The sequence below is a fragment of the Brachypodium distachyon genome, chromosome 3 (genome assembly GCF_000005505.3).
Source record: "Brachypodium distachyon strain Bd21 chromosome 3, Brachypodium_distachyon_v3.0, whole genome shotgun sequence".
Lineage (NCBI taxonomy): Eukaryota > Viridiplantae > Streptophyta > Magnoliopsida > Poales > Poaceae > Brachypodium > Brachypodium distachyon.
In genome coordinates this window covers 45,672,218-45,742,445 of record NC_016133.3, presented here as the reverse complement: position 1 = coordinate 45,742,445, position 70,228 = coordinate 45,672,218, and the positions used below count along the sequence as shown (strand labels likewise).

At 45.4% G+C, this 70,228-nt stretch overlaps 6 protein-coding genes and 1 long non-coding RNA gene across 9 annotated transcripts in view; 1 reads left to right on the top strand and 6 right to left on the bottom strand.

The window, feature by feature from the left end:
* The first annotated feature begins 231 nt into the window (after window positions 1-231).
* Window positions 232-3,008, top strand: LOC100831573 (bidirectional sugar transporter SWEET15). Its single transcript, XM_010237162.2, has 4 exons — window positions 232-503; window positions 1,065-1,101; window positions 1,524-1,896; window positions 2,024-3,008. Exons 1-4 carry the CDS (start codon window positions 449-451, stop codon window positions 2,486-2,488), a joined length of 930 nt encoding a protein of 309 aa, XP_010235464.1. The 5' UTR covers window positions 232-448; the 3' UTR covers window positions 2,489-3,008.
* A 4,051-nt stretch (window positions 3,009-7,059) lies between these two features.
* Window positions 7,060-8,710, bottom strand: LOC112271696. Its single transcript, XM_024461458.1, has 5 exons — window positions 8,667-8,710; window positions 8,399-8,571; window positions 8,071-8,145; window positions 7,883-7,936; window positions 7,060-7,268 (listed from the first exon to the last, which is right to left on the bottom strand). Exons 1-5 carry the CDS (start codon window positions 8,708-8,710, stop codon window positions 7,261-7,263), a joined length of 354 nt encoding a protein of 117 aa, XP_024317226.1. The 3' UTR covers window positions 7,060-7,260.
* A 4,943-nt stretch (window positions 8,711-13,653) lies between these two features.
* On the bottom strand, window positions 13,654-17,749 carry LOC100831873 (serine/threonine-protein kinase PBS1). The gene is made up of 5 exons (XM_003574981.4): window positions 17,225-17,749; window positions 16,564-16,766; window positions 16,030-16,219; window positions 14,799-15,190; window positions 13,654-14,434 (listed from the first exon to the last, which is right to left on the bottom strand). The coding sequence occupies exons 1-5, from the start codon at window positions 17,460-17,462 to the stop codon at window positions 13,874-13,876; spliced, it is 1,584 nt and encodes a 527-aa protein (XP_003575029.2). The 5' UTR covers window positions 17,463-17,749; the 3' UTR covers window positions 13,654-13,873.
* Window positions 17,750-22,223: 4,474 nt separating this feature from the next.
* Window positions 22,224-25,674, bottom strand: LOC104583769. Its single transcript, XR_002964694.1, has 2 exons — window positions 23,930-25,674; window positions 22,224-23,817 (listed from the first exon to the last, which is right to left on the bottom strand). It is a non-coding gene; the product is annotated as an uncharacterized LOC104583769 (long non-coding RNA).
* Window positions 25,675-41,977: 16,303 nt separating this feature from the next.
* LOC100831268 (glutaredoxin-C3) lies at window positions 41,978-42,989 on the bottom strand. Its single transcript, XM_003574979.4, has one exon. It carries the CDS (start codon window positions 42,824-42,826, stop codon window positions 42,419-42,421), a length of 408 nt encoding a protein of 135 aa, XP_003575027.1. The 5' UTR covers window positions 42,827-42,989; the 3' UTR covers window positions 41,978-42,418.
* A 13,043-nt stretch (window positions 42,990-56,032) lies between these two features.
* Window positions 56,033-64,299, bottom strand: LOC100830962 (RNA pseudouridine synthase 7). 2 transcript variants are annotated; one of them, XM_003574978.4, is made up of 12 exons: window positions 64,039-64,299; window positions 63,881-63,924; window positions 63,518-63,595; window positions 63,139-63,239; window positions 62,153-62,240; window positions 61,248-61,326; window positions 60,917-60,999; window positions 60,707-60,772; window positions 60,014-60,070; window positions 59,792-59,917; window positions 56,546-56,763; window positions 56,033-56,411 (listed from the first exon to the last, which is right to left on the bottom strand). In XM_003574978.4, the coding sequence occupies exons 1-12, from the start codon at window positions 64,121-64,123 to the stop codon at window positions 56,282-56,284; spliced, it is 1,155 nt and encodes a 384-aa protein (XP_003575026.1). In that variant the 5' UTR covers window positions 64,124-64,299; the 3' UTR covers window positions 56,033-56,281. The 2 variants fall into 2 exon arrangements, with proteins under 2 accessions (XP_003575026.1, XP_024316736.1); XM_024460968.1 differs by having other exon boundaries at window positions 60,917-60,996.
* Window positions 64,300-66,727: 2,428 nt separating this feature from the next.
* The window catches only part of LOC100830030, a 5,947-nt gene continuing 2,446 nt past the window's right edge, over window positions 66,728-70,228 (bottom strand). For both annotated transcript variants that reach the window (XM_003572511.4, XM_010237161.3), the window contains 3 exons: window positions 68,190-70,228; window positions 67,402-67,474; window positions 66,728-67,259 (listed from right to left, as the gene is read on the bottom strand). The exon at window positions 68,190-70,228 is cut by the window's right edge and continues 186 nt beyond it. In XM_003572511.4, the coding sequence (XP_003572559.1) occupies window positions 67,110-67,259; window positions 67,402-67,474; window positions 68,190-70,228 (2,262 nt within the window). In that variant the 3' untranslated portion in view covers window positions 66,728-67,109. The remainder of the gene's footprint in view (window positions 67,260-67,401; window positions 67,475-68,189) is intronic.

Sequence of the window (70,228 nt, the reverse complement as noted above, 5' to 3'; positions counted from 1 at the left end):
GCAGGCAGGACGCGTCTCTCCCTTTATTAGCCTGCAAGAATGTGTACGTACGCACCGCGCTGGCGATCTGCAACTATAGCGTAGGATCGCTACACGTACCCAAGAGAGAGAGTTGGGGAGGGAGGGAGGCACCGCGCGACAAGTCAGTGTGCAATGATCGATCGAGAGGGGCCCCGCAATGGTCCTTTCATTTCCTTTCTCTGTCCGCTCCCTCCCTATATATAGGAGGCCTTGCTGTCCTCAGGTTCTCCAAGAGCCCAAGGCAGCTTAAGCATTTAGCTACCTCTCCTCCTTCTCCAACACCACAGCTTCCCTCGCTCTCCATTGACTGCTCAGTGCATCTCTTCCATTGAGCAAGAGGAGAAGCTAGGGAGTTGCTGGTTTCGGATCTAGCTTAGCTTAATTACTCTATCATTTTACTTGAAGAACAGATCTTGAGAGAGAGGAGATGGCTTTCTTGAACATGGAACAGCACACTTGGGCCTTCACCTTTGGTATCTTAGGTACATAAGAACCTCCATCCATGGATGCTGCATTTCTGTGATTCTTTTTGTTTCTTCTCTTGCTTCATTCTTGAAATAATTAATCTGCTCCTGCCACGCCCGCTCTGGGAGATCGATCCGTATATGCGGCACGGCATCGATCTTCCTACCAGCATTTATAGGAGTAAGGTTTTGAGAAAACAAATAAAGTAATTAATCACATGTCTCGTGATTTATGTTTACTTGTAAGTTAGATCGTCCTTGTTTCTGTCATCCTATTAGTGTGTCTTCTTCAATTTCTTTCCAAGCCAGCGTTTCTGTTCCGAATAAAATGGAACTGCCAAAACGAAGCTTTTAGGCTCTAATGAGGTGGTTGCTCCAAAGAAAGAAAAGGAACCCAACATGCATGTTGTGTGTGTATGAACGTTCACGAGAAACGTACACACAAGAATTTCTTTTCTACAGTAGCTTTTTACCAGGCAGCATGGATCAGCATCTTTCTTCACTGCAGTTTATTTATTTTTTTGCATCGGTTGACATAACTGATCCTAACGTTCGCCCTCTTCGTGCTTGGTTTTGCAGGGAACATAATCTCACTCATGGTATTCCTTTCACCACTGTAAGCACCTGAACTCTGTTGCTTTTATGTCTCGGTTTCTGAACATTATTTTATACAGGCTAATTAAACATATATGCATGCATTAGTTTTGTACCGTAGAGAAATTGAGAAGACCACACTACACATGTCAATGAGTACACGACGGCCGGCCGGGAACAGTCACCGTCATCTATACTGTTCTAGAATTTTGATTAATTATAACCTTGACGGTTGCTAATTGTCGTACTCACGAACTAAAAAAAAAAATCTTGTACCGGGTCTCTTAATTTTACTACTGTTAGGTAATTGAGCGTGAGTGTCACTGTTAGGTGGGCGCAGTACGTACCATACCATGAATGATCAATTAAACTAGTCAGCTCGAAGTAAAAAATAAAAGCACGCCGGTCATTAATTATTAACTGTGCACAAATTAACACATGCAGCCCGACGTTCTACCGCGTGTACCGTAAGAAGTCGACGGAGGGGTTCCAGTCGACGCCGTACGTGGTGACGCTCTTCAGCTGCCTGCTGTGGATGTACTACGCCTTCCTCAAGTCGGGCGCCGAGCTTCTCCTCACCATCAACGGCGTCGGCTGCGGCATCGAGACCCTCTACATCGCCATGTACCTGATCTACGCCCCCAAGAGCGCCAGGCTCCTCACGGCCAAGCTCTTCCTAGGCCTCGACGTCGGTCTCTTTGGCCTCATCGCACTCGTCACCATGCTCGTGTCCGCAGGCACCCTCCGTGTCCAGATCGTCGGCTGGATCTGTGTCGCCGTCGCCCTCGGCGTCTTCGCCGCTCCCTTGAGCATCATCGTAAGTCCGTCCGGATTTAATTGATCTCAATGCTAGCTAGCTGCAGGTGTTTTTGTGACCAATGGCTGCCATACATGTGCATGTTACTTAAACAATCTGCTTTTGTTTTGTTTTGTTTTGTTTGCAGAGGCTCGTGATCCGGACCAAGAGCGTGGAGTTCATGCCCATCTCGCTGTCCTTCTTCCTGGTGCTGAGCGCGGTCATCTGGTTCGCCTACGGGCTGCTGAAGAAGGACGTGTTCGTGGCGGTGCCCAACGTGCTGGGCTTCGTGTTCGGGGTGGCGCAGATGGCGCTCTACATGGCGTACCGGAACAAGAGCCCCGCCATAACGGTGGTGCATCAGGAGATGAAGCTGCCAGAGCACGTCAAAGAAGTGACCACCAACACTAAGCTGGGCGGCGCACCGACCGAGGGCAGGATCAGCTGCGGGGCAGAGGTGCACCCCATCGACGTGATGCCGACTTCGGCGGCCGCGGGGGCGGACGAGCAAGCCATTAATGTCGAAGAAGCGGCGGCCGGCCGTGATGACCACAACATGCTGAGGCCGGAGCAGGTGATCAAGCCTGACATGGCCATTGTTGTCGAGGTGTAGGTCTAGCTTAGTTTAGTGATCAGCAGTACCGTGTTATTTAATTCTCATGTGAAGTAGCTAGCTAGCGCAGCTGGCGATCGAGTGCATGCGTGCAGTGGTGTGTGGTACACATACACACATGCACTCGTACTAGGCCCTTTTGGCGTGGCAGCTGGCCAAAAGATCTATTGCGACTGCTTGGATCCGCGACTCGGCTGCCTCTGCCTGCGTGCATTGCATATTTTGCATTGCATGCAAAGATGGAGCTAGCCCGACCGAGTGCATGCCATGCCATGCCGGCCATGTGGACCTAGCTAGCTGCGCGAGATCGATCATCTCACTGTGTGAGAGCTAGTGTGAGTGAGAGTGAGAGGTGGCCTGGCCGGCCTAGCTAGTCAGCTGCCTGCAGCTCTCAGCATCTCACATGCTGCACAGCTTTGTGTAATCGAGTTTATCAGTCTGTGTCACATTGGTTTTCCTCCTGTACGTTTCGTGTCATTAATCCATGCAGTCGCATCAATAAATTTGGATTATTGATCCATGCATATTTGTCCATCCACCGTTCTCGGCTACTAGCTCGCGTAGTATCAGTTCCTTCTTCTTATGTACTGTACCCACGCAGACGCAAGATGCAACGCTCATGATTTACTACTCGCCGGTGCACGAGACGACACCCGTATCCCGCGCTAGCTCCACAATCCATATATAGAAGCCGCTTATATATGGCACGCGACGACACCCGGAGTTCGCTCCAACGGTTGAGTGGCCCGGCCGGCCGGTACATACACAAATCGAGCGTTCCTGTAGATGGATATCAACCTCTATGATCTGAAGGCTAACAACGACGGTGTCTTTGACCCGATCTCGATAAAAAGGGGATGTGGTTTTGCTGTCCGTGATCGAACTGATACGTCGGCGCTTGCCTTCCGGAGCTGGTTGCATACGTAGTACAGTATCGAGTATGTACATGACGGGACTGACGCTCCGCACGAGGAGGCAAGTGCACCCACCCTTCAGTTCATCGGTGACCATGGCGATTATCTACAAAGCAGCTACAGAGTGATTATCAGGGCTACCAAATTAAGTAGCTGAGATCATCTTGCATTTTTTAATCAGATTTTTGTAACAATATGTAGTGTTGCAGGATTGTTCCACGAGTTTGTAACCTGTTTGGTTCCCGTTTGTAGGGCCCCCAGACGGTTGTGCAGCAGGATTCTTTTAATTACCCGAGTTTGTAACCTGTTTGGTGACCGGTGAGTTGCCTGCGGGATGCTCAATTGCTCATGTGGTTCATCAATCTAATTGAATACTCTCTCCGTTCCATAATTCTTGTCGAAATATTACATGTACCTAGACGTTTTTTAGAAATAGATACATCCATTTTTGAGAAAATTTGAGACAGGAATGATGAAAGGGAGGTAGCAGTTATTTTCCTACTATAAGCACAGGGAACAACTAAAAGTTAGTGCTTTTTAATTAATTGGATGTGAAAATTTTGAACAGATGCTACTTTTGGATATATATATATATATATATATATATATATATATATATATATATATATATATATATATATATATATATATATATATATATATATATATATATATATATATATATATATATATATAGAAGATAGAAAAAAGAGAGAGCATCTACGCCAACTTAGCTCTCATACTTCGTCACGGTGTCGCGTGGCTTCGACGACATTAAGATGGTTCCTCTAGCGATGCATGTTTTCCTAGTTGTGCCGATGATCGTGGTGTAAGCCATTTCCGTGATTTGTATTCTTGGTAATTTTTCTTCTTAATACATTGAAAGCAGCGCTGCTGCCTTTCGTAAAAAAATAAATAGAGAGGAAGAATTGCAGATTAAGGAAGAGAATAGTTAAATGCGGAGCCAAGACTTTATTGGTGCGGCAGTTTCACTGTCTATACAAATATAAATATAAAAATATGAGTTAGGTGGGATATGTTTCATCTCAACCATCCAAAAAGTATGAGTTGGTTGTGCACAAAATAAAAATGCACAATTACTCTTATATTTAGGCGGAGTATGATGTGAAATTTTGACAAGACTTTCGAATCCACACTAAATCTCAAAAACTCGCGACTCTTCAATCTTGGCTATTGTTTGTTGATCTGACGCACAAGTATTTGGTTTTCACTTAGTAGCAGTTTTCACCTGATACATCGCTTAATATGTTTGTATGCTTTTTTGATGAACCCTCGGCCTCTGCATCAAAATGATGCACACAGCCACAATGTTTGTATGCTTGTAAAATATTATAAACTTGTAGTTCTGAAATTGTTTTCCATGACGGTTCTAGCGGTACATTTTTACCGTGCAATTTTTTTTACTTAATAAAAACTTAAGTATATCGTTGAACGGAGGGATAATAGTTTGCTTACTTTTAGTTTGCCTGAAACTTTGGACACGATCATTGAATCTAATGAACACTTTCATTTAACACATCTCGCCTCATGTGTCTCGATCTGATTAATTTGGTGCATATCTACAGATGATTGAGTTTGTCAATCGATGTGGCCACACCTACTTTGTACATACGAAAGAAAATAAATGTATTTTATCAAGCCCTACGTACATGAGAAATGGAATGTTGTGCGTAGTCTTTTCATCAGAATTTTAGGATCGTGCAGTTGTATACTCATGCAGTGCAAATCAATGTCGATGATTGCTTGCATGAAGTGTACCGACTCACCCAAAAACCTAGCTATAGTAGGGTGAGGTGATAAAGATGGAGTATTTAACACTCCTTCACCCATATGACGTACTTGGGGAGATTCGGTTGCAGATATCATGTTAGATAGGACATACAACCGAGACCTCTTACATATCAATTTAAATTATATGCACCAATCGCTTCACAATGTTTTTAAAGCCAAAGCTAACGTAGAGAGGTGATATAATATATTTAAACATCTTTCCTACTTATAAAGTTTGCAGTTGTCGGTCCTTGCTTCACTTATTTGCAACTCTTCTCTTCTCACTCTTGATAAGTCAGACTGTGTAAACCCATGAGTTGGAGCAACAAATCGTAATTCTTCGATCCTTCCCCAGTCTTCTGCTGCATCCCCTCTTCCTTCAACATGAGTTTGGGTCAGAAATTACTTAGAATGAACCATTTGTCGGATTGTTACCGTGGTGGTAGTACCCCCAACCGATCAAGGATCAAACCGACATCCTGCATGTCTCATTGTCAGGCGGACTATACTTTCACTGGTCAGCAAGGTTTTGGTGCCAATGCAAACACCATATTTTTTTGAGACAGCAAAGACCTATATTTTGAATGCTTTACAAACCTGATTACAATCCAAACACAATGGTTGGTTATTCTGTCCTAGTGTCCTTTACGGTCCTGAATTTGAATCCTCCTTAGCGCCCCTTTTTGGTTCAAAATATTTTTTTGTTTCTCACGGAAAATGCGAGAGCAAGAATTAATTGAATCCATGACCCGGAGAACATATATTGCGGGATGCCACTGCAGTACCATTTCATTGGGTCCTAAAAATGATAATTGTCAATATATACCTTTATTAAGCGTTTAAATTTAACTTTTTTAGACGATACAATATTTTTTGCTCGGTATGTTCATTTACCGTGGGGAGGCGGTATATGTGGTCACCCAATAGTAACCAAAATTATCAGTATTGTCCGATGCTACTGACTTCGCCAATCTCAAGTCGCTTTGCAACTCTAGCCTTTTGCATATGTGGAAGTGTGCGTGGCCGTGTATCGGTGTATGAGTTTACGATGTAATCGTCGTTGTTTCCAGAATATTAAAAATACTAGCAAAGTACCAACGGAGTCTCAAAATTTCAGCGATTGACGATGATGTCATGCCCGTGCGTTCTTATGGAGGTACAAAAATTTCATCAATCCATGCCAACTTGTGCCAAAAATTAGGTTACGTGCACATGAGCGACTTTTTTTCTTCCTTGGAACATAGGAAGTAGCCGGTGCAATGTCACGACATAACAAAGATGAAAACCAAATTTGGTAGTTGCTCGAAAACACATGTTCAGGGTCTTAACATGGGACGATGATATAAAAGGGAAAATGAAAATGAAAACTGATAACTTGTTAGGTACGTTCATCTGGTTCAAAAATCAGAATATATAGAATAATCTATACAAAGAACTAAATCAAATCGGCTATGCGCGTCAACATACCATACTTTCATTAGGCCCACTGAATTCAACCAAGAACTGCTGCATCCGGACATTCTCCATCTCGACCTTGTGGGCTTGTAGTGGTTCATCATCCTGGAAGCATCAACAGAGACAGAAAACCTGATCAAGGAAGAACCCCAGTATCCCACGGTAAAATCTCCGTCCTCGAGAAATCCAAAAGACTCGGTTATCCTCCTCATAGCTTCATGAGGTTCATGTCCCGGCGCTTGCTCGGAGAGGACATCTTGGGTGGGCTGAAAACAGAGTTAATAATTGTACTGTTATTTCTGAACTGAATAGGGTTGATCATTATGCCGGGTAATAACATTGTTTCTTAAAAACAGACCTGGAACCACACTGGAAATATAAAAGTAGAAACATTGCGTGGCAATAGTTTCGTTAATTTATTATTGAAATCACGTAGCTGATTTGTGAATGATTCCTGAACTTCAAAATAAAACTAATTTATTATTGAAATCACATAGCTGATTCCTGATTTATTGAAATCAGATAGATGATAAACTCAACAGCACCGTACCTTGCTGGTCCTCCCATTAAGTATGTTAAAGAAATCAGATCCATGAATTACATTACCTGATCCTATAAACCTGTAGAAATTGGCAAAAAATAAAACACAATTATTGAAAATGAAATCAGATTCTCCGAGAGACATTTCAGCAAAGATGTGATGTCCATATTTGTCCACAAAAGGATATTTAACAGATATGGTACAAGCTTGCAGACTGTTATATACTAAGTGTGTACTCACCTCATCAAGGCAAAAAGGATATTTGTTTCAAAAGGGATACACTCAACTTGTTGCAGGCACAAAATTTGTACCATATCTGAACCGAAAATACTCTTGTGATACGCAAATTAAGTTTGTACCATATCTGAACCGAAAATACTCTTGTGATACGCAAATTAAGTTTTCCAACGCACAAGTATCAGGTAAATCCATTTTTCCAATTAAAAAGGACAATTTATAAATGACTTAGAAATAGCAATCCCCTTTAGTTTTAGAGCCTATATTCTTTAGCATCTAAATTAGGTTCTAAGGTGGGCCTTCAACTATCTGTCTACATGGTTCTAATCTTAGGTACATATTATTACAACCAGTAGCACCACTTAGTTCCTTTCCCTTCTCTTCTAGTGTGATCTTACACTTCCATAAAATAAAATAAATTAACATATCTGGTAGTTAGTACTTGGGACAAATTACCTGTCCAGACAGACAGACCTCCAATCCTCTCAACACTCGCACTAAGCCCATCAACTTCATCATCATGATGTCCGAAGGAAACATTGTATAACACCCGCAAAAAATAAGGAAATATTGTATAAGCATCAAAGGGATGCAAGCTACATGAACTTTACATGAACTCACCAAGAATAAGAGTACTAACATACCAGCCCCAACTCTACGCACAAAATCCATGAGGATGTCACCGAACTTGAATTTGTCTTTCATTCCGTCATCTATTTCTGTGCCGCAAAAACAAAACATCTTAGCATGTAGAAAGACCATGGGTATCGACAACTAGGAGGTTGAAGCGAAGCTGGCCAGCTAACAGAAGTATATTTACACAGGAAATTACATTGTAGAACTATGTTACATAAGAAATTTGAACTTCATCTATCATACTCAATATTTGGCTGCTGTGGATTGGTCCACTCAAGACTTAGAAAAACGAAGACATGACTGAAACTCTAGGAGACAAATTCAGATTAGGAAGACCTGAATGATTAAGTTGGCTGGGACGGACAAGGCAAGCGCACCGAAGGCCCTCCCTCCACCTCTCCCCAATCTTACACCTTCGTACTGGCAGGGGCAGATGCGCCGGAAATGCGCGGAGATGGAGACCGCGCTCGCCGACTGGCTGCCTGGAGATGCCCTCACCGCCGGGCTTCCTGGGAGATGCCCTCACGACGAGGGTGGAACCCGGCCTCTTCCGCCGCCACCACACGAGATCCGGCGTGTGAGAGGGGCTAGCTGGCTAGGGCACCGTGGGGGGGTAGGGAGAGGGGATCGGGCAAGGGGCGCCGCCATGGGGCGAGAGGGGGACGGCTGCAGCGAGCGGAGCGGTGCGGCAATCAGCGGCGCGGATGCGGCTGGAGCACTTAGCGGCGGACGACGACCAACGGGCTGGCTTCCGCCACGCAACTCCTCGGTCGGCCACGGCCTCCAACTTCTTCTCCCCAATCCGATCCCTCAAGTCCCGCCTGCCCGCCGGCCACATCCTCTACGGTCAGCGTTGGCGGGGCGACGCGGCTGCCAGGCCGTCCGAGGCCAAGGAATGCGACCTCTCCACCGAGGAGGCGGAGCAACTGCGCAGGGTCGTGCGAAGGCAGTGCAAGGAGTTGTGCATCCACATCGCAGCGGCAGCGGCGGCGGCGGATTAGGTCTCGGCAGGCACGAGGGATTCAGGACTGGAGCTTGGGGGATTGTTTTTTCTCTGTTGTACGAGAGAGGGGGGTAGGAGATCCCGGTGATTTCTTTCAGCCTTGCGGTGCGGTGGCATCAATGTAATTTCCGTGAAGTGACCGACGGACGACGTACGAAGGACTAACGTAACTGCAAATTAAGGAGTAGTAAAGATAAAGACTTCTTTCGTAAGTTGTTTTATTTTTCCTTTTTCTACAATAAAGCATATACTTCCGCCGTCCCAAAATAAGTGATGTGAAATTTTATACAAATCCACGTCAGTTATTTTGGAACGGAAAGAGTATACGAAATTTCCACACATGGATTTATCCTCCAAAATCTGTCCTTTTTTGAACGCAGCCTCCAAAAATCGGTCTGTATTTCCCCTGCTCCAAAACTGGAGCTACCTAGCAAACCCGGTGCGCTGGAACGAGAGTACGACGCAAAGTTGAGCGGGACAAGTGTGTGAAGGGAGAGCTAGCTAGCTCAATCTGTAGCGGCAGGCGGCAGCCGCATATGCACGCGTGGGCAAGCGAACAAGCTGTCCCCGGGAAAACAGGAGGAGATAGATGAGCCCTCGATGGCGTCGGAGCTTTTGTTTCAGGCAGGCGTGTGCATGCGGCAAAGCCTTGTCTTGCACCTGCCCTTGGCCAGGCACGGGCGGGCCGGGCGCGATTCTAGCCGAACCACGACCACGAGTCCGAATCTTGCTTGCTCCACGGAAAATTAAGACCCGTACCACTGTTTCAGCCTCAGGCCAGACACGACGAGGTACCCGTACCCCGCGGATGCTCGCGCATGTGAGCGGCCGGCGGTGGTATGCGCGAGTACGACGCGGCGATAATGTGGCGCCACGTTGCGTGTGCATTGGCCTGCTTGCCGCATGCGCCCGGCCCAGCCAGGGCAAGAAAGCAAAGCAAACAGCGTGAGACCGCGAAAAAGACGTGCCGCGACCGTGGACGAATGGAATGCCCCGGTAAAAGCAGGCATTGGCACGGGCCACGGCACGGCATGGCACGAGGCCGTGCGGCGCCCCTATGCCTGCACGCCATGTGTGCACGAACCCGTCTCGTCGCGTCCTCGCGTCCCGTCAGCACCGAAATCAACCGACTGTAAACGGCGAAATATCTGTCGCGACCGTGCACGGTGCACCGGAAAAGCTATAAAGGGGTCACACGACGTGCAGGGGTTGTGTGAAAGTGAAACAAACAAATTAAGACAGAAAGAGGACTGGGTGTCAGAAGTCGCACATGCCGACTGATGCATGTGTTTTTCTTTTCCGATCCAACTGTAGAGTAACATAAAAAGGGCAACCCGGTACCACGATCTAGGAGGTTCACCGGGCCCCAAATACTCGAAAGCCTCCTAAAACATACAGACTGATTGATAACGGATATTCTCACGTCGTTTCAACATTTCGGGAGAGTTGAATGCTAGGTGATGAATAGTACACTTGGTTGCTACAAAAGGAGCTTTGGAAGTTAAAACAAAGCAAGAGAACAACAGTAATGTACTCCGTGCTATAAAATGTTGTATCGCCCAGTACGAAATCTGGAAATGTAAACACCGATTTCTTAGGCAAAGCTTTTGCGTTGTTTCAAAAAACAACACCCCTCTGATTGCTATCCCTAACCGAGATAAGTACCAATTTTGGCTAATCAGGTTCAGTTGCGAAGCACCAAATTCGGGTTAAGCTGTACTATAGCTAGGTTAAAATTACCTTTTTCTTAGCGTCAACGTTAACTCGCGCATACCAATTTTGCCTAATCAGGTTCAGTTGCAAAGCACCAAGTGGGATGATCAACAAGTGCTGATATCTAACATCAAGATATGCGCGAGTGAGAATAGAAAAGCAGGTGCACAACAAATGAAGATGGATGATACAAATTACCTTAAGAACAACTTGTGTGTGCAAGAACAGCCAACTACAACAATGACATGCCGAGTTGCACCACAGGTTGCGTGCGAGTATAAGGCGCAGTAGGATAGCCAATGACGAGTTCTACAAGTCTAAGGGGAGCCCGGACCTATGAATCCATGTTTAACCAAATCCTAATTCGAATTGGTTGTATCAGTTTGAATCGAATCATGTTTGGGTTCGAGTCCGAGTCCACGTAGGGTTGCTAGCCACCCCTCGCCTATATATACAAGGGGTGCGCCTAGGGTTAGTTATACCATGTTTTAGCTTATTTCGAGACTCTGCTGAATTGCGCAAACATTCATCTGGAATCCTATACACCATATTCTTTTCGATAGGGTGTTTATTATCTACTGAAATTTCGAGCGTTATCTGCCGTTCCGCTGGGAATTGGGAAATTGCGAAACTGCTTGTGGTAGGCGGACTATTGCGTAAGTGTGCGGTGTTGCGAATTTTCATTGGGTTGCAAGTTCGTTGCACGATGACATGTGAACAGCCGGAAGATTTGTAGAGTCATATAAGTTATCGACGTTGCTCTCTGAAAAAATCGGGTTGTCTCTTATCAGTTGCATGTAGAAAAACAATACTTAGTGGAGATGGCTTGATGACAAGTTGCACGCAAACATGCATGTGCAAAAAATACATTGTGATGCGATATCCCGCTAAATAGGCATGAAGAAATGATGATACGATGACCTGAAACAGTTGTAGGTGTAGCAAAAACTACATAGGCAGATACAAGCCGTCCTCACTAATATGATTGATGATATTTTTTTTCTAGAATACAATATGATTGATGATATGATTTCACTCGATAAGAGAAGCTACTTGGCTTCAGTTTCGATGAGCACTCAGCCCATTACTGACATTGTTGTCTTACTGGATTGGATGTACTCGGCCCATATTAGCTAGCGAAAGACCCGAACGCCATGCAGATCGAAGAGGCCCACTACGTAGTAAAATGCTTGCCAAAGTCAGCACTAATTGTGTGTGCCGGGCGTTGTACGCAACGCTTTTGTTTCTTCTGAAACGCGTTGTACGCAACGCGATGATCTGCTTTTTTTTTAACCGCCCATGCGCATATTCGAGTTGCTGTAGTAGTAGTAGTAGAGCCAGAACTGTTTCAAAAATTAAAAGGTTTGCTGTGGTAAAAAAACTGTTTACATGTTTATTATTGGTGTTGTACAAAAAAATGTTACTCCGTAATTTCTTAGATGGAAACTATTCCATAAAAAACTGTTTATTATTGGTTCGCAAAATGCTAGAAAAGCATTATGTCCATGGTGGCATGGTCTGATTTCGAAGAGACTATCGCGCGGCTCAAGTCGGGCCTTCGGGGGCAGCACAAGTGCACAGCTACAAAAAAAAAGCACGATGTTGCGCAATCGAGGAGAAGCGCGCCTCCGGCCGCCGCGCGCCTGCAGTGCAGAAAGAGTGCGCTTCGGCCGTTTACGGAAAACTTGTTCTGCGTAAAACGGTAGATACGGTTTGGTCCGGTTTGGGAGAAAAGCCGTAGTCCAGCCACGGCTCTGGTGGGGATCGATTACCGAGTCCACATCAAAGCCGCCCGTGCAAACCCGCAATACCGCATACCAGGCCCGGTGCAGGGCAAGTGGACCAACAAGGCGAGGAGACGTATACGTACGTGAGACGAGCCAGCGATCGAGCTCGATTCCAAAAGACGGACGCGTGCGCGTATCTCTGCACGCAACGTATGCATGCTTCCTGAAACTGAAGACAAGTGGCAGAATACACGAGGAAGAAAGCATGCAACAAATGGAATGAATGAACACCTGCTGCGTGCGTGCGTGTTATGATTCCATACATCTGCCGTCTCCGTTCGAAACGACGGCGGCCTTAACCAGTACACGAACGCTTATGTCAGGAGGAGGGCTTGCCTTGCGTCCGGGAATTAATTTTAAGCACAGAGACGACAGAACAACGTATTGGTTTGGTTGGAATCATCCGTTCCTTGCCTCCTGTGTGCCGTTGCCATCTTTGCCGGGCGACAGGCCCGGCCAGAGAGACACGCGAGCGAGAGACACGGGTAGCAGCGACGCGCACGTTTCTTTGCTGCTGTTCCTCTTCCTCTTCCTTCGGGGACGGAAATTTGGAAAATGGAATGCATCGTCAGCAAAGAAAGAAACTCCGTTGAGCCCCCACAGCAAACTTGGCGTGCGTGCGTGCGTCCGTGCCGAAAACGCGTCAAGTCTGCCGCACGCGTAACAGGGTTGAATCGACCGGGTCCAAAGCGTTCGATGCTTGCAGTTTCCGGGCCGAAACCCAGCGGCGCGCACATTGCGTTTACAATTACAGGCGTCATCATCAGCTCGTCGCGGCCAACACACCTGTTTCACCGGCCCGTCCCCGACCAAGCGAAGTTTCCAGGTCTCTTTCTTGTGTGTGTGTGTGTAAAGCACCAGCACCGTGCCTGTAACCACTCTACTCCCCAACATGGGCATGGTCGTCCAGGCTAGCTCAATAACAAAGCACCGTAAAAGATGTTCTCCACGTAAACGCGGTGGATGGCTCCGAGCTTTGGTTCGGCTCCAGTCACCAACAACAGAGCGTGCCTGGGCTCTGAATCTTAAGCAATTCACCTTTGATCAAAACGAGAACCAGAACATCATCAAACGAGGGGGGACAGCACTGGAACTCAAAAGTGTCTTTTTTTTTCACTCACAAAATTTCTGAGAATTTACAAGTACAACCGCATGCATTCACTATCCAATACAGATCCCCGTTTCCTCTCTTTCTCTCTACAAATGTACATCTAACCACCCTCCCCTCCCCTCCAACTGAAGAAAATAGTGTAGGAAATAAAAACAGGGCATGCATGGATGGATGGATGGAAACTTCGAAGAATGCCCCTAGCCATTTCTGGTTGGAGAATCCAGGCTCCCCTGCCCGTTTGTGTCGGCGTGCTTCTTCTCCCGCCAATTCTCACCCCACATCTTTGCCTCTGCCACCATCCGTTCCCTGTCACCCCACATCTTCGCCTCCGCCACCATCCGTTCCCGGTCACCCCATCTCTTCGCCTCCGCTACCATCCGCTCCCTCTCGAGATCCTTATTCACGATACCTGGAAGCCCATTCGGGGAATCCTCCCTGTCCTTGCCTGGTGACTTGTGGCCAGAGCTGCCAGCTTCATCGTTCCTGGAGACCACCCTGCCGTTTTCGCCAGTCTTGCTTCGCTGATCACCACCAGGCTTTCTTGAAGCATGAGGCGCATTAGGGTCATATGATTGAGAAGCCAAGTAGGAAAGGGCGGTCACAACATCCGCAATAAGTGGACGGGATGCAGCCTCTGATTGAATGCACATCGAAGCCACCGCAAGTGCTTGGTAAAGACCACGCATGGGATATCGGCCTTCCAGTCTCGGGTCAGCCATTTTAGGGAGCTTTCTTCTGTCATTAAAAAGAGGTCGTGCCTGCAAATTTGAAACAGTGTGAGCTCAGGCTCATTCTGCTCTAACATATCAGAATAAATCAGACATATATCCTCACAAAAAAGAGAGACTACAACCGGGCAAGCATATATAGCTGACATTCTCTCTGATAGCCATGTGCTCTTAGACAGTGACTATCAGAACATAAAGGATATGAATTTTGCAACTTCAGTTTGTAAACTCTTAGCCAAGCACCAATGTCATTAATTTTAAAAGCAATTTAACGGACACAAAAAAAATTCGGTTCTTATAAAATACAGCACACTAACACATGTCGGATAACTAGGAGAAAGCATATAGCCAAATAAATAAGTTGCATTTCGAGATAATCAGAGAAGTAGCTTACCCATGACACAAGATTTTGTTCCCCATGAGGCCGGGTGCTATCGATGGCCCTCCGCCCAGTAATCAACTCAAGTAAGACAACTCCAAAGCTATACACATCGGATTTAACTGTCAATTGTCCTGTCATAGCATATTCTGGAGCACAATAGCCATATGTTCCCATTACACGTGTAGAGACATGCGATTTGTCACCAACAGGACCCAACTTTGCAAGGCCAAAGTCAGACAGCTTTGGATGGAAACTCTCATCCAAGAGGATGTTTGATGACTTGAAGTCTCTATAAATAACTGGTGGATTAGCTTTGTCATGGAGATACTCCAGCCCTTTAGCAGCCCCTGCCGCAATTTTCATCCTTGAGCTCCAATCTAACGCCTCCTTGTCGATAGGTAGATCTACATCGTGTATAAAACTCAGGTCAAAAGAACAACCCAGCAATTCATTGAAGTGAATTCAGGTTACTATTAATAGGACTATCACACATATCCCCCTTGAAGGAAGAAAGTTGAAGATCGAGCTATCACAACCATGAGAGCTATAATACACACAAGTTAACGTTAAAATCTACCAATCAAATTCGTAACATTAACTCATAGGTCAAATATTTGCGAGTAAGCTCGCTAGAATGCTAATTGTTGCATAGTCAAATCATTTTTCACAGAACTATACATGTAAACTAAACTTTAGTAGACGTAAAACCAACTTAATTGCATGGACATCTTTATTCATCTTCACTGGACAAGGTAGGCAACAAGCATGTCTCAAATGATGGTGTATCTAAAAAGCGTATATATACAACAGTAACACACCCAATAGATCACTAGGCAGATGAATAAGAAACTGTGATACAAACGTGACATCTGGGCAAAGAGTGCACAGTATGCTGTCATGCCTCACAGGAAGGCCTTGAAAGATCCAAAATTCAGTAGGGCAAAAGGGTAATGCAAATGACGGTATTTGATCGGCTAAGAAATGATCCAACATCACGCTACAATAAACATTTGGCAGGATGAAAAGAAAGAATCATGTACATAGATGAAACTAAATAAAGACTACATAGACTGGACCAGAGACAGAACTAAAGATAGACAATTTGTTCATACGCTATCATGAGAGACAGACAGACACTAGGCCATGTATTCAGATACTGACATAGAAATATAGGCAGAAATAATTGACAGTGGCGGTCCTATGCAAACAGTTCCGATACAGGAAATGAAAACAACAGTCTTACCATGCAAATGATCTTCCAATGATCCGAAGGGCATATATTCATAAACAAGAAGGCGCTGATCTCCATCCGCACAATAACCAATCAAACTAACAAGGTTTTGGTGGTGCAGCAAACTAAGCATGAGAACTTCCACAAGAAATTCTCTATTTCCTTGAAGCCCGTCCCTATTAAGTTGCTTTATAGCAACAACCTGCAGCAATGATCCAGCACTTTGATAATTAGTTTTAAACACATACCGTTTCTCTGAGTTTTCAAAGTATGGCATCTAATGCAAATAACATGACACCAATTGCTTGATCAGTTCTTTCAACAAACTAGCAAAAGACAACGGACACGAGGTCTACGACTCCTACTACTACACAATAAATAGTATTTCGATGTCAGCACCCACGAGTTGTGTCAACAATTTTCAATTTTATGTTGTAAACTAAAATAAAGGATATCTATGTTACAACAGTTAATTTAACTGCCATATTGATTCTGTACAGCAGAAGGCAAGGAAAGACAAGCTTGAATTTGCCAAAAGCAAGTTACCTGGCCTGTGCTCTCCATACGGCCCTTGTAAACACGCCCAAATCCCCCTTCTCCAAGAAAGCACTCCTGCCTAAAATTCCTCGTCGCTGTTGCCAGCTCTCGGAAGGTGAAAGTCTGTGCCGAGATGACATTCCCATTAGCATCCTTCGGCACTGAAGCCTCTCGTGCTATCGCATTGCCTTTCACCCTGGCATGTCCAGCCCCTGCAAATGTTGAACAAAGGTAAGAAAAACCGAGCTAACCAGTAGGTTTATCCAAATACAAAATTGTTATTGTAATCAAATGCAGTGACCTAGTGCAGACTCGCTATATCGTAGTTCATTTCCCAGTGATCCAATAATCTGATTCTGATGCAGGACAAACCCAAGTACCTATCTAACAACTAAACGATAGTTCATCTTTCTTCATTGTTTTCTCTTCAAATCTTTCTGAAGCAGTTTTGTCAAAATTTCGCACTTACTTGCGCTATGTCGACACGCATAGATAATCCTACAGTTGCATCGCTAATTCGGCAAGTACGACTTACCAAGAACAACAGTGCTGCCAAATCAGATCAAGAACGCGTAGATAGGAATATAGTCCTCCAGGGGTACAAATCCATCTACCCCTCTACGGATCCGATTCCGATCCCGCCAACAACTACCGGATCTAGTGAACGAACCTGAGGAGAGCTTCTCGATGCGCGGCGCAGCCATGGGCTGGTGCAGCTCCGGGTAGCTCATCTCCCCCTGCCGGCCGCCGCCAACGCCACCACCATAGGACGCCGCGGCCACGGACGAACCTCCATATCTACTACCACCTACCTTGGGGTTCAGTTGCTCGTCCGCGGGGGAATCGAAGCACGAGAAGCAGCTCATATCCAGCGGCGCCCCACCCCCCCAGCCAAGAAGCCGTCGCATCAATCACAGGGACAACATTTCCTTTCCTCCCTCCGCCGTACGCCACAAGAGAGTATTCCCAGTATAGAGTGCGCCTGGAACGGAGAACGATCGGGGGGATACGGGGCTCGCTCGGGATCGGATCTTCTGGCGAGGGGATCGAGGGATGATGGGGGAAAGGGCAGGAAAGGTGCTGTTTTTAATTGGGTTTTTGGAGGGGAAGGGGGAAGAGGAGGAGGGAAGGAAGGAAGCAGAAGGCACCAGAGGTGGACTCTCTCACACACTCTCTTTCTGCCGCAGGCCCGCAGCAGCCGCCCAGCTAATACGCGTTTTGCTTCCTTTCCCTTTGCTTTCATTTCGGAGGATAGGAGACGTAGGACACGGGAACACACACGAGATCCTCCCTCGGTTATAAATTTTTGTATGAAATTAAATTTTAAAAATTTAATCAATTTTATAGAAAAATATCAACACCGTTGTAAATCAAAATCACTAAATGCATTATAAAAAAAACCATGGTGTATTGGCATGGCATGCTACTCTCTTCCATCCATGACAAGTGTTTCAGATTTAGTACAAAATTGTACTCCGTACTAAACCTGAGACACTTATTATGAACCAGAGAGGGTAGATATTAATATATTTTACTATAACTTTAGTCATACTTGGAAGGTTGATAATACTGGCACAAGCCATTATGGCTATGGCCTGTGGTAGGGGCGGGCAGTCGGACGTGATGCTCGACAGATGCAGCTGTCTCTGCCAATGTTTGATGGTCTGCATATGCATCCTTTCCCCTCCTGTAGTATTGCTCCCTTGCATAGATGCACCATCGCATGCGGTGGTGTCATGGACTTGGAGCCGCGAGATATGTCCTAAATCTCCTGTGCGGGATTTTTACCAATACAGTTTGGTTGTGCGATATCTGTTGTGTGCGGCATCATAGCTTCAATGTGTGCGATGAAAGTCAGGATGACAGACTCAAGGTGGTGTCAGATGATTGCGAGGGGAATGATGGAGTAGCTAAATGCCGAGATGGCGGTCTCAGATTGCATGGATCTTTGGAATGTTGAAACTACCCCGATATTCTGGAGGGCGTTTTCACCTCCTTCAATGGCGGGATGGATCAACCCTGATATTCTCACATCGGGTTTTCTCTCTCCCTCCTTTGGTGATGGTGGTGCCTGTGGTGTTGTCATGTAGTGCCTTTACCTATCAGGGTATTTTACCGCTCTCTAAGCGGGTTCGTGGACCTAGTTTGCTCGGTGAAGGGCACGGTGCGCTTCTCATGAGGCAGCGTGTTTTTTTCATTGACAAAATTTGGTTGCCGCGTCGGCTGTTTCGGTGATATTTATCTGTGGTTTCCCTTGCTAATTTGTCGGCCTAGTGCGGGCTCTTGTGCCATTTTTATTTTGTTTCAACACAGTTTTTTTTTCTAATTAACAGCATGTCAAGGCCACACTATTTTATCCTACTATTGATAAGCAACAAGTCATGTTGGTTCCATTAAGATTTGCAAAGAATGCCCTTTCATACTCAAGAGATCATCCTTCATGTTCAAGAGATATGTATTTTCAGCGCTAGTACATATTTGTCTTTTAGTCACAAATTTTCGAATTTCATTTAAATGTTCACGTTTTTTAGTTTATGCAAGCATGAACTACAATATATAAAACAAATTAATAACCACTATACAACATTACTTCCTCCGTCCCATAATATGAGGCATCCATGTGTCCCAAGATTTTCAATTTAACTAACAAAATATAATTTATATTACGTAAAAAATATACCATTAAAAAGTTTGTTTGCACTACGAATCTAATGATATGATTTTTATAAAAAATATTTTATTTTTTATAGTTAAATTTGTGATCTCGAGACGCGTGCGTGCCTCATATTATGGGACGGAGGAAGTACTAAATAGTATCACCAACGTGGAGAGCACAAAAATATTTTGTCTTCTCAACGACTTGAGGTGTTTGCCACTCGGGAATAAGAGTTGAGAAGTACTTTAGACAATAGCGATAAGTACCGTCGATAACAGATAAAGTTGTGTTTGTCATTGAAATGGATTAATGATAATCCAGTTTTTCTGATCAATTTTTGGCTATTTTTCGTTTGGCTAACCAACGTTTTACTACTTTCGTGTCTATTTTTTCACTGAAATTTAAAAATAAGTTTAGCACACCACATTTAAGCGATGCCTAAGCCTAGTTCAGTCGTCATATGTTACCTTTGGTTGGATTATCATGAATAGATAGATAAAAGCAATCGGCAATACCTGACCAACCATACTCTGGTTTGAACTACCCGTTGAAGTGCTAATACAGAGTATCGACCAATACTACAACCATATTGGTCAGTGGTCATATATATCAGTCGACATTTCAATCATGCTGACCAGTTGACACCAGATCAGTATAAACAACACGTCCGCTATTTTGGAATTTTTGCTGTCAGCGCCATCTGTACTAGGTGAATTTCAGCATAGAGCAGTTAGATTACGTAGTAACACGATCTAGGACCAAAAGACCGTGTAATACTGATAAGGAGTATAAGGTTATTATCTACCCAAATAATAAAGAAAGGAACACTTCCTTCGTCATCGTACGTCCCTGAATTTTGCAATTTGGTCCTTCAAGTTTTTGTTAATTCAATCCACCGTCCAAATGAAGGACGGAACTGGGTTTGTTTTTCAAGGTTTCGGCTAAATTGCAATTTTTCGTCTTCTTCCATGGATCTCTCCCTGACTCATCCGCGACCCGCATCTCGCCCTGCCTCCTTCTGGGTTGGGACCCAAGACGTTGTCCCGCCGTTCCACGGATCTGGGTTTTTCTGCAAGTTTGCCCCCCCCCTCTCCCTGTGCTCTCTCTCTTCATCTGCCGGCCTAGTAGCTGCGGCGGCGCTCTGGTTGCCACGATGCTGCTCCACCTTCTACGGCCGGGCGCTCACCTCCGCCCCAACGCCTCGCAGCCGTCCGTCCCCTCATCCGCACCGACCTCCTGCGCTTCACCGCCGCCGTTCAACCACCGGCCACCCGAATCTAGAGCGCCACCCATGGCCTCCTCCACCTCCGTCTCGCCTGCCGCTGCCGCCTTCTCCGGCAACCACCGCTGCCTCCTCCTCCCTTGTTCCCTGCGCCGCCTCCCTCACAGCTGCTCGTGCCCGTGCTGAAACTCCCGCATCCGCTTCGCCGCCTGCCACGCCAATACCCTCCTCTCATCACTCGGGGCCAGGTGCCGTCCGCTGTCGCTGCGTGCTCGTCCGCCTCCTCCGCTAGCGGCCTTTGCACCCTTAGAAAAAATCAACGATAAGTCAGTAATACACTCAGTGACTCAGAATTCTCACGTTCAGGCATATGACAATTATGGATTCATAACAAAAGCAATTGTTCCGTTAAATTCGACTGAATGTCAAATTATCTTATTGTCATTTCAATGAACGTAAATTTTTTGTGTGCATATGTTTAAGAGGCCGTGGTAACGCACGGGCACTGTACTAATAGTAAGAAAGGGGAAAGTCACGTGTGAACGTGCATGGCACACAATATGAAAAGAACCATTACGAAGTTTCCCAACCTTTTTATCTTTTTTTGAACGGAGACAATGTCCAAGTACGAAGTTTCCACATCATGAACATGGCGTGGATGTACTTCAATACTTCATGCAATGCTCAGCCATGGTAGCGTGGATATATAAAAACACGGAGAAGCGCGAGATGGGTAAAAATAAAAGGCGAAATGGCGCCCGGCAGCGAGAGTAGACAGAATTCGGACCCGCCGCAAATTAGCAATTTCAGCTAACACGTTGGTTTCGTAAATTAATCACTCCTGGGCAGTTGGTTGCCCATCGTTTTGTTGCTCGTGCAGAGGTGAGGTGTCTCTAGCTAGGTTGCACGCGCGCGCGATTAATTGCCACAAATCAAGGCTAAAGACCATCATTCGTCCCCTGTTTGTTAGTTGACGATATGGAGATAAAGGCGCCTCGTTCGTACGAGAAGACTTTTGTTTGCATGGGCGGACGATGACCAACCACGGATCCAATCATGCATAACAAATATCGCGACCAGGGCAAGTCAAGTTGGTGAGCAACTTGGCTACCCATTGGCCACCATACACGAGGATAAACTAGAATCAGTAAGGTGACCGTGCGCTGCTACGGAATATAAAGAATAATCAAGCACTTCTTCCGTCCCATAAGTGATGAAATATTACATGTATCTAAACGTTTTTTGGATATATATATACACACATATTTGAACAATTTTGAGTCACTTAATATAGGAACAGAGAAAATATTACTTTTGTTCGTGCTTTCATACGAAATCTTAACACTCTCTTAAAGTATGTCATTGGGACCATTGACATCATCTCAAGACCACCATTTTGTTTAAATATACATTGATTTAAACAAACAATAAGACATTATAGAAGTTAATTTCAGGAAAGATTAATAGTATCAAGTTGAAGTTGTCAATGTTCATAACTGATAACAATGTATTTTAATTGATAGTGAAAAATAAAAGGTTTGATGAACACTGATTTTGAAAGGGCAAGTACTTTGGAATGAGGTAGTATAAAATAAGCTGAGATATGACTTGAAACATGATGAGATATTTCGGGTAATCATCCAAGGTCATATAGCTAATCTTCAAATTACTGTCCCCAAGAGCAGAAAGCCGTTGTAATTTATTGAAGTGAACTGCTTAGCTTCAATTTTGGGAGTGCTGAAAGACTATAGGTTAACACTTAGGGAATAAGGAATCCAGTCTCCCATAAAATTTCAGTACGTATCTTTCGCCACAGAAAGTTCATATTGATTTTCCGGTCAAATAGTTCAAAGAGATATAAAATATAAAATGAATAGACTCCCAGCACAAGGTCATATTGATTTTCCGGTCAAAAAAAAGCTCATATTGGTTTGAGAACAGACTCCCAGTTCGTCAACAGATGCTTCAATAATCAATACAAAGGCTCGGTGCACAACCCATCAACGCCTTGTGTCTCTATTCCAGACATGGTGAAGGAAAAAAACAGAACCGAACTCTGTTCAGCCATCAGAGCACAACAAGCAGCTCCTGCAAGCAGCTCCATGCCATTGGCGATTTTTAGTCGCCCTCCTCTGTCCTGGTGGCACACAATGAAACGGTTATGTTATCACAAAGGTGCTCCCGAATTGTCCTATTGCTGAGATTATGTTAGCTACAAACCAGGGAATAAAAAAAAATCATGACAGTCTAAATTAACAAACAAATACCCCTAGCAAACGGTTTAGGCAAAAGAAAAAATGCATTCTAGCAACCATGTGGTTCTTTGACACTTTCTGTAACGACGTGCTAGCACCCTACTTGAGGCTAAAGAAGATAAGTAAAAGGTAATCGCATGGAAGTATTCCAGAACAAGTAAAAGGTAATTGTATGGAAGTATTCCAGAACAGAGAACTCTCGCAAAGAGTGACATGTATTTTTACCATAGACTCGAGATGCCAGATAAACTGTTATGGAGAAACATTGAAGTGGCTATATTCTTCAATTTTATTCGAGTGGAAAAGCTAAATTTAATACAATAATGAACGAAATCAGTGAAATCGAAAAATCAAATTTTCCCGCATACAAAGTTAATGATAACCAAAATAGCAGAACTGGTGGTGGTTAGTGAGTGCTTGCACAAATACTGCCACTATTTGATTTCGCTTGATTGCAAACCCTTTGATGACATATACATATTTCCAGAATTGTCAAGAAGTTTAAACAGTTTGTCTTGCAAGAAAATTTGAATGCACAGGTAACATTTACATCAACATAAGAAAAGTCAGTATGAGAATATATGCCAAATAATGTACACTGATATGTGGACTTCAGAAACAAAATTCTCATTTCTATGCTATGTAAAAGCATAAACTTAAAAAGATTTTTAGCGGAATGTAAATGATATGACAGAATATAAGGTATTTAGACGGAAGTACTAAAATAAAAGGTTTCACTTTGAATGCCTTACCGTGTTCAATTATCCTGCACATTAAGTAGGAAGCAATAATCTGATCACCATAGCATGTGATAAACACAATATAAAGATTGGTTCGGGTTTAATGTAAATAACAAGATTTCAGAAAGTAGATGACATGATCAAAGTAGCATGTGAGCATCATAATTTAGAGTGTGGTTCAGCTCAGATGCAAATAATCAGGTCTCTCACTGAGCAAGATTAATAAGTCATGAAGAATATGTACATTTGTGCAAAAAAAGAGGAAGAATATGTACAACAATTGTAACTCAGCTAAGCCCGTGCGGTGCTTCATGGTATCACTCCACGATGGACTCACGTCGAGTACTGAACCAGCGTAAGCACATCATAGAAGAATGCCATGTTCTCCAGCTGTGTTGCACACATCAATGAATCGCACGTTACATCTCAATAAGTGAAATCACGTTACATGTCAATGAGTGAAATCAGGGGCACGGTTACGGAGAATGGGTCACTGTGTTACCTCCTTGTCACCCATTGCAGCGTTCATGTATCGAATGATGAACATATAAATTTGGCACTGAACTCTGTCGGTTGGTTTCATTTTCAATAAAATGGAGCTGGGGAAGGGTCCCTGTTTTTCTAAAAATGATGAACATATACACCGTCAGAACTGTAAAGTTCCACTGGAGCTTGTTCAGTGTGGACTTTTCCTTGCTCATGACCTGCTCTCTGCTAAATGCACAAAAGTTCCTTAACGTGTAAATATAGTTCACGCTTGATGTACATAATCAGGTTTCACAAGCAAGTCTCATCAAGTTTTATCTGACACACAGCAGTTATGAGCTTTTGGTGTAAAGAAAGTTTGATTCTAAGCCAAAGAATTGAATCTAGCTTCAGCCTGGACTGTAAAGGATAGTTCTAAAGATTTAAGATAGTAATGCATACATAAGCCACATGTGTTAGTGATAGTAATGCCTATCAACTAATCCATGAAAGAAGGCCATTCATCAAAAGTTGCATCCTAAAGGATTAAGATAGTAATGCTTACGAAAGCCACATGTGTTAGACCTATCTTAAACGGTTAACTCAACAGACTTTACATGAGAATTACATTTACAGGACTACATAAAGCTACAGAGAAAAATCTTACCCTAAGAAACGGTTCCATTGAAAACCGAATAATAATTTTCCTGCTATATGTTGGCACTGAAAAAAATAAACCTGACAAATATTTTTGATCAATTGCAGCCTCGGACTTGGAAAACAACATTTGGTGAGCTCCTAGAACTTAAAAGTAATTAACATCGATACCACTGCAGCTGGTAAGAACTTGACTTGCAGCTTTCAGTGAAAAGGAAACTCGAAATAGTGAGCATAGAATATTACTTGTCCCCATTAGCGGGTTGGATATTTAAACTGTACCTTCCCTTTAGCTTTTGCCATTTTGAGACAGAAGAAAGCATAATTTAGTGACAACTAAATCTGGTATAGCTTAGCCGAAATCATGTCATTATCTACTCTGCAATAATTATACATTGCATTGAAAACAAGAAAGGTGTCAATTAATCTGAGCGAATAATGAAGGAAGGTATCGACGAGATAAATTTGGGCAAGGTAAGTAATTTTGAGGGCATTACAACACTAATGTTATCCATAAGAACCAACAACGAAGAAAAGACTTTTGTAACACTACTGATTTCACAAAAGGGAGTTGGTCCGTGATTTCACTCATGAGACCATAAAGTTACAAAAACCTTAAACAAAGAACCAACCATTATTGGCCAATAATCGCAATACTGCTAACAATTTCATTCATAGGAAACCGATTTCTGAAATTGAACAGCACCCAAAGCTTTAAGATTGCATTTGTTATAAATTCCTTGGAAAGTATTTATTAAAACTCATGGGCATCACACTTATAGGCTCCACAATTACAATAACAATCAGTAATATCAACAATTTCAGTCTTGAGTCAGATATCCTTAGGTTCAAAACTCTTGAAACAAACCTGTAGCGCTTGACGTATTCCAATGACCAGAACCAAGCAATTACTGTCTGAGTCACATCTCCTCCGAGTATAATTGTTTTACTATGAACTACAAGTACTACCAAACAATAGTTTCAGACTACACATCCCAACAAGGAATGCAAATTCGTAGCCAGAGGGAGTATGATGACGGGTTTCACCAAAAGTAATTATTTTACTAAGCAATTACCAACTCGAGATTACCAACTATCTGATACGGGTTGGGGTGGGTGGGTGGGGTGTAGATGGGTACCTTCCAGCGTCGGTGCTTGGCGGTCTTCTCCGGTTCAGCACCGCGCACGACGCTGTCGTCACGGGTGCGAGGGTAGGCGCACAGGGCGTCTCTTCGCCTGGGGTAGCGGTGACGCGAGGAAGCAGCCAGGGCCTCCGGGGCTGCAGCGTCGTCCTCAAATGAGAAAGAGAGGGCGGCGGGCTTGGGCCTGATCCATCCGTGCCCTCATCGAGCGTCGGGAGCACTCGGCGGCAGGGCCCCGCGAGATGGTGGCGGCGCGGGAGGAGCAGACGGAGCGAGGAGGGGATTCCTCAGTGGACGATTGGATCGGGGCTCGGAGGGGGCCGGCGGCGCCGGGCACGCCTCGGGAGGTGGCGGAGGTCGCGGGCTTGGAGGGCGCGGGACGAGGTTGGCGGCGGCGCGCGCAGGGGAAGGAGATCTTGGCCGGCGGACTCGCAGGGGAGGAGGGCGGCGGCACGGGCAACGCAACTGCAAATTAAGAAATAACAAAGATGTCGATCCATACATTACAACTAAACGTATCAATCAAAGGTCAATTTTGATTTCTTTATTTTTGTCCCTCCCCCAATCCCAATCAAAGAGCAATCTGTTATGTACTTCTGTGCCCAGCCGTCTGACTATGCATTATCCACATGCAAAGAAAGTTGTGTCGACTGTGTACAACCTGTACAATTCAGATGTTTCGCATGGTGCTTCTCGCAAGACTACAATCCATCAATTAATATTTATGATTGGATGATTTTTCTCTTCTTCAGTTTGTAAACTGGATGATGTTTTTCTCTTGCAACTATGAGAGATGGATTCGCGGGGTTAGGGCACTCCGTCCTAAGCCGCCTCATTTATATTAAAATACACCTCTCTTTTTTAATATTTGTACATGCAAGTCTTTTGAGGCAAGATAAAATAGAAGAACAAATTGATGGCCTTTCCTCACATTTCATATGCAATTAGTTTTATCATTCATTTGACCACATCCAATCTCTCCTCATTTCAACCTTAATACGACGGCAAAACAACAAGAGACTTAAAAAAGATGCACGGGACGCATTATTATAAAATGGTAAAAAGATAAAACATGTCAACAAATTGTCATGTTACCGCCAACACCAATATTCATTAGCAACATTCTGCTCCACCCTGTACCTTTTATAACACACTGTAATATCCCAACACGTTTCAATTTCAGCCCATAAGAAGGAGTTGTGGTGGGTTTACTCCCACATGGCTAGTTTACATAGAGTTGAGCCCGCATATATGCATACGTCGACCCACCACCCAAGTGGGCTACGTATTGAGCAATTTTGGTCCAAGGTGTTATGGTTGGCACTAGCAGAAGCATGTGTGCAATTGTGGTGGATCTGCATACCCTTTTACTCCACACATAACACCTTTGGGTTAACGTCCCCCACTTACACAAAGTTAGGACGAAAGTATAAAAATGATGCTATGTACATGTGGGCCCGTCCCACGGGAACCCAATGAAGGTCAAATCATGAGATTTCAGTTTAGAGAACAGATTTGAGAAAACACCAAATAATTAAGGCCATGCATATGGATTTAACCTTGGTGCTCGAGAATAGTTACTCAAAGAGTACCACACCAGTCCAAAGTCGTACACATGTCTAAAGGAAGACAAACTGTATACCGCTTCACATAAGACAAGAAGATACCGCTAGATCAGGTGTGCATCAACCAGGGCCATCAAGTTTGTAGTCTAGTCACGACCCCATGGAGATCAAGAAGTGTGTAACTCCGCAATCAATGAGAAAACATTTTTTGTCTTCGACCACAGTCCAACTTTACCTCCCCCATGCATGTCTCTCGGAGTAGTAGCTTACGGCCACCTCAGGAAGAACTATATGTATTCTGGCTAAGGTCTCTATAGATCAGAGATCCTCGTAGGTCATGATCGATGCCGCTTCTCAAGTGCCCGAAGGTGGCAGAGCGGCACTAACTATTCACACAAGCCCGAAGGCATGCAACCGAGGATGTCCGTAACGTGCACTCTAGATGGGCGCAACCTGTAGGGACTATCCTAAATGAGCCCACATTGTATTACTTCAAAAGCGAGGCACCAAAGAGGGTAGCTTATTGTATTGAACGCACGGGACACCCATGTTAGCTGGCTCAGCTATTGAGGCAGAAGAGGGTGAAGAGACGAGTCGGTCCTTGGAGGCTGCCATCGTTTTTTGGCCAGAGCATTGCATCTCCATGCAGAGTAAGAGTATACATAGATTTTCTTCTTGACAAATTCCACTTTGCATTCTGAATATAGCTTCGTAGATACGTAGGCTTGTCAGCATGCGGTGAATTGGAAATGATTGCCTGTTAACATGTCATATAGAGGGCATTTTCCTAGGAAAGCGTATAAGGATGGTACCAAGCGGGTGATTTCGCAATGCGTGAATGCAGTGTCGTAGCTAACCTGGACAAACCCCATGCCGGGCCGGGTTCGGCCCGGGCTTCATAAAAGCCCAATGGTCAAACCTGAAGCCCGAGTCCGACCTGGCCCGTAGCATGGAAGATAGGTCATTTAAGCATTAAAATAATTATTTTTGAATAAATAAATGTATTTTTATACCTATTTTTCTTAAAAAAATACTCAATTTAAGTCATTTCTGGCTTTTTTCGGGCTTTCGGGCCGGGCTTTGGGTAGAAAAGTGAAGCCTGAGCCCGGCCCGATACACCGAGCTTCGGGCGGGGCCACCCATGCCCAGGTATAGTCATAGCCATGTGGTGGAATCGCTATGGTGCCTTTTCAAAAATCGCCCGTGGGTGAGGACTTGTGAAAGAGTAAGTCTGTTTTCTGAGAGTGAAGACGAGATAAATAAATGTGAAAAAGAAGAAGACCGCAGCCAGTATAGCGAAAAAGAAAGTGAAATAAGTAAACAAAAATCCATCTTCGCTTTGTTGCATGTGCTTGGCTCCTTCACATGTACAGGGGTGTCGTGGTAGTGTCACGGCAGATACCATAGGATGGCTTATGTTGGGGCTGATGGACGAAGGAGGAACCGGAGAAGGGAGGACGTGATTAGAACCACGCACAACACAAGAACACACACACGGTTTACCCAGGTTCGGAGCCCTCTAGATGAGGTCAATTCCTACTCCTGCTTTGTGGTATTTCCCGAGATATCAGCGGTTACAACGAAGCTCCTTGAGCTGTTTCTTGAGGAAGAAGAAGAAGAAGGGAAAAACCCTAGATGTCTAAGTGAATGACCCCTCTCCTAGGAGGGGTCGTGTTTCTATTTATGAACCGCCAATGTCACACTAACATGTGGACCAAAGGCTAACATTATCTTCTACAGGCCCCGCCGGCCACGCCCCTGGGTTTCCTCCGGGTGGCACGGCAAGGGACAAAACAGCTTTACTTTTCCTGGCGTCAGGCGACGCGCACCGTAGCCACGCGCCGGCTTTCGTCATCGGTCCTTCTTCGGTGCTTTACTGTGCAGTCGCCTGGCACCGCGACGTGAGCAACGACTGCTTTCCTTTGATAAAGGAGGCGCTGCTTTAATTTGCGCCATGTGCTCACGATAAGATCGTTGACGCATCTCGGCGCTGGCCGAGATCAGACTGCTTGTGTTTATCCTGCAATCACATAAGACAAGATAGATATGCCGGCATATCCTTGGTATGCCCACCTGTTAGCAATGCGGCTTAAGGATGCCGGCGTATTTGCCTGTGCCAGCTTTGCCCTTGTTATCTCGGCTAATGTGTGTCGTCATGACCCTACCCGGGGTCATCCCCCCGACACTAGTCTCCGAAGCTGTTGCGGTCCGGCAGGAAAAGATGTCGGGCCACGACAGTTTCCCACAACTCAAGCCACCAAAGCCTAGTAGGGCTGAGCCAAGGAAGATGCCGAAACAATCATGAGCTTTCTTAGCCGAGATCAGGCAACTCCGACATATCTAGTCGGCGTGGTTATTCAGCCCTGAGCCGAGATTCCTTTCTTCATCGCAGCCGGCAGTAGAAAGCCCGTTTCTGCCGACATTAGTGCCACCTGTCGCTCACACTCTGCGCTCTGCTTAAACAACGGGAAGATAGGACCAGAAGTACTGCCGGCGCGCCTTTTGAGGCGAGCGTGTCGTCCCATCAGACAGTAAAACAGGTAGGTCATTTAAGAGGGGGAACTTCGGTTCCCACGCGGATCCTTATCTCCCCGGATTCGGCAGGATTTACTGCGCCACGTCGTGCCATAACCGCGCGCGTGTGCCGTTTATGGGGTTAAATGCTCCCATGATTGTGCGTGGCCATACCGTTGGCCACAGAGATCGTGGGCGGAAGATCCGCGCCCCATTAGTGCGCCGCGGTTATAAATAAGGGGGGCGGGGTGAAAACCCTTCACTTTCCCCCCGAAACCCTTGCTCTCCTCTGCTCACGCGCGCCCCGCCATTGCTGCGAGCTCAAAGCTTCTCTGCCGCCGCGCCTCCTAGCTCCTGCAGCCAAGCTCGCCACCGTACTCTTGCGCTCGCTCGCTTGGCTCTCCGCCGCCGTTCTCTTGCCCGCTTGCATCCTGCGCCGCTAGCTCCTCGCCGGACCCCAGACCTAGATATGTTTTCGAGCAATGGCGTCTTCTTCCCGCGATGCCGCCACCGTCGACCCCGCCCTTCAGCACGCCTAGTAGGACACGGGCTCGGAGCGCGCCGGATGGGAGGGCTCTGACGTGTCGCCGACATCGACTGGCTCCACCGCACCCGGCGGATCCCGGAGGAGGTGGAGTGCCGGATCCCCGGCCACGAGGTTGTGCCAACACCCGAACCTGGTGAGTGTGTCGTCTTCGTTGCTCACTTCGAACGCGGATTCGCACTCCCGGCTAGCGACTTCACTAGGCAGTTCCTAGACTTTTTTGGCCTGCAGCCACACCACCTTCCGACTAACGCCATTCTTACTCTCTCGGCATTTGTTACCTGTTGTGAGAGTTATCTCGGCCTCTGGCCCTCTATTGACTTGTGGGCCAAATACTTCATGTTCCGACCCCAAGTCCTTCCCGATAAGAACAATCCCGGTGCCGCTAAGCCCATGACTTAGTGCGGCGCCACCACCGCCATACCCCCCCCCCCCCCGAGGTTCGATCTTCCCTCGGATCCAAGGTCTTGAGTCCTGCAAGAAATGGCTCAAGACCTTCTTTTACGTCAAGAACTCCTCCGACACCGACATGATCAACCTGCCGGGATTCATAGTCAGTCCACCAGAGGAAAAGAAGAACTGGAAACATGACCCCAAAGACTCACTTCCGAAGATCAATGAGGTTCATGCCGGCATCATCGAGCTCAGGGAGAACGGGATGACGGCTGACGACCTTCTGGCGACATTTGTGTTCCGGCTGGTCTGCCCGCTCCAACGCCGGACACACAAAATGTGCTTTTATAGCGGCCAGTTCGACCCGAACCGGGTTTCAACTGTCCGGCTAGACAAACCCGAAGTCCGGCACCGAGTTAAAGCGATTGCCAAGACGAACCTGTCCGAGCACTGGGTCTGGGGCATGATTTCGTTCAGCCGGAAGAACCGTGCGCCTCCGGTAAGTCTTTATTTGTGTATGTCTTCAATTTTCATCCGAGATGATTGTTATGCCGGCTTCCATCTGACAATGACTTAGCCTGGCAAAACCGCTGGGTGGCAACCAAAGCCAAAGCCCATGGTCGTCGGGTAAGATTTATATCATTTCAATCTTCTAATGTCGGTATTTTTCTTAATCGTCATGAAGGTAACAAACTTTCATTTCTGCAGGGAGGCTTTGACGGCTACGCAATCTCAGACCTGCATTGCGTCTGAGATTCTGGCAGCCTCATCTCCGCTTGTAGAGCCTTCCACTCAGGCTACGGGAGAGACCAAGACCACCGCAGATCCGACATCCCCTGTCCGGAATGTCAGCCCTGGCATCGACGCTTCGAGCGTCGCACAAGCTGGGACATCTGTGACTGGGACTTCGGCGGCCGGGCTACTCCTTCATCGGCAGCGCCTGACATGCAATCACAGTCGCTGGCCACGGATACTCCTCAACAGCTGGGCCACACAGTCCTAAGGACCCCAAGGACCCCAAGCGACAGCAACGCCACCATCGCCGCCGCCGCAGCCGCAAGCGACTCAATTAGCGGCTGCACGAGCCAAGAAGACTGGGAGCTCCGCCATCCAGGCGGGACAAGAGCCTCCGAGTTCTTCCAGCTCACCATCTGTCTGGGGTACTTAGGGAGTTCCCCTTAGGACGGCAAGCGGGCATAGCTAGGGGTCACTTGGCCAGTATGTGACGGACTGGAACAGAGCCGACAGCTACGAGGTGAACTCCGGCACCATTCAGACAGCGCGGCAGAACGCTCTGGTGGGGCCAGCACCTGTGGCGGCGACTTCGGAGTCGGTGTCGGCCCGGATGTTCCAGGTGAGGGTCGCCCTGTTTGAGTCCAGCCGAGCTGCCGAGGTACGAATAATTCCTTTGAAGTTTTTTACTCTATCTCCAGTATGCATACTCCTAGTCCCCAAGGTTTACGGCGAGTAAGAATTAGTCGGCCTGAAGCTTATCTCAGAAAATTCCAAACACTCTACAAGACTTAAAAACTTCAAACACTATTTCCCGAGATGCAGGTTGGGTTTAGAATAATTGGCCTGAAGCTTAAAAACTTCAAACACTATTCTTCGAGATTCAGGCCGGGTTTAGAATAGTCGGCCTGAAGCTTAAAAACTTCAAACACTTATTCCCCGAGATTCAAGCCGGGTTTTGAAAAGTCGGCCTGAAGCTTAAAAACTTCAAACACTTATTTTTCGAGATTCAGGCCGGGTTTAGAATAGTCGGCCTGAAGCTTAAAAACTTCAAACACTTACTCCCCGACATTCAGGCCGGGCTTAGAATAGTCGGCCTGAAGCTTATAGCTGTTGACCTACCACTGCAATAGAATTAACTATGGATCATCGTCTTGCAGAGCTGCATGAACAAGCGCACTGCCACCTTTAAAGTTCTGCTCGCCGCACACCGGAAGTTGGCGGCGGAACACAAAGCTTTGGTGGCCGAACGACAGAACCAGAGTAAGTACATTTCCACCGACATAAAAGCTATGTTCAACTATCTATGTATTTGTGAAGGCTGAAATGTGCCCTCGTACGCAGTCGGGAACGATGCTCAAGTGTCGGAGCTCCTGAAGCGCGTCGCAGAAGTGCAAGGTACCACCGAGTCCTTTTCTCGGGTTGCATCCATTTCAATCTTGGACTCTTGTAATCAATGTCTTTCAAACTAGGGAGAAAACTCGGCTGGAGGAACAGCACCGAGACGAGGTGGCCCGGCTGAGGGCGCAACTTGAAGCGCAAGCTGAGGCGCACAAGGTCGAGGTAGTTCAACTTACCTCGGCCCTCTCCACTCAAGCCGACGAGAAGATCCGCCTAGAAGGCGAAGTGTAGAAATGCAAAGATCTTGTTGCCAAGGCCGAGACTCGAGCCACGTCTGCTGAGGAGGAGAAGGCCGAGAGTGCCCACATGCTCAGCTGTGCACTCGGGATCTCGGCAAGATAGACGGGTTGCTAGCCAGTAAGTTGCCCTTACCCAAATATTTTCCTTTGATCACCTGGCCGAGAGCAACAATAGCATGCCGAGATTCATTATTCCTTCTTTGTCCCTGTCAGAATTTTTTCCCCACTCTACCGAGAGTGCTCAGGCCGCCGTGATCAGAGCTCGCGGAGAAAGGGATCCAGCTAAGGCATTGCCCTCGGAGTACGATGCAGATGACTACCTTATCAGCATCTGGACCCGTGTCAAGCCACTGAAGTCCTTCAGGGTCGACATGCTTAATGCTGGCATCCGCGCCTTCCGGGCTCTGTGGTCGGGAGAAGAAGCTCCGAGTGGCATCCCGGAATTGCCAAGCGTCTCTTGGGGGTGGAGGACCGTCTAAACGAGTGGTGGGAGTCGGCCGCTCGTGTCGGCACCGACAAGGCTCTATCGTTCGTACTTTCCTGGTACGACGGCATTAACCTCGACGTGCTGCAGTCCATGCGCGTCGGCTCTCCCTTCCTCTCGGACCCAGAGCTAATCGCGAAGCGTCAGAAACGGGCCTACTCTTTCATCCAATATGCTGACGTGCATAAATTCATGGAGGGTCCGATATCAGATGCGGACGAGGAGGCGGCCGAGGAAGACGAAGAGGAAGTCGACGAAGAGATCGTGGTCGAGTCGACTTCCACCGCGACGGACGCTCCGAGCACCGGCACCAACAACCCTTCTGTTTGAGCTTAGCTATGTCGGAACAAATGTTGAAAGCTGTTAGATCCCCAGGATGCTGGGCGCAGATGTAAACATTTTGAAGTACTTTCACTTATGATGCATGATGCTTTAAATTTGCTTATGCCTTTTTAATTGTCAAGCTCCCAACCGAGTCCCCGAGTTTATTTTTTCTGTCTCGCTGGCATTCGACGTATAAATCACGAAGTCATAGAATAGACCTTTCGAAAAATCTTAAACTCAAAAGACTCGCCTGAAAATGCCCGATACAGGAAGGAAATTCCGGGTTAGAGAAAATAACACGCATCTCGGCTCGCTCATTTGCTTGTTTCCGCAATCGTTTTTCATGTGTTCAGTAATTTCGTACCCATACTCTAGCTTGCCATGAAGCCGGGTTGCGGACAACAGCTAAGTCATAGAGGGGGTTTTCAGTACCGGTACATTACTAAACCGACATAAGATCACACAATTAAGCCATCCGACATACAAATAGATAAATGCAATTCAACACTTATATAGCATGGAAGTCCCTGAGTTCCTTTTAAGAACCCGGCGGATAATGTCATTGTCTCAAAACATTCAACATAAGGAAAAAACGAACTCATCTCTTAAGTACAGAACGGACGAAGCAAAGCTACATTCCATGGCCTCTTGGTTTCCTCGCCCGACCGGTCCATCCTGTTCGCGTTGGGATCCTGCGCATCTATAAGATAGTAGGAACCATTCTGCAGCGCTTTGCTCACAATGAAGGGTCCTTCCCATGGGGGTGACAGTTTATGCATGGCGGCTGTACGCTGCACAAGCCGGAGCACAAGATCTCCTTCCCGGAATTCCCGCGGGTTTACCTTCCGACTGTGATAACACCTTAGGTGTTGTTGATAGATGGACGAATGAGATAAAGCCAATTCCCCTGCTTCTTCGAGCAAGTCGACATCATTTTCTCGGGCCTCTTTTACCTTGGCTTCCGTATACATGGTCACTCGCGGAGAGTCATGTTCAGTGTCGGCTGGTAAGACAGCTTCCGCCCCGTATACGAGGAAAAATTGCGTATAGCCTGTGGAGCGATTTGGAGTTGTCCTAAGACTCCATAGCACAGTTGGGAGTTCATCTAGCCAGCATCCTGGAGTACGTTCCAGTGGCTCAATTTGCCGAGGTTTTATGCCAGTTAGAACCATGCCGTTTGCTCTCTCAACTTGTCCGTTGGACTGAGAATGTGCCACTAAGGCGATATCCAGCCGGATTTTCTTTTCCGCGCAAAACCACGCGAAAGGCCCCTCTGTGAAGTTTGTTCCATTATCCGTTATGACGATGTGCGGGTAACCGTATCTCAAGACAATGTCCTTCAAAAATGACACCGCAGTCTTGCCATCACACTTCCGTATCGGCTTCACTTTGATCCATTTGGTGAACTTGTCGACCATGACGAAGATACGCGTCATGCCTCCTCACGCCCGTTTGAAGAGTCCCACCATATCCAAACACCAAACAGCAAACGGCCAAGTAATTGGGATAGTCTTGAGCTCCGATGCCGGCATATGAATGTTGCTGGCATACCTCTAGCAACCATTGCATTTCCTGACCATGTCTTTTGCTTCCTGTAGCACACTCGGCCAGTAGAAACCGTGCCGGAATGCCTTGTCCACCAATGTTCTTAAGGATGCATGATGACCACATTCCCCTTGATGAATATCCCGGAGTATTTCTTGTCCTTCTGCCGGCTCAACGCATCGTTGCAAGACGTTAGTAACACTTCTCTTGTGCAGTTCGCCATTGATGATAGTGTATGCCTTTGCTCTTCTCTGAATTTGCATTGCCGACACTTCCTCTTCCGGGAGACTCCCATCCTTGAGGTAGGATTGGCGAGGCTAATATCGGCGCCATAGCAATCATCTTCTTCAGTTCTTGGAAGGCCTCTTCTGCCTGTTGCGTCCACACAAACTTGTCGGTTTTCATCAGTTGGTATAAGGGCATTGCCTTTTCACCCAGCCGACTAACGAAACGACTTAGCGATGCTAAGCATCCAGTGAATTTCTGCACATCTTTGAGACATTTCGGCAGTTTCATTCTCTCTATGGCGGCGATTTTCACATGGTTCATTTCTATACCTCGGCTCGATACCAGGAACCCGAGTAGCTTCCCTGCCGGCACACCGAATGTGCATTTGACCGGGTTTAGCTTCATTCGGAATCACCTCAGATTTGTAAATGTTTCCCGGATATCATCCAGCAGCATGGCGCTTTCTCTAGTTTTTATGACGACATCGTCGACATATACCTGCACATTTTTGCCGAGTTGGTCGTGCAAGCATTTCTGCATGCATCTTTGATAAGAAGAGCCTGCATTTCTCAAACCAAACGGCATAGTGCGATAGCAATAGGCCCCGAACGGGGTGATAAATGATGTCTTTATTTGATCATTAGGGTTCTGCCACGGTTGCGCACTTCCCCAACTCGGCTAGGGTTATGCATTGCAGTGGAATTGAGACCAGGAGCTTTGTTATACTCACGGAGTGAAATATCGAGCTCTTGCTGAGCGTGAGCCACGTCGACAGCTTCTTGCAGCAGTTTCTGGCGCTCCAACTCCAACTTAGCCTGCAGCTGGACCGGGTTAGCGTTTGATGCCACCGGTGCAGTCAGCCGTTCGATGGCGGCCTGAAGTTGAGTCGGCTTTGCCGGCACAACGGACGTGCCGGCCTGAGTAGTGATGTTCTCCGGCTTCTCCATGGGGAACTTCGTCATTCTACCGGATTTGCTTGGGAGCGCGCCACTCTCTGCAGCGCCGCCGTGAGCCGTCACCATGACCTCCACATGGTCAGCGGGGCAGTCGACATGCTGGCCGCGAACCGTGCAAACGGCGGGGGGATCTTCGGCCACCACCACCTGCCCGGGGTACCTGCAAGGATTGTCAGTGGAGACATAAACCTCATGCATGCTAAAGTTGATGAAGCGGCCGGCGCAGGGAAGCGGCGCGTTGTTGAACCAGCCCGCATTGTTGTCGATGAAGTCCAGAAAGCCGAATCTCTGGACAAAATGGAGACCACGCGCTCTCCGGTGACGAGGAAGTCCGGTGACGAGGAAGCTTCCCGTCCGGATGAAAACTCCAGCCAGCGCCGCTGCTAGCCCCATGGTGGGCGCCAACTGTCTTGATGGTGTCACGACAGATGCCATAGGATGGCTTATGTTGGGGCCGATGGACGAAGGAGGAACCGGAGGAGGGAGGATGTGATTAGAACCACGCACAACACAAGAACACACACACGGTTTATCCAGGTTTGGAGCCTTCTAGATGAGTTAAAACTCCTACTCCTGCTTTGTGGTATTTCCCGAGATATCGGCGGTTACAACGAAGCTCCTTGAGCTGTTTCTTGAGGAAGAAGAAGAAGAAGAAGGGGAAAACCCTAAATATCTAAGTGAAGAACCCCTCTCCTGGGAGGGGTGGTGTTCCTATTTATGGGCCGCCAATATCACTCTGACATGTGGACCAAAGGTTAACCTTATCTTCTACAGGCCCCACCGGCCACGCCCCTCGGTTCCCTCCGGGTGGCACGGCAGGGGACAAAACAGTTTTACTTTTCCTGGCGTCAGATGACGCGCACTGTAGCCACGCGCCGGGTTCCGTCATCGGTCCTTCTTCGGTGCTTTACTGTGCAGCCGCTGGCACCGCGACGTGAGCAACGACTGCTTTACTTTGCGCCATGTGCTCAGGATAAGACCGTTGACGTATCTCGGCGCTGGCCGAAATCAGATTGCTTGTGTTTATCCTGCAACCACATAAGACAAGATAGATATGCCGGTATATCCTTGGTATGCTGGCCTGTTAGCAATGTGGCTTAAGGATGCCGGCGTACTTGCCTGTGCCAGCTTTCTCCTTGTTATCTCGGCTAATATGTGTCATCATGACCCTACCCGGGGTCATCCACCCGACAAAAGGAGAACATGGTCCAGAGAGAAAATTATCTAAACAACAGAGATGGAAATAATCCCAGCGATCACTTTCTGTTTGGAGCTTATATTTTTTTTTCGAAAAGGGGAGAGAAATCCCAGCCTCTGCATCAATAGATGCACACAGCCATTGTTTGTTTGGAGCTTGTATAAAAAACATCAAGGTAATCGATAGGATGGTGCACACTTTTTGATTGCATTTTTAATTGCTAACCTCATTTGGCACGTGGTCACACTTTCTTACTTGAAGTATAAATCTCTTTGGACTTACAGATAACCAAACATCGTTGTGATGATTAGTGCACATTGCCTGGGTGATTACTGGAGGATGTGGTAGCTCCATCTCATGAAAACTCAAACTCAAGATTAGATGTCGTGCGTGTCTCTTCAAGATGGATGATTGTTTCAATGGTTGACGCCAGGACACATCCATCTACAGTGAGATATTCGTGGTAGTTTGGTTAATTTTTAAATCTCTGGTAGTTCCTGGTGATTGCAAACCTTGTGGTTAACCAATAAAATCCCTGTTACCCGGAGAAAAAGATTGAGAGAAGAATCGATAGGGGTTGAGATCTTCTCAGGACCGCAGTCGATAAGGCCATTTCAATTGAACCTTCAGCTCAGGAGAAAAGGCCCATCTGCAGTATATATCGGAGCAATGCTTCCGTGGAAAGGCCCATGTCAATAAGCCTCAAGCCTTTTTTTACCATATTATCGATTGTATTATGCCATCAGCTGGCTTATCATATGGTGGGCCGGAGCCCAAAAGGCAGTGATTGATTCCCGAAGCACCTAGGCGAGATCCCCTAGCCGCAAGAGTCCAAGAGGAACCCTACAACATTTGTTACAAGAAGATGTCGCTCGCTGCCTCGCTGGTGTTGTCTCCCAACAGATTTAGCCAAGCCGCTGTCTCTGTCTCCCTTCTTCCACGAATGTTCCTTCCTTCTAGCTGGGGCTCGTTGTATGCATGGGTGCCTCCGCTAATCCGCTTCCTGCTGCCATGTGTTGGGGCCTGTGTCCTATTATGTGGTTCTTACCGGTGCACGCGCGTACGTACTACAGTACTCCTATCGTGCATGTGCGAGCGTCAGTTGCCTCGGCCGGCGTCGCGATTGTCCTGTACCGGCGGTGGCGAAGCTTTCATTAGAGGCTCTTGCTTGTGTGGCGCTGGCGCACATGGGAAGGAAGGGATGTGGCCGCTTCAATTAATTAGTACTCCATCTCCGAAAAAAAAATATTAATTAGTACTCCTGCTACAAAAAGAGTAACTCCAAGAAAAACTGGATAGGCTTTACCCCGGCGCCAAACAGCCTCCTGCTCGATCGGCCAATTTCCTTGGCTTTACACGCGGCGTGCATCGTGATCCTGAGAGAGCGAAGCGTCGGGATCGGGTCCTTGGGATCGCGCGTGGCCGCGGCTGCGCCCCGTTGGGCTGTCAGGTAGGGCCGACAGCGCCGTCGTGTCCTGGGCCCTCCCCCCGGCCGGCCCGCGCAGCGACGCTGTCGGCCCACGCCGGTCGCCAAAGCCGTCGTGCCGTCCGGCCGGGCGCCAGACACAAGTCAGCGATCCCCGGCCGCCGACGTCAGCGCGCGCGTGACGTTGCTGCGTCCGGCTCCCATCCCCTCGATCCCGCAGCCGCCATACATCGCTGTCCCTGCTCTGTCGCGTCCACAAAACTTGAGCACCATGACCAAACAACATTTTAAGTTGATTGTTGTGAACAATTTGTACTAATTTGCACCTGTACAGTACGCAAAAAACGATAGAGAGGACAGAAACCAGGACAAAACTCGTCGGGTAGGTGCTCATTCTTCCTTTGCAACTGGAGTAGTAGTTTCCACAACGATCAAATGTTTGTTAGTTGCTCCCATATAGTACTACAACACATTTGATTTGTAACATGTGCTGGAGCGCTTGCAAGCACAATCATGGTTGCCTAATGACTGCTGTTGGGGTGTACGTATCCAATTGAATTGAAGGCGGGGCCCTAGATACGCAGGGTTTACTAATTGCGTGCATGTGTGCGCGCTGTTGTTAAAGCCGCGGCATGCAACGCAGCGCATAAATGAGACGACGAGAGCCTTTTTACCTTGTCGTGCCGAAAGCCGATTCGCCGGAGACCCCTGCGTGCTTTCCGCCAACACCCATAAATGCCAGTCATGCCGTCGCTAGCTGTTTGTGTTTCTCGCTGCATTGCATCATGAATCGTAAGCCAACTATACGTACATGCGAGGAGATCTGGTCGGAGCCAAAACCTAAAGACAAATGCATATTCCTGCCCGTTGAACCATATAGGCATATATACTCCACCAACTACGAATTTTCAAAGGATAGCTTCTTCCTTTCTTCTTTTCTCAAATTTTGGGGGACGCGCCAAATATGAGCTCTAACCGTCTAACTATGGAAGATTTTCTTTGAATAGATGTTATTTCTCTTCCTTCTCTTAACCCAAAATTTCATACATTTCTGCCATGCAGCATATAAACATGACGTCTTGTCGCTAATGGGGGCGATAATCCTTTCTTTATTTCAAAAATGATCAACGAACCATGATTGTTCGTGGCCGTCTCCTCCAGCAATGAAAAAGCCCAAAATTTATAGGAGAGTACTCCCTCCATCCCAATTTAAATACTGTGCAAAAGATTACTAGCAAAAGATTTAGAGTTAGAACTATTTATAATTGGCTTGGATGGGATGCTCTGGTTGGACTTTTAATGGGCAGGAAGATTTAAAATTTTTTTAGAACAATGATCTGCTTTATGTATTCAATGAATCGAGAACAATTGATAGAGAAAAACTAAAATGGCAATAATGATTTTGGATAAACCAAAAGGTACACCAAAATACATTTGAAGCCAACTTCTCTAACTGCCCCAATCGTACCTAGACAATTCTCCAAATCTCTAGCGAAGAAACAATACAAGACCAAATCTGCATGAGATGTACTAACCTTGTAGGTTTTATAGAGCCGCATGAGCCTCCCACCTCATCAGGTGAGAACTTGAGATCATTGAACGCGCGGTGGCCGGGAACACACACCGCTAGAAATATGCTGATTTATGACCCCTAATTTTCGTCACTAAATCATCATTATTTTTCATTATGACATTCTCATGCCGAAAATCAGATCACAAATCAGGTTGTAAAACTGTTGAATCATCGTCGAACTGACGAGGAAGGTGACCAAAATCACGAAATTACGAGTCATGAGATACACAAGCTCCATGGAGTAGACCACAATAGTCGATCCAGAACAGGGATGAATGGGTGGACTTCTAATGGGTAAGATTTAACTATATATTGACAATCATAGAGCATGGACCGTCACTAATGAGGTCTATACCACTCATCAATGGACCGAATGTTTGGCCCGTCATTGGTTCCACTCGTTAGTGGTATTGATATCACCACTAATGGGCCTCAATTTGGGTCAGTCAGTGATCTATGTTTTTTCTATCAAAATTAGATCATGTGTTGGAGTCGACACCGAATTAAAAAATTAAAAGAAGTGTTTGCTATATTGAAATTAGAATTTGTTTGCTCAGGCTGCATGGGACAAGGAGGACAGACCATCAGGAGAGTAACATGAAGTAGTAACATGCCCATGTTATTAGACTAAGTTACTATCTCCATACTGGAGAGTAACTTATATGTAGTGTTATGCCTTGTGTCATTTATTGTGTTGCCCACGGAGAGGTGTTCCTCTACTTTAATTAGTTGTATTTGACCCGGTGTCTAGGCGTTGTTGTTAAGCTAATGTTAGGTATGCATGCATGTACACTTTGTAGTCATGGTCGATCTGGGTCACGGAATGTTCCTCTGCAGCAGTCAGCAACACCAGAAACTATATATGTATCGAGATCGCAAGATTGCACTTTTCTTACCTTTTCTTTATCCTGGTTAATTTAACTGCGTAACCACTTTACCAAAAGTTTGCATGCATACGTCGTTGGCCCTGGCATGCTCTGGAGTACAGTCAACTTAGTTAACTGTGTATAGATCAAGTGCTGATTTTTCGTCAGGAGATAACTGGGCATAACATAGAAGTTCGATCTGCATGCATTATGGTTCCGCATTTTGCGGGATGATGGGAAAAAAAAGTTCTTTATGGCTACACACTGGATATGAGGATTGATGAAGGGCCAAGCGAAAAAAGGAATCTGGAAGCTGTATGAATTTAGGAGGCGATAAAACACTACCTACCGGTAGTATACATTAACTCCAAGCAAGCACACACACATCGATCCAGCACGCCGGCCAAACACCACATTTTTTTTTTCGAGAAGGCCAAACACCACATGCATGCGCTGCATCCAACGTACACGGACGGAGAGGCATTCCTAGTAGTTGAAACAACAAGGCACACACCAACTTCTTACACACACAACACAAACACACTTGAAACCGTGTGGTTGTATCCTTCGCCTAGCTAGCTAGCCGTATCACCTTAGTATGCGTCTCCCTGGTCACAATAACAAGAGGGCACCGTACGTAGTACTCTATTAGCACCTAGAGGAGTAGTACTCGTAATTAGCAGGAGGGGTAACAGCATAAATGAAAGACCTATGCGGAAACAGTACGCAGAATCGAAGCCTAGAGCCAGAGCGCGCCGGCGTCCTTGAGGAGCGGGACGAGGGAGCCGTTGATGTGCGCGGCCATGACGCGGTCCATGGCGCCCACGAGCCTCCCGCCGATGAAGACGACGGGGACGACGGGGGCGGCAGAGCCGAAGGCGCCGAAGCCGGCCACGAGGCGGGCCAGAGCGCGCTCCAGCTCTCGGCCCCGCGGGTCCAGGTCCAGCTCGTGGACCGTGGGGTGCACGCCCATGCCGCAGAAGAGCCGCTTCACGGCGTGGCACATGCAGCAGCTGCTCACGCTGAACACCACCACCGCGCTCTCCGACGCCAGCCGCTCCACCCGCGCCACCGCGCTCTCCATTGACGATGCCGCCGCCGCTGGCCCCATCGGCATGTACCACGCCTGCTCAGCTGCGTACTGCATTGTCGTCGATGATTTGGATAGTGATCGAGCTGCTCCTGTGGGCTGTGGTCAGGTGGAGGAGAGTTGCGCTTAACTCCTGTGGGCTGTGGCTAGATAGCTAACGAGATCTCTTGTACTTCGAGAGGAGCTCTCCTGTTGCTGGTTGGTTAGTGAATGGCCGGGCTTAACACTTTGGACAGCAAGCGCAAGATAGTGGGAGTGTATATATAGTAGAGGAGACGTGCAGAGGGGTCCTTTTGGTAATTTCAGGGAGGCAGGGAAGGAAGGATCGGCAGTTCCGAGCCAATGACGTTTTTGGGGGTTCGTAAGCCAATTACTTGTGTTCTCCTGGGGGATCACCGTACCAGCAGCTGCTAGTTTAGTACGGAGTACTTGTCCATGTGTCTGGGCGTCTAGCGATGTCAATTTTAACTTTGTGCTAGTGCCACTTGCATTTTTGGCTTTCTTTAGTTATAGTTCACAGTAATTGATAGTTTGGTTCAATTTTACAATGCTACATACACATATACTACCACCAAAGATCTCACATATGTAAATGTAGATGGTGGTACGGTGCGGTCTTCTTTGGATCGAATTCCACTACAAAATAAAAGTAAAATATAGAAGTAGTAGTACATGCATGGAGCAGCAGCTGCAGCTGCAAAGATTAATGTGCACTGCTTCATTTTTACTCCGATGTAGCGTTGCATGGAGACAGGTAACTGGATGAGCTGAACACTAGGCTTTTTGATGCCATCGCCGAAACACTGCTAGTGTATTACATCACCAAGATGTTTCCTTGTCCCCCATTGCCTTTTTTTTCGGGCACAGCTAGCCTGTCTTTATCAGTGCAAAGTAGAGACACGCCTCACTGAGGATTTGCTGGGAGATCTTTGATGGCTATCGAGAGAGAACAAAAGCCCTCAAAAGACCCGGCTTTTTTGCTTCCTCTTTGGGTTCGCAGCCTACGTTTCCAGAATCCTGGTCAAAACATTTCTAAAGCGGTTCAGGCAGCAAATGATACCGCCGAGAAGATTGCTAGTGCTACCAAAGTTGCTCCCACACAGTGCCATGTTCCGGTCAATCTGAGCTGCTCAATATAAATCCGACGGAAAGACTAGCCATTTGAAAGTTTTGCAGTTAGCCCCTTAAATTTTTGTGTGAATCAACCCTCCCCCACCCCCCATTTTCCATTTATCTCTCCTCCCTCTCTCTCCCTCGATGCCTCATTTGTTCCCGTCCTCCTCACGCGAGCCGCCCCGCCGCCATGGTCGCGGCCGCCCTCCGCCGCCGCCTTCCTCTACCTCCGCACGAGCGACGAGCCGCCGCCGCTACTTCGCTCTGCCTCCGAGGCCGCCGCCGGCGCCACAGACCTCTGCGCCCGGAGCCTACCACGCGACCCACTGCCTCCTCGCCGTCCAGGCCTACAGCGCCGCCCACGCCCCCGGATTCGGTGAGACCCGCCGTGCGGCCGACTGGATCCGACGAGATCCGTCGCACCGCCCCGCCTCCCTACTGCCTCCTCGCTGTCCAGTAGCCTACCTCTGCGCCCCGAGGCCGCCGCCCGACTTGCCTGCCCCCTTCGCGACCCCCGCGCCCCGGAGCCGCACGCGACCGCCGCCGCTTCCCTCCACCCGAGGCGCCACCGACAACCACGCCCCGAGGCCGACGCGTCGATCCAGATCTTGGAGCGCCCGGCAAGCTCCCGCGCACCGGCGACCGGATCCGCCAAGACCCGTCCTCCACCGCTCCCTCCGTGCATTAGTTTTTGTTTTCTCGTAGATTTCATGGATTCGAAACAAGATCGTCAAATTTCTTGTAAATTTGTTGTTGTTTGTACAAAATGCATTCGTTCCATTGAAGGTTCGTAGATTAACATTGATATCTCGTTGAAATTTCTAGAGATATCATTTAAACCCGTGTGTTTGTTTCATAGATACACCATTGAAAATCCACTGAAATCACATTGAAAATTCATAGATACACCATTAAAAATCCAAATGTGCAATTATAATCTCATTGAAATTTCAAGATGCGCCATGGAGAATCCAAACATGCAATTAAAATCTCATTGAAATTTCACGGATGCATCATCGAAAATCCAAACATGCAATTAAAATCTCATTGACATCAATCATTTCAATGGTATGGCAATAAAAAATTCCTTAGCACCAATCATTGCAAAACCTAAGGGTGTAAATAGAAAAATGACTAGAGAGAGGAGTGTAGCGATGGTTGATTCATACAAAACTTAAAGCCCAAAATGTAAAATTGTCAAATGCTCTAGTTCCGTCCCTTAGATTTAGATTGGACGCTACAGGTTGCTCCGGAGCATGGCACTGTGTGGAAACACCTAATGGCTTGGTAGCACTAGAAATCTTCTCTCGCTATGTAGTAGTAGTTGTACTGTACTGGAGAAAAAAAAAGTATATTTTCAACCGTGATATTGTAGACAAAGCCTGAATCAGACCTTACCTTTGAAACCTTGAATTCCATACCCCGACCTTACTGATCCCGGTCAATTAAGTCCCTTAATCCCGATAATCGTATTTGGCGGACTGGTTTTGTTGACGTGGCGTTGGGATTGTTTGCTAAGGACTAGAAGAAGGATCCATATGATGCTCCCGTGTCTATTATTTTTCTGTTTTTTTAACTATGTTTAGGAGATAACTAACGAGAATAACCGTTAGTATAAGGAAAATTTCTAACGATGCTAAGGAAAATTCAATGTTTTCCAATCCTATTTATCAAAACGATGCATGTAGATGAAATTTCAAACGATTAGAATCCTCAAAAAACTCTTTGAATCAAAGAGGGCCCTAGTGATACAGTCTAACTAGGCGATGCATATGACATACCAAAGATAAAACTATGGCGTAACTGGCCGTCAAAAATCTCGAAAAAAATTAGAATGTTGACACATAAACTCTACCATGTCATAAAATTTCAAACCGAAATTTGATCTACGTATTATGAAATGGAAACAGAATGACAAAATCCACTAGAAAAGAAGTAAAACTGACAAAAAAAATACATACGCCTACTCTGTGAAATTTATCTTCTTTTAGGAAATATAGTATATAAAAATGCAAACGTCACGAACACGCATGTACCCTCACCCTATGAACTTACTCACGCACAGCCTACCTAGCTAGTCACCACATGTGACTCGTAGTGTTGAAGGATACGCCACTTCTACGGTTAAACACTAAAGTAAATCCAGGTAAATGTGTGCATCCATGCCAAGCATCTAGGACTAGAACCTGGTGATAAGGAACCAACCAATTGAGATAGGCCCAATTCACAAATTTATCTTTTTTTTCCTTGATATGATCTCGGTTTTGATTCCCAATTTTTGCACGCTGCTTCATCTATTTTGTCGCACCTTGCCAAAACTTTTAGTAGATTTCTTTTCAATAACTAGTTAGACCACCTTTTGGATGTTGGTGTCGTGGCACTAAAAGGTGGTATGACTACTAGATATATTCTTGCATGACACGAGATGTGCGTCGTGTTGTAAGATTTCAGATATCAATATACTCCCTCCCATCCTAAATTGTTGTCGAATATTACATGCATCTAGACTCCTTTTAAAAATATATAAATTCATATTTGGACAAATTTAAGTCAAAAATTTAAAATCAGAGGGAGTACATAATTAAAAAAATGGCAGGCTTCAGTGCGAATGTTGCTCGGAGGTAAACAAAAATGTGAAACTAGCTAGTATTGACCGCAAAATTTATCTTCCTCGTCTCTTTTGCCATGCATTCTGTTTTGAATTAAATTTATTTTTATAGCATGCTATATTATTATTAGGATCCATCAAGTGACAAATATCTGACGATGCTACTACGGTACTATGCAAACAATACTGGAGCTTCTGTTAAAGGACTTGTGATTTATCCAAAGAACCAAAGGGTACACGCAAGGCAAGGTGCATATGCAACCTTTGACAGCGAGGATGCAGGGTCAATAGCGGCTGTCCTTGTCCTTCTTGTCGGATGGTTGGCCCCATAGTTAATAGATTTTGATTGGTCCCACAAGGCAGAACACATGCATATGTCCAGAACGAACTTTTTGGTCGACTTCCTCTAAAAAAAAGGCGAAGGATTTGTATGTTGTGTTGGGATCATCTACATGGGGCTGCTACATACGAGTAGTGTGCAATGCATTGTACGTACTAGCAATATACTGTATACCTCCTTGGCTCCTTGCTTTCTTCCTGCTAACATGGAGGTATCATATGTGTTGTGTTCTTTACTTGTCACTCTAGGGTTTGCACAGTGGATAATTAATGTCCCCCGGCTCCTGTTGCTTGGCTTTATGGCAGCTAGCACACATCATGGGACATATTTGTTGTCTTTTGGTTTCAAGTCTAAAGTCGTTGTTGTGCCACAGCACCCTAAATATATGTTTGATTTATTTCCACACTTACTGTTTGGCATACTTTCTTAGACATATGGTACACGTGCTATAAGCTCAATTTCTTGCCAAAACTTGCCACAATTGTGATGGACATTTTGTTCACCTTTTTGTGTGTGTGGAATCAACACTTTGCTTAATGTTAGTTGTGGCAACGTTAGTCAATGGCGGACCAAGGTTTGCCTTGGGCCGAGGACTGAGCACCTAAGTTCAGAACTAAACGATGTATCATGTGCTAAGTTAGTAGAGATTTGCGATGTTCTTCTATACATATACATAGAGGTTCCAAGTTCAGGGCTATAGCCCAGGTTGCCCTGTGCGTTGGTCCGCCCCCGACATTAGTCATGAACCAAACATGTTTGTATTGTTTAAGATTGGACCATATCCGATGGAAGGAACAAGTTTAATGGAGATCGGACGTACGTACCATCTTGTGTGCAAAACAATCCCTGCTTCGCTAGCTCCTCCAAGTCTTTCTCCAAAATTATGTCGTCTTCCTCGTCCTCCAGAAGGTTCAACAATCTGAATTTGTCATTGATTGACGCTGCACTGTAGTCTGCTACCGCCACCGCCAGACACCGATATGCCACCATATCATCCACCTTCCCTTCCCCTGTTGCCCTTCCGCCATCAATGCCCTCCACTTGCACGCACCTATTATTGTCACTATCGTTCCTCGGTGTCGCGGAATGTTTATTTGCCATGATTTTCACCAAAGAAGATTGCTCCCGATAGAAAGCCGAGTGTCGTCTTAAGACCTACCGTAGACTAACTTTGAAGCAGAACCGAAGAAGCTAGAGTTCCAGCCTGGATACAAGGTTCTTAGGTGGACTCCAAGGCGGCCGCCATGGAGGTGAAGAAACTTTAAAAATCAGGGTAACAAGACACCTTTGCCAAAATGGTGTTAGTGTCACAATTTAATTCAATTACGCAATGGACCGAGGAAAACCCCGGAGCAAATTAAGCAGAAAACAAGATACATTATTTTGAATCTTGGGTTGATAGTTCAGAGTTTTGGATGGAGGGTTTCAGACGCACAAGTTGGAAGACAAAATTCATGAGTTGAAAAATGGCTAGGTTTTCTTTCTCTTATTTTGTTTTGGGGGAGTTCAAAGTTAAATTTTGTCTAGGTGGAAGATTTGCAAGCTCATAATTTAGGAACTGAAAGGTGACCAAACCTGTGATTGAAATTTGTTGTACTTGAAAGCAGTGGCGGAGCCAGAAACCGAAGAAAGAGGGTGCTAAGACAGGCCTAATGATGCTATACTTGCAGAGTTTCATACTTATAAGCTAGATAGTCAATGGCTTCTCCTTGTAAACATCCTAGCCAGGCTGGTGCTACAGTGCCGGTAGCACCGGCCTTGGATCCGCCCCTGCTTGAAAGATCAAAATTGCACATAATATTGAAATATATCTCATTAATTTGGAAGTTGGAACCGAGAGTTCAAAATTCTTTTAAAAAAAGAACTATAAAGGACACCGTCCCAATTTATTCCATTCAAGGGGGGTTAGCTGGATGGTCTAGGGATCCTCAAAAAGGAATATGCAGGAGATCGGGTGTACAATACTACAGAACGGGCCACCGGTGGTGGCCAAAAAACAGGCTTAGTGGCATCTTTAGGACACGCCACTGACCTGACGCCACTGGTGGTGTCCTCTCCAGTGGCGTCTTGGGAGCCGACAGTGGTAGTAGCACGTCTAGCACCGTTGGCGGCCCTATAGTTACTGCAATGGCCACTGCAGAGTTTCCTATGGCGGCTAATAGATCCCCACTGGTGCCCCACAGTGGCGACTATTCAACCACCACTGGCACTATATACGCAATTAAATTTGGAGCCCCGGGGATGTTCTCACGCTAGTCGAATTCAAAACAATTTCTTTGTGAACCGGAGAGGTACACCAATTTAAAAAAAGTTCGATTTTAGATTTGGTCGCCGGTGCTGCTCTCGCGCCGGCCGACGGGTTTCTAAAACGCCACTGATAGCTCGGAGAATTATAAAAAATACTAATGATAGTAATTAGTGTGATGTGTGTAGTTTGGTTGACCTAGGTGAAATGCAGTAAGGGCCGATCGAGGCCGGGTACTGGCGACGTACGGGCCTGTTAGTTTAGTTAATGTGTATTGTTAGATCGATGGATGGAATGTATGAACTAATGGTAGTACTTAGTGTGCTGTTTGTGAAACTCAGTTTTTGATTTTATTTTCGAATTTCGTACATATCATTCATAAGTCGAACCGATTCATATAGATGGAATTTCGAACTAATACATAGCAAAATCGTAAATAATAGAAATAAAATACTGATACTATTAACTAGCTCGTCGCCGCCGTCGTCCTCCACTGCGGCTCCTTCGTCACCCGGGCGGGACGAGCGGCGCACGCGGGCACTCTCCGCCTCATCCCGTGCCAATGAGGTGGTGCGTTCGGTGCTTTCCTCGCCGCCGCACTCCCTGACGCTCTCCACGACGTTCTCCTCGTAGGGGCTGCCGCGGCTACCAAGTCCGGGGCCACCAAATCCACCGCGGCCGTAGGGGTTACGACCCGACAGAGAGCCGCCGGAGCCGTGCCTCGGGGGGACAAACGAGTCCGACGGCCGCCTCGGGGAAGAACTGCACGCCAGGCGCGTTGTCGTTCTGGAGACTCCATAGCGTCCATTGGCGCCAAGCCGGGAAACCGAATCCATCGTACGATGCGGCAGCCACTGGCGTTCGTGGCGGGTGCGGAAGGAGGCGACGACGGCGGATCCATGGCTTCTCGTCGGCGAAGCACGGAGAGAAGAGGCGAGAAGGCTTGTTTTGAGTGGAGGGGATGTGTGTAGCGCTGGCGAAGGAGCGACTTTTAAAGGCGAGGGAGGCGACAAGGGCTAGTCCTGTGGCATTAACACCGGAGTGGCAATCAACCGTCGGGCGCGCGACGCGATGCCTTGCGTGGAAACCGCGGCCAACTGCAATTATATCGGCGTCGATGTCGTCCCTTCGGTTCTTAGTGGCGGGTCAACGCAAGGTGCGTCGCTGGTATGTCTGTGGAGGCTAGAAATAACTTCATGTCATTGGAGAATAAATTACCATCGGCGTTTTATGTATGTTGAACGGCCACTGAAGGAGACGCCACTAGAGGTTGCTCTGCAGTGGCGTGTAAGCGTTTCTGCAGTGACGAATCGTCACTGCCGGGGTTCCTGCCACTGGCGGGTTTCTCTAAGACGCCACTGCAGCCCCGCGCGAGGATGACCGGGGCCGGCCACACGACATTCAGTGGCGTGTATTCAGTTCGCTGTGGCAGGACGGGAGAGGGGGTATTTGTAGTAGTGGTATTTGGTTCTTAATCATCTATGTCCTATTAATTTTTGTCAACTATTGCCTAAAGAATTTGCTGGCCTATGGTTGACCAAAATGTTGGCAGAATTAATTTGTAAATGGAGTGTGGTGAGGTTGTCAAGGTTCCTTTGGCAACCAAATGATTGGCTATTAACCACCAACCAAACGCAAATGTCAAAATGAGATTGGTTGCCAATTTTTTGATAGGGCAAATTTTGGCAAGAGCAAAACAGCCGGGAATACTTTCTAGCTGAAGGAGGAATTTGATCGCATGAGTAATTAAGTTTGTGCACGGTCAGCATAACGTACCTTGCGTTAAACTAAAACTGGGCAGCATGGCAGCTTGCATGCCATACTTAATTATCTGAAAACTACTCGTACTTTCGTTGGTTGTCGTCGCACGTCAGTGAGGATTGCATCAGATCTCAATGCAGCATGCAGGCACACTTTTAACTTGGGTGCCATCGAGCCGTCGATCGGATCGAGTACCTGGCAGGCTATGGGCAAAAGGCTCTCTTGCACGAGAAAAAAGCAGGCGTGTGTAGGTAACATGGGATGGGTATCATGGCGATAGATTGGTGATGCATCTCTGGAGAACTAATTTCCCACGGACTGAAGTACCTATCATGCTTCCCCGCAAAAAAAAAAAGAGGTACCTATCATGCAGTTGCGATCGAGAATCGAGGTCTTCCTTCGCTATTTCTTTTCCTCGCTACATAGGTAGTACGCACTTGCTTTTTTGCTTGATCTGCATATTTGTACAGATGCTTTGCTTTGTGTTTTGCACAGGGACTTTCCGTCGGGTGCCTTGACAGAAGTGGTTAAAAGCTTCGGACCTCGTTACTCTCCCCAACTAAATCCTGTCCATATCCGGGGTTAAGATCACATCCGCGAGAACCTACTGACACATTTGACTGCATGTGTCGATCATTTCCTTGCTTTTATGGGTTTTCTTGCCCGTCGGTCTCAAGCATGCGAGATCGTTAATTAACGTTAAGAAACGGTCAAGTAGCTCGTTAAGAAACTCGATTCAAAAGGGCGCCGATTATGCTTAAAATTAGTAAGGTGGCCCGCGCACTTGCGCAGGCAGTAACTTTAAAGTGATGAATGTACCGAAAGAGTACGGTTCAACAACTCATGTTATATTTTTTAAATGATGAGTCTTAACAATGTTTGTTTCCATTCTTTTTATTATCAATGCCACTATGAATAGTTAATTAGCATGTGTCAAATAAATTATTGAAGATAAAAAATTAAATATGAGATACTATTTATTTATTTTTGTCGTGGACTGGTATGTTAAATTGACCCTTGGAACTGAAGTTCAAACACAGGTAAGTATGTGTACATAACCGCATAATTCAAATATGATCTGGTGGTGTGTTGCAATCACATGATATTTTTTTTGTGAGTGCATATACACATCCTATTCATACTATTCGAGAAAGGTTAACAAATTCTACTGCTGAGAGGTAAATAGAATCAGGCAAATACGGAGTATAATGCAGGTACGTACATAGCAGTGCAGATAATCTTGGATAGCCAGCTGTGGTCGGGAAACGATAAGAATATTGAAAGGATGCAAAATAAAAGCAAAGTGTGGAGCAAATAATAACTATTGACAGAACACTATGACAAGGTACCTTAGTAATGAAGTGAACTTTTACAATGATCATCTTTTGCTTGAAGTTCTCCATCTCTTAATTTCATCGTGCATGACTCCATTCCAGGAAATTCAAGAATTAACAGTTCTAACAGAAAGAAAGCATCTTGGTCTTGGGCAAATATTTGTTTGTTCCAATATGAAAGCCTAGCCTCTTTAAACCACAGACGCCTTTCCTCAATAAATTGATGCATTGTCTTACAAACTTATTCAGATTAACTTGTCATCGATCAACCTAATTAGGATGCAGCCACAAAAAATGGCTCTCGCGAGTGCATGCACCTGGACACTAAAATTATTTAAACTAGAGGATACCCCGCGCGTTGCTGCGGAAATAGCCAATGCATACCGGGCGTATTTTAGGGAGAGACGTCGCGAATAACAAATTAAAATATGAATTTGAGAGTCGTGGATGAGGAAATATCTAAAATGAAAATAGAAAGCCTATAGAATTGAAGTATCAACAAAGAACTTAAATCCTGAATGCAATTACAATAATGTCACGTCCACAAATGAGGACCAAGGATAATAATTATTGGTAAAAATATGGGCAAACAAACCAAATCAATTTGCTGCTCTCCGACCTGATCTTTTTGGTGGACAAACCCTGTAAAAAATATACTCCCTCCGTCCCATATTAAGTGACTCAAATTTGTCAAAATATGGATGTATCTATGCCTAAAGAATGTGTAGATACATTTAATAGAAAGTCATTTAATATGGGACAGAGAGAGTAGAAAAATATACCAAGAGAAAACAAAACTGCAGAATGCAAAAATCACATACAACACGTGGGTGTTCCTCCTCTCCGGAGGCTACCGCTGCAGCCACGGGTCAGGTGGGCATTATAACTGAAAACCAAACTCCTGAACCAAAATAACTGGAACCAAATCCTATTAGACCGAAACAGTTTTTTTCGATTGAAAAGCAGAATTTACTTCGGGCAATTTGGATCTCGCACTTGGGTACCCGAACTAACGGCAAAAAAGAAGCCAATACCCTACGTATGCACACCTGTGGCCTGACCCACCTGCAGGCCCAATAGCCCACCCAATAAAAGAAAAAAAAACCTTGAGGCCTTAACCCTACGGGCTACCATCCCCTGATGCCTTGATCGACGATTTCACGATTTCACGAACCCATCTCTTCCCGTCTGGTCATCTTCCAGGATTCACTTCTCTCTCACCGCCTGTTCCTCCAAGCTCTGGGAGCGGACGCGTCCCTTTGGTATGGTGCCTCCTCGGCGGGGCGCCCAGATCCGCACGCTTCGTCTCGTCGGCGCGTCGGCCTGAGCAGGAGGGGGGGGGGGGGGCAGCACTGCAATGCATTCCCGACGGAGGACCTCGGCGTCGTGTTGGGGACGGGGGCGAGCGGCGCTGTAGGTGAGGTGGTGGTATCTGAGAGGGTCGGAGACAGGCAGGGAGCCACCGGTGGCCAGAACAGAGGCGGAGGATGACGGCATGGCCTGTGGAAAACTCAACAGGGATGGTGAAATCGACATCGTGGTGGAGGGGGAGGCGAGGGCTTACAAAAGGTCATAAGATGTGAAACCGCTAACAATTTTTCCATTTTGCTCGGCTCAATTAATCTCATCCTTTGACTTCGCACAATAATTTTCCTAATTTTCATCTTCTTCCGCTGCCTCTATCGATTCCAGCCCACTAAGCATTAGCTCGTCCAGCCTACACATGTGACAGGCGGGTGATCGTGAACGAACGCAACGGGCGGGGACTGGCGCACAGTTCGGTGCGGGAGTGCGGACACAACGACGGATCGCTCACGGGCCGACACGAGAATGCAATTCAGGGAATCTGGAAATTAGGCAGTGGGTTTCCTCTACTTAAATATAGAGGATTAGAAGGTTGGATGAATGCTGACGTGGAAAATTAGAAGGTGGGGTGAACGCTGACGTGGATAGGCTGCATGTGCAGTTTGCTAAATTAACTGCACTTAGTGGGTTTCAACTTTATAGAGTTTATAGATTGGATCAAAATTAGCATTGGTCAATTTTAACAAAATGGTTTTGCTGTATTTAAGTTGCCTGATTTTTAGTTAGGAATAAGTTGATTCCTCGCCCGTTCAATATGATTTGTGCTTTAACGGATGATTTGAAAAAGAGAGTAAAATGAGATCTACGTAGTAATCTAACGATTCTGATTCGTCAACTTAGATTTAAGTTTGTTGCTTAAAAATCAAACAACTTAGATATAGCCACACCCTTAACAACAATCGTTAGTACGATACTCCTAACACAATAAATGTTCAAACTATAATAAAAATATTTAAAGTCAAACTGTATATTATCTTTTGAGAAGCGTTAGTCAAAAACTTGGTAGACCCGATATCCATCCACTAGATATCATCCCACTGCTCATCAGTGATGGGCCTAACTGACCGTCAGTGGTCCAAATCATCATTGACAAACCTTATAAGGAAACATCAATGATGATTGTCTACATGCCGCTATGACACGTCATCACCGAGGGATAGCCAATTTACTTGTCATCTTCGGGGTGGCATATACCTGATGAGGCTTCATCTCTGACGGTGCATAGCAAGACTTCAACTTGTTTTTCTTGGGCTGGCCGCGATGATACCGGCGACCTCTGCTTGTTACTCGACTCGTTAAACTATTTTCCGCATAGACTAGGACTGTGGCTGCTGCAATGCCCCAAAAAAGAAACAGAAAAGCACGGGCCGGTCATATGCCGGTCAAGCAAGGCTTGTGAGTTGTGATGGTGGCGGGCATGCATGCGGCTTCCGGAGGCTGACGGCGCGTGCCGCTTATTCACTGCTGACTTGAATCCATCCGAACGGCTCCTTCCGTCCCATAACGAGACACGCATGTATTTTTATATCAACAATTTGATAATTAGATATGTATTTTTTTAAAACTACATCGTCAGATTTTATCAAAAAAAACTTTCTAATGATATACTCACTCTGTTCCATAAAAATTGACACAGATTTAAACTAGATCTAATTCAAATCCGTGCCGATCTTTATAAAACGGAGGGACTAATATTTTAGTTATTTAACTTATTTAGTTAGCTAAATTGATTATCTAAAAATACGTGCGTCTCGTGTTATGAACGGAGGAAGTAGCAGGGTCTACTCCTTCCTCTTCTCTTCGTTATCTCACGGGCCAAAGCAATGGATCGGCCTCTTGAGAAACTAAGCTCGTTTCTTACGATCATCCCCTCTTATACTGCCTAATGTAAAAATCAAATGTGGTTTGCACTTCTGTAGCATGGTAAATGTAAAGAAAAAAAATTGAATTCACCTTACACTAAATGCTCGTTTGGCATCCATTATTTGGGTATAAAATCCTAAAATTCATTTTGGATCCGAAACCAATTTGTTTGGTTGCCGCAGAATTGGGTACAAAAATTCAATTAAAATTTCATGCTATCACGCTGTACATAACCTCAATTCATCTCTATAAGTCAACATTTTTATGAAATTGTCTCTCATTTTACAAATCGAAGTGGCAGACAAACATGGTTTTAAATCCAGAATTCAAATTCAACCAAATGAAATCCTACCCAAAAATCGATTTTATTCCATTTCCACCAAATGAAATGAAACGAGGGATACCAAATGAGCTGTTAAGAGTATTTGACAGCTGGGAGAAAATCTAGGAGCTCCTTTTCTTTTCGAGGAACCGACCCATTTGTCCATCCAAACTTTTGAATTCGTCTCTCTTCTTGTCTTTGTCTGACATTCCGGACAGGTAAAAAACAGGTCAACACGTCTCCGAGACCACGAAATACATGCTACGACAACAATCGTTGTAATAATAGAATACCAGGATCACACCGTGTGCATGCCTTCCAGAAATCTTCAATGGACATGATCAGATCATATGGATGTATGTATAATGTTCAAATACAACAAAAATGCTGGTTTGAAACAAATGTGACTAAACTACCATATGAGGAAACTTAACTGAATATGACATATGAACCACATACACCGCCGCACATCGTTACAGCCATACAATGACAGTAAAAGACATCATACGCATCCCAAAATCTCAGCCCAGCTGTTGGTGGGCTTACGAGAGATGTGTTACATCACGACTTTATTTTCTTCGTGGGCATATTATCAAGGGAGGCCCAGTCAGGATAAGGGCATTCGTAGCTCCAGTCAGGACCAGTATATCGGACACAATGTAGCCATAATGCCTCCTCATCTCCATCGTAACTGCCAAAAGAAGTGAAGCCCAAAAGATCATCACCAGGAAAAACATGAAGCATTTGCAATTTCGTATTTATTATTTTAAATCCTTTATTGCCAAGTACAAAATACAAACTTGTTAAGTATCAGTAAAAACTCACCCTACAGGAGCAAGATTTGGACAATTCGTGCACATTGGATCAATACCGAATTCCTCTGCTTCAGCACTACTGTCAGGATCTGGTGATGACAATGAGCACGCTAGTGAGGTTGCTCTATTGATACCCGTTCCCTTTGATGAACGTGGACAAAAATTTCCCGATAAGTAGAGCTCATCATTGGCTATTGGGTAACCAATGTGTTTTAGATGTACCCTTATCTGCATTTTCACAATTTTCGGAAGCAAAATTCTGTGTCATCAATATACAGAAATAACATAACACGCACACATATTGTAGGCATAAGAAGCAGCGAGACTAGGACCAATTAGCACATTTTTGGTTCTTTCAAAAGGAATATACCCGATATGAAGCGTCTTGTTAAAACAAGAACACCAAAAAGCTTTAAATGAAGGAAAGGAGGCATTTGATCATTTGCATGGAACTTATAAATACTTATAATGTTGCCAAGTTATCCATTATGGAGGCCTTTCCTAACAGGGGATTAAGACATGTTATGATTCAGACATACAGTGATACAGGTTTCACAACCTACTTTTCCGAACACAGTATTAAGCATACAAACGCAAATTCATGTAAGATGATAGAGGTTACCACAATTTATTTGGAACTTTACTTAATCTGCCGTACTGATTCAACGCTTTTTGATAGATAGGCAAGGCCAAGTAGTGAGAATCGTGACTAATCAAATCCACGAGGTAAGAGACCACATAGTCGACATAAAAAGGCACCCATCTAATTCAATAAAATGTTATTCTGTAGTGCTAATTAAATGCAGTTGGTTTCCATGTTCTGAGTAATCAAGGATACGCGATATTAACATATCGACCAATGTCAAGAAAATTCGGTGGAACCAGGTCTGAGAAGAATACAATTTAGCATACAATTTAATTTACAGGAGTACAGGACGTACGCATAATCTGACAAACTGTTAGAGAAACCACTTGTAACCATCAACAAAATCCATTCACTTTTACTTGGTACTTCAATATTTGTCCCTTTTCATCATCCAGTGGTCTATTTAATGCAAAATAATTATGATTAACTGTGCCCGTTCTGATCTTGGTTGATCAATTTGCATATCTGCTATAGGCCAACATGGTGTTACCATGCATCCTTGATCAGTCAGGTTATGGGGAACCAGATACATTTCTTCTGTGAATTATTACCTTCCTCGGTCATGGTTTTTGCCTAGTGTGTATGATGTAGGCTATGGCATACCCTACATGACATGTGGGTACTCCAGAGATTGGGTTGCCGCCATGATGCAACCTGTTTTGGAAGTTGATGGTTCTTGATACCAGATTTTGTTGTTTAAGGTCAAGTTGGACCTGGCACCAGATTTAGGGGTCAAAATAGACCTTTTCCTCTAACTAATGGGCACCAAACACGCAGCGGTCAACCGCTGTAGCAGCCACAACATTCCATGCTGCTACTTTTAGCAGGCGTTACAAACACTACTTACTGCACTCGTCCATACTGTTTCAGTGACGTTTATTTCCAAAGAGTAATTTTCCATCCCTTAGGACTACACGTGGGTAGGTTGATTGTCGGGGGGATGACCCCGGGTAGGGTCATGACAACACGTATTAGCCGGGATAGCGAGAGCAAGGCCGACGTAAGCAAGTACGCCGGCATTGTTAAGCCGACTTTATAACATGCCGGCATACCAAAAGTATGCCGGCAATCTCTATCTTGTCCTATGTGATTGCAGGATAAGCACAAACTATCTAATCTCGGCTAGGGCCGGGATACGCCAACGGTCCTATCTTGGTCGCATGGCGCAAAGTAAAGCAGCGCTCCTTTTATGACAGAAAAGCAGTCGTTGCTCACGTCGTTGTGCCGGACGACTGCACAGTGACGCGCCGTAGAAGGACAGGTGACGAAGGCCGGGGCGTGGTTACAGTGCGCGTCGTCTGGCTGTACGTAAAGCACAAAGCAGCATTGTCCCCTCCCGGACAATCCGGAGGGGACCATGGGCGTACCCGGCGGGCCCGGGAGTAGCTAGGGTTTGCTTTCGGCCCACATGTCAGTGTGACATCTTTAGCCTATAAATAGAGGCTCCACCCCTCCTGTGAGAGGGGTTCCTCTCTTAGACATTAGTTCATCTCCTTCTTCTTCCTCCTCAGGACACAGCTCAAGGAGCACCATTGTAGCCCTCTAGTATCTCGGCTAATACTAACAAAGCAGGAGTAGGAGTGTTGCCTCAACAAGAGGGCTCCGAACCTGGGTAAAGATCGCGTTCACGGTTACTTGTGCATGGTCACACCACGTCATCCCTCTTCCGGATCCTCCTTCATCCATCGGCCCCAACTTCAGCCATCCTATGGCATCTGCCGTGACACCACCACAACATTGATGCAGTGCCTCACATGTGCTGGTTGCAATCTGAATTGGCATCACTCCGGCATGACATTTCTCACACCTGAAGCACTGGCCCAAGCATGCAAGATAATGTAGACGAGATACTTGCATGGGCGAACCCCTAAATTAAACTCCAATAGATGGTCTGAAATCATGGAAGTAGACTGGACATGGAATGTAAATCTTTCAATGGATTACTTGTGTTAAGGAGTATTGTGGTTTCCTATTGGTCTAGGTCTCTTATGGTTTCCTATTAGTCAAGGTCTCTCGAAGATTCCCTTTTTTTCTCTCGAACACACCAAGCAGCGTATCATTTTCATTAAGGAGATGCTAAGACAGGCAAAGTACAGCCAACCTGAGCCAAACAAAAGAAGGCAAAAGAGCAAAACAAACAAAAACAAAACAAGGCTCCACTACAAAAACACAAAAGCACCAAAAAACAACGGGCTGCTGTAAAGTCTTCTTGTACATTGATCCCGATCCCGTCCATTGCACTCCCATGTTCATCAATGCTGTAGAGATCCACAAATTTTTTGTCCATCAGCCTTTGCTTCAGATCCTGGTCCTTTTCTTTTGGATCGTATGGTGTTTTTCTTTCTCATGGTTGTCGATTGCAGTAGTCAAAAAGATGACAGCGCCCTCTGGCCCAAAGTTTTTCTTACCACTGCGCTTCTGTTGTGCCACCACTTTCTTGGGCAAAAATCTTTTGTGCCATGCTTCTGCACTAAAGTGTGCATTTCCGTCGAGTTCATGGACTAATGGTGTATTTCACTCTTTAATTTGTATTTACCAGGATATTTTACTCATACAATGCATTCATGTGGTTCACATCATGCACTCAATTAAAGGGTAAAATAGGATTACCTGGTGAGTCCGACCAGTCACAGGTTTGCACAAGACAATGCTGTGGTTCCCATCAGTAAAAATCCTCTGAAACTTGGTGCAAGCTTGTTTTCCACTTGGAAGAGCTTTACCAGGACCATCACAAACCTGCGTTTCAAAAAGTAAACTCAGAGGGAGCCAGAGCTTCAACATATACATTTTTGCACAAAAAATGCACAACAAATTTAATATTTCATTACAGACCTCCACAGTGCTCCTCCCTTCCCGTGCATTGAAGTTTACATTGGCATCGACGGTTTGCTGAAAAGAAATACTTTTAGACAAATATTCATTGCACACCAGCATTCATGTATGAAAAAACAAACAAAACAACCTGAGATGATTTGTCTATTTGCAACAAATTTCCACTGAACCGTTCTCTACCTGGTAGTCATAGAACTAAACCTATTTTGCAAAGCATAATTAAAAACCTTGCGAAGGATTCAATAGTTTAATGGCATTTCGGTGGTTATTCTCGGTCCTAGTTCCATAGCTTTTACATCCTAAATAAGTATTTCTGTGGAGCAGTCTGAATGCTCTACTGCGGGCCCGATATATAGATTAGTTCACACAAAGGGTCCACACAAAGTGGTTGAATTTCCTTTTGTTGGACGTTTATGTGATTTAATTAAAAAAAGTCACTCAACTCAGTCACAAGAGATCTCTGGACTCTGGATGTTTATAAAGCTTTTGCAAATTAAGGGAGTTCAGAATCTGAAGAAATTAAACATATGAAATATATAAACTAATATAAACCTCAAGATGGACAATACAAGAAACATTTTAAAATAGACTGACCATATATATCTATTCAACTTATTTTACAACAGAAACAACTTTTGCTCCTGGATCGAATGAAACACAGTTGAGCTATTGAGAATAAAATAAATGACATACCTCGCCATCAGGAAATACACCAACAACCTTGGCTACGTATTCTTTCTGCAGTAAATTAGCTTCAATCTGTGGCAACAATATTCGAGTAAGTAAAAAAGATATAATATCTCAATGGGCAGAATATAAGGTAGGTGCAGATGCGATAATAAGCAGGATGCTCAGACACATAATGAAAATGACGTAGTGGGATAAAAAGTTGAGTGCTATCACCTGCTGCCTGAAACATTCTGCTCGATCAGCACTCTTAGCAAATATAAGGAGACCTGAAACTAACCGGTCTAACCGATGCACTGCTGCAAAAATAGTAATGGTAGTCAAGGAAGTTCGGTACGTCTATAGATATAAGTAAAAGTACAAACACACATGAAAGAGAATAAACAAAATAAATAGCGAAAATCCCTCTTGGCTCCCGGGCTCCAGGTAGCCCTTTTTTGTATTTTTTTCAGAAATCACATTTCGGGTTTCAAATAATCATGAAACAAAATATACATGTACATGCTAGAAGCTGCTATCCAATTGGTATAACTGAAGCAAAGGATACGAAACAGGGGTGTTAATCCATGCTCAGCCTGCAGAATGCCTACTACGGTATTCTTACGGTACTGACCACAGGGATGAACCTACAAAAAAAACTTCTGTTTTGTAAGTAGGCATGCCTTGTAAGTAACAATTGACTCGAGCTAAATATAGCAACCAGACTTTGTCACACTTGAACCTTACAAACAATATGGCATTAGCATTCCAGTTCTCAAACATGGTATTCATCTTGAATAACCAGAAACCTCATCAAGTGAATATGTTCCAGTTAACTCTTCATCAAACCAGATGTCTCGCTTTATCATGAATTCAACTAAATTAATTTCATCCCATAGAAGGGTTCTAGTGGTCAGTTTTCGTCTTTTTCTGAAAATTAATTCTAGGATTAGTTGAGAACTACAAGAGTACCATCTAATTGCAAATAAAAACTGTTCATGTCATTATACGGAAGACCCTCTGGCCCAAGAAAAAATCCTTATAAATAACTTATAAGACCAGTGCTTGTAGATTTTCTGGCTTTAGACTTGGTACAAAAAGGGCAGCCCGGTGCATGTAGCTCCCGCTTGCGCAGGGTCCGGGGAAGGGTCCGACCACTTTGGGTCTTTTGTACGCAGCCTTTCCCTGCATTTCTGCAAGAGGCTGTTTCCAGGACTCGAACCCGTGACCTCATGGTCACAAGGCAACAGCTGTACCGCTGCGCCAAGGCTCCCCTTCTGGCTTTAGACTTGGTACAAACTAATATATTTTAGTTCAGCGGTTCAGCTCACATATTTTGAGGAACAAGTTTCAATAACTGTAATAATATGATGTACACAAGTTTTATGAAAACTGTTACAAGAAAGCTGCTTAGTTTTTTGTCATGCATCACATAGTATTAACACCTAGCGGACATTACAGTTATAAGCTTACTGGGACAGATGCCGGTTTGCAGACAGTTACAACATCAACTTCATTCTGAAGGATTAGAATATTACCACCCAAGACTGGTGGCTCATGCCTGAAAGAATAATGATCTTCAAGAATATGCCAACCCGATTTACAAATGAGAAATATGCATGAGTTATTTATGTTAAAGCAAGAATAAAAAGGATCAGTTGTTAAAACCCAAGGGGAGCATGTAATGCAAATAATGGAATCAAAGATGGGAAATTGGAACCTATAGAGAAACTGGGAGCGGCTCAGGAACTACATAAATAAACGGCATGCATGTATGTTAAACACGGAATCATCATCAACTTAAAAGGAACCTTATGGATATAACTTCCATTAACATTTCAAAGAGTACAACTATTTTAAAGTTTAGCTAAATAATAAGAGAAATGTGGGTTCATCGCAGAAAAAAGAAGAGAAATGTGACATTGACCAAAACATCCATTAGTTACTCACTTGTTTTGTTTGGATTTTTGTGCTTCATGTAAGAGGATAACAAATGTGCAGCAATAACTTATGTTGTGTCCAAGTTTGGACCATTTGTTTGTACTATAAAAAATTATCAGCTCCATTACTACTATATATGTCAAGAACATATCATTTAGGGCATCGCCAAGGCCTCCAGTAAGCTTTGACCATTATGTTGACATACTAGCGGAATGCCTGCACATTGTCATCGAACTAATAAAAGTAAACCCAACAATTGAGCACATATCTCCATAAAAACAATGATCACAATAAGTGACTTGAAACTTAAAAGGTACGCGTCTTACACATAGCAAAAAACCGTTAAAAAAAAGTTACATTGCATATTTTAAAATGGTCAAAGAAAGACGAAGCCCTCCTTCATAGACGTATCCTTAAACTTTGTATTTTCTGAACAGAGGGAGTAATTAGTTTTGGTAAATGGGCCACTAGAAAGCAATGAACAAAATGAGCCTTCAAAAATGAAAAGCTTGACCCACCTGTGCAAGAAATGGCTTATCTTTTGTGATGATTTCACAATATAGTCTGCAGGAACCGTTTGCTCATCCACCTGGAGCCTCCCACATTTCACTGCATGAACCTAGGAATTTCATCTTTTATTTTAGATATAGAAATGATGATTACCAAAAAAGCAAATAAAGATTCTTAGAATTTTAATGTGCACGCGTTAAATCAGGGAAGTACAACATGCAGTTCAAGATGCTGGAATGCAAGAAACAACTACATATACATTCAGAAGCGGGTATCTCATCAATGCACTTCTTCAACTAGGCAGAATGACGATGAATGCATAATAAGTATAATGAGCAAGGAATAGTGTGACCTACAAAATATTAAAAAGGACTATTGGTATCATACATAGTATTCGTAGGGTCGCCCCTTGAATTCTTCAGTGAAGAGGTCTACAATGGTCTTGCCAGCCCATCTGTTCTTCACCTGCAAACCAAATTTAGAATTTGGTCCAAAGAAAATTTGGTAAGGTCACTTGTAGTAACATTGGAACAAAATACTGCGGCTAACCAGTGCTATGCTAAAACTTCAGGAATTGTGAATAATTGTCCAGTTTCATTATTTTGAGTGCACAGCATAATCCACAACTACTGCACAACCCTAAGCAGTTGAAAAACACCTCATCCAGAATCAAACTGGAAACTAAAAAAGAAGAAGAAATAAAGAAAATAACAAGTAAAACTGAGAAGGAGGAAGAGAAGGTTTAGTTACATGTGAGATGAACTCGAAGTAATAAGGCCTCACGTAGCGCCGCCCTGCGAAGATAAGGGAACCGTTCGATGGCTAGTAAGGGGATGGCTTTAGGGTTGGGAGCTCGGAAGTGGCGCCATGTAAAGAAAGGAGGTGGGACGAGGCGGGGCGGTGGTTACCGTTGCGAAAGATGTAGTCTTGCGCCTCCGGCGGATTGGCCGGCGTCTGCCACACGATTCCCGCTCCCGGTGGCGCCGCCGCCATCAGGCCAAAAAGTCCTATGCAGCAGCGGCGGCTTAGCTCCTCGTTTTAGCACTTCACTGCTCGAAGCGCAAACGAAAAAGGGGTCGGCCCACGGCGGAGGAGTGTGGCTGGGGGCGCGGCGGCGCAACGAGAGAAAAAAAATCAATGCAAACCAGTCCTCAAACTCTGAAGCCGTACCCACGAGGTCCCTAGTTTTGCTAAATCTCAGAGCATCTTCACCCATCCAACATTTTTCGGCCGGTGCCACATTTTTCGGCCGTGTGGGGGCCACCGGTTAGAATTTATTTTTAAGGTCTAGACAGTTCCCAGTCGGCACACCCAAACGCCTCCCCTAGCCAAATTATACAAATATTGCAAACTGAAACAATCACGTTATTTGATAAGTCTTGAATCACATTTCAAACAAATTTATTCAAATTTAAGCAAATGAATAAGAAAAACTAGATGTTTCCTCGGAGCCTTCACAAATGCTCGACCAGATCATCTTGAAGCTGCTGATGAGTACCGGCGTCTCGAATTTCTTACCGCCGGGCGAGGAAAGCAGCAGAGGCGGCCGGTACCTGGTGATTGACATTGGCTAGACAACCCATCCGTTCATAGGGTTAAGTGTCGAACACCGGACATTCCCGCTCGCTCTCAATGATCATGTTGTGCATGATCACACAGGCAGTCATGACCTCCCACATCTGATCTTTCTACCAAGTGAGAGCAGGTTACCGGACGATGGCAAATCGAGCCTGCAACACACCAAATGTCCGCTTGACATCCTTCCTGCATACTTCCTGTTGCATCGCAAACCAAGAGCTTGCTCCTCCTGTGGGTGCGTTTGAGATTGTCTTCACAAAGGTCGACCATCTTGGATAGATGCCATCTGCCAAGTAGTATCCCTTGTTGTACACATGGCCATTGATCTCATAGTTCACCGGAGGAGTAGTGCCTTCAACAAACTTGGCAAACACATTCGAGCATTGCAGCACATTGATGTCATTGTGCGATCCTGCCATACCGAAGAAAGCATGCCAAATCCACGATCCTGATCGGCCACCGCCTCAAGCACCACATTGCATGATCTTTTGTGGCTTTTATACATGCCCTGGTGTGCAAATGGACAGTTCTTCCATGACTAATGCATACAGTCGATGCTGCCAAGCATACCTGGGAAACCTTTTTCTGCATTCCGTGCCATGATCCGAGTTGTGTCTTCTGCAGTGGGTGTCCTCAAGTACTGCTCTCCAAACACCGCCACAAAATTGCCCTACAGAACCTGTACATGCAATCGATGGCCGTGGACTCGGCCATGCGGAGGTAGTCGTCCTGTATATCGGCAGGAATTGCATAAGCAAGCAAACGAAAGGATACTGTGCATTTCTGAATTGATGTGAAACCGACTGTGCCAACGGCATCCCTCTTCAATTTGAAGTAATCGTTGTACTCCCGGAGGTACTCGGCGATCTTCAAAAAAAGCTTCCGAGACATTCTGAATCGGCGCCGAAAGATCACATCGTTGTGCAATGGATCATCGGCTAAGTAGTCGGCGTACAGCATGCAGTGGCCCTTCCTCGATCCTCCCCTTCCCGGTGGCTCTGCATCTTCGGCGATGGGGGCGAGAAGCGACGAGACGATGAGTTGATGCTCCTGTTCGCCGTTGGAGGCAGCATCATCGGCAGCGGCGACTTCCTCGTCAAAAAGCACGGCGAGCATCTCTTCGTCGTCCGAATCCATGGCCTTGGCAAATCGCCGAACACCTTGACGGCAAGAAGCGAGGAGGTGGCCGCTGGGTGGGCACCAATGCGGTGCTGGAACTAAGGCGGCAAGGGAAGATCTATGCGGCGGCAGGTTCGGAGTTGGAAGCCGTCGGTGAGAGGGGTGGTTCCGGCGGTGATTCGGGGTGGAAGTCGTCGTTCCGGGGGCGGAAGTCAGCGATTCGGGGCAAATAGGGTTTGTTTTTGGGGTTGTGCCGCTGACAGTGCTGGCTCGAGTGGTTTTGCGCCCCAGCTGGCGCCCCCGCTCGCCGCCCCCCCCCCCCCTCGGTTGGGTTTGGCCTGAGGGGCCGGCTAACTTTCTGGGACGCGTCGGATGAAAAAACAAATTGTGGAGGCCAGCTGGGTCAGATTTTATGCGCCGACGCCCCCCAAACCCATTTAGGAGGTCTTTAGAGAGGGACGGCTGGAGATGCTCTTACGGCCCTAATCTGGGCTGGATTGCCGTGTGTTTTCTTGATCGTGTCGGCTCTATTTGACTCCACTCCGCATGATCAATGTGGTTTGCAGGCTTGCAGCCTCCTGGCCACGTCAAGGAGCCCCAAAACGAGCAGCAACAAGAACAATGAATTAGTCTTCTCTCTAATGACATATCTTATGGGAACGGCTGTTGAGTTTAACACAAAATTGTGCAAAGAAGGGTATACATGTCCATTTTTGTGGGTGTTAGGGGATGTTAGTCTCTAGTGGTATTTTAGGAAAAACTAAATTATAGTTGTATCTTTTTTAAGGCAAATTATAGTGGTATTTTGACAAGCCTTGTTATTTGAGTGGTATTTTGGAATATTATTTTTTTCATAGTGTCATTATATCAATTCTCTGCAGCAGCATCACATCTGTATTCTTAGACAAGCAATCATATCCATGTTCGTGTTCATTTATCGTTTGGGTGATAACTTTGCTTACAACTTCCGCGTTTATAGGCACAGGTACAGAGTAATATTCCGCCTTCTCCCGGTGAAAATTGTGAGAGCGATATACAGTTTGTCAGTTTCTTTACATAGCGCTACGACCACAACAGCAGAGAAAGGCCCGCAGTGAACTAATAGTTGCAAGCTTACATATTTCAACCAGCATCACGGGTCAACACTATTGCTCAGAAGCCACAACACAGCACCCAATATTTACGACATTTCAAGAGGATGGTGAAGAGATTGCTCGAAGCGGTGAAAAAATGGTTAGACCAGCATGGCACAAGGGCTGCATTAGGTACCGGATCGTCAGTGTCACGATCCTGATTTCTTATTCATGTTCCTCCATTTGACTCTCAAGTCACTTGGCAGGCGTGTCTTGTGAAACACACCCCTGCCGTGTTCTAGTATCTGAACCCATGGAATTGACCCATTGTCCTTTGGGGTGAACTTTAACATGGCGTCCTGAATCAGAGCAGCGAATGGTGTAAGTACTAGAGCAAGCACACGACTAAATGCACATTACTGACTCAGGAAATTCCAGCATAGAAATGATGGTGCAAGATTTCAGTTAGTAATGCAATTTTACATCCAGGGGTATGCTTACCCTCAAAGCTCCCTCTTCTTCTTCCGTCCAACAGAGCTTTGTGCGCCTTCCAGCTGGTGCAAGAGGATTAGAGCTGCAAGACAGATATGCTCAGTTTTTTAAATTCAAAAGGAAGAAACTATTTAATTGTACACTTTCAAATACGAATTTTTTTCACAACAAATGGAGCATCCAAATAGGAATCTAAGGTAAGAAACACTGGTAGTCTATAAGAATTATGGGAAATATCTCCATTTCTGCTTCCCCTGTTATGGACGCAGATTGTTTTAAGGCAGGCATTGTCACACAGCTGAGTAATACCTATCTGTGCCTGGGTAAAACTGCTTTACAACAAGAACATGCCTTTAGGTATGCCAGCAGTCAGAACCGTATTCAAGTAAGTTCCATAGAACTAACCATGAGTTCTCGAAAACTCCAATGAATTTTGAAATTATCCATAGATAAAGAGGCTGATTTTCCATTCTATCAGTATCATGACATAGAGTTGTCACCCCATCAAGAAATATAAAGCTTCCTCAAGTTTAGATCATCATGAAGCAAATTAGCTCCATACTATCTATGGTTCTGAACTAAGAATCTTGAAATAACAGAAAATGTTTGTGCGAGATCAGGAATGCAGTAGGTTTGGCCCCACAAACATCCATTGCACATCTTTATTCACTGCAAGTCTAAATGAGGGGGTTCGATTCCACTTGATTCTAAATTAACCACAGTTCACATACGTTAAATTACTCCAAATAAAACAACTGGGGAAACAAGTGCTTATGAAGCTCCTTTGAAACACTTACTAACGCTTGGGTGGATATGCATACTTCCGTTGCCTTGATGGTGAAGGCATGTTTTGATCCTGGCAGCCCAATGCTTTTTTTGAATTATTTGATACCACTGTCTCCTTTTCTCGAAATCTTGCTTTATGGTGCCTCATGTTTCGCCAAGGGGGTGAGGACCGCTTGCCAGAATCATTTGAAGATGTAGCTTCTATTTCATCCGAATTTTCGCACTCATGAGAATTTGTAAGACCATCGTCGTTGTCAGCCTCAACGTTCTGATTGGCGACAGGACTGCATCTATTCTGGGATGAATGTTGCGCTTCATGAAATGAATTGCCATTGCCATCTTCATGGGCTTTCGCATTTTCCACAGGCTGCTCATGCTCTGCAACCTGAACTTGTTTTGTTTTATATTGGAGTACGCAATCTCTATAAGGTGCAGCCTTTTCAGTGACTACCTGCTCAGGACAAGTATCACTTGTCGCATTTGTTTTTTGCTTCTTCCTCTGCTGACCAGGTTCTTCATCCTTATGAGAAAGGTTATCTGCTTCAGACTGATGGTTATCTTGCCTTTTAGATGTATTACACCCATTCAAGTGATCCTCGAAGTTGGCAGCTGTTTGCTGCTTTTCAGTATATTGCTCAGCATGTTGCTTTGCGAATTGCTTTGGGCCAAGGAAAGCAGATAGGTTCTTCCTAGCTTCAGCATATATTTTTTTAGCTTTTTGATATGCTTCAGTGGCTTTAGTATAGAAGCATACAGCGCAATAGAACTGGCCAGAATCATCAAATGTCACTGATGAACCAAAACAGCTATCATGAGCGGCTAACAAGCAGCTGCTACATCTCAGCAACTGGCCATCCTGACCACATTTTACACACAAATCTTGTTCGGTCAATCCCTCGACCTGACTACAGATCGGTATTTTACCTGTCATCGACAGAAGACAAGCAGCTGCAAGGCCAGTGGAACTATCATCTGAGCAATACACATGTGATGTTTCCACCACAGGATTCCCCATGATTTTTTCATTTGAAGCTCGCTTAGCTCCTTCATCATTCCCATCCTGAGGAGAGTTTGGAACAGATCTAATGCAACAAGATTTCTGAATGTCAGCCATACACTTTCCAGTATTTTTCTCAGATAAAGAGTCACCTTCTGAACTTCTATTATGTAAGGCCACATTGCAGCAAGGAGACTCTAGAGCAGTATGTTTCAAGAAGTAGGCATCATCATGTAGCCCTGGATTAACTTTGTCAGCACTGCCGACTTCTAGATGAGCCTTATCACCATTCTGCTGCTCCAACATTTTAGTGTGGTCTGTAGTATTCTCTTGTGGATGGCTGGTTTCAGATTTATCTCCTTGTATAGCCCCATCGCAGTTTGCAGAAGGTAAGACACCAGCAGTTTGCAGAGTCGGTTCATTATCCTTTTCCACTGACTGAATCCTGGCACTTCCCTCATCCAGCTCTTGACTTGCTTTCTCACCATTGTCATGTTGCGGTGAATTCAGATCAGTTTTGCTCCTGTCAGTTTCTGCAATCATGGCTGCATCCTCTGCAGTAACAAACTCAGACAAGCGGCTTGTTTCAGATGTATTCGTTGCTAAAGCCTCAGTGCTTCTGCCAAAATCCGGAGCCACCATAGCCTGTATGGTTGATCCTTCGTGGATTTGATCCTTTGATGATTGATTGTTGGAGCCATCATAACATGGTCTGTCTCCATCATTACAGCGGGGTGGGTTTGGATACTTATCTCCATAGGATTGTGGCTGAAGCATGGTGCTATGATCCTCCTCATCCTGCTTTGGCATGGGCTCAGTATTACTTTTGAGCAAAGCAGCACTGCAGCTAGCTGGAGAAGGCTCAGCTGCAAAGGACATGTTTCTATCGACATTAGTTGGACTCTTTTCTGGGGACCTGGTATTGACACCAGTGGCACCGCCAGTATCTTCTCGAAGGTGATCGTAACACCTACTGTGTGATGTAGATGGTTGGTGAAAATCTGGATTTGGCTCCATTGGATCCTTCTGCAAATTTCTTGTGTCCGTTTCGTT

Excerpts from the sequence above, each read along its gene's own strand:
- LOC100831573 (XM_010237162.2), top strand. The coding sequence starts at position 449 with ATGGCTTTCTTGAACATGGAACAGCACACTTGGGCCTTCACCTTTGGT. Across the intron at positions 504-1,064 it reads CTTCACCTTTGGTATCTTAG|GGAACATAATCTCACTCATG; the intron begins GTACATAAGAAC and ends TTGGTTTTGCAG. Across the intron at positions 1,897-2,023 it reads CCGCTCCCTTGAGCATCATC|AGGCTCGTGATCCGGACCAA; the intron begins GTAAGTCCGTCC and ends TTTTGTTTGCAG.
- LOC112271696 (XM_024461458.1), bottom strand. The coding sequence starts at position 8,710 with ATGGCGGCGCCCCTTGCCCGATCCCCTCTCCCTACCCCCCCACG. Across the intron at positions 8,572-8,666 it reads CCTCTCCCTACCCCCCCACG|GAAGCCCGGCGGTGAGGGCA; the intron begins GTGCCCTAGCCA and ends GGCATCTCCCAG. Across the intron at positions 8,146-8,398 it reads CAGCCAACTTAATCATTCAG|AAATAGATGACGGAATGAAA; the intron begins GTCTTCCTAATC and ends TTTGCGGCACAG.
- LOC100831873 (XM_003574981.4), bottom strand. The coding sequence starts at position 17,462 with ATGCGACGGCTTCTTGGCTGGGGGGGTGGGGCGCCGCTGGATATGAGC. Across the intron at positions 16,220-16,563 it reads GTATGGAGAGCACAGGCCAG|GTTGTTGCTATAAAGCAACT; the intron begins GTAACTTGCTTT and ends TCATTGCTGCAG. Across the intron at positions 14,435-14,798 it reads AACAAAATCTTGTGTCATGG|GCACGACCTCTTTTTAATGA; the intron begins GTAAGCTACTTC and ends TCAAATTTGCAG.
- LOC100831268 (XM_003574979.4), bottom strand. The coding sequence starts at position 42,826 with ATGCAGTACGCAGCTGAGCAGGCGTGGTACATGCCGATGGGGCCAGCG.
- LOC100830962 (XM_003574978.4), bottom strand. The coding sequence starts at position 64,123 with ATGGCGGCGGCGCCACCGGGAGCGGGAATCGTGTGGCAGACGCCGGCC. Across the intron at positions 63,925-64,038 it reads AGACTACATCTTTCGCAACG|GGCGGCGCTACGTGAGGCCT; the intron begins GTAACCACCGCC and ends TTATCTTCGCAG. Across the intron at positions 60,071-60,706 it reads GTGTATTTCCTGATGGCGAG|CAAACCGTCGATGCCAATGT; the intron begins GTATGTCATTTA and ends ATTTCTTTTCAG.